Genomic DNA, 63,058 nt, shown 5'->3' with positions numbered 1-63,058 from the left:
TCACAAACACTGGGAATCTTCCCCTTCAGTTTGTCAGCTTTTACATTTTCCGCTACCCCCACAATTCACAGCTCTTGCCCCCATTCGTTTAATGCAAAGAGCCTGCTCCCTCTGACCAGCAGAAACACAAACAATTATCACAAGACCCCTTCTGGTTACAATCACTGATTCCACAGCACCCAACTCTGTTTTCATCTACCCTGAAACCACAAATGGATCAGCCAAAAGGCAAGGGTCTACTTTTTCCAAAAACTTCACTCCTACTGTCACAGACGCATCTTTATCCTGACCCTCGTTATAAGCCTTGGGCTCTGAGAAATTCACCACAGCTACCACCTACTATACTCCGATATATAAACTCAGCAAAAAAAGCAAGTCCTCTCAATGTCAACTGCGTTTATTTTCAGCAAACTTAACATGTGTAAATATTTTTATGAACATAACAAGATTCAACAACTGAGACATATTTATTATAATAATTTATTTATTTATTTAACCTTTATTTAACCAGGTAGGCTAGTTGAGAACAAGTTCTCATTTACAACTGTGACCTGGCCAAGATAAAGCAAAGCAGTGCGACACAAACAACAACACAGAGTTACACATGGAATAAACAAGCGTACAGTCAATAACACAATAGAAAAAAAGAAAGTCTATATACAGTGTGTGCAAATGGTGTGAGGAGGTAAGGCAATAAATAGGCCATAGTAGCGGAATAATTACAATTTAGCAAATTAACACTGGAGTGATAGATGAGCAGATGATGATGTGCATGTAGAAATACTGGTGTGCAAAAGAGCAAAAAAGTAAATAAAAACAATATGGGATGAGGTAGGTAGATTGGGTGGGCTATTTACAGATGGGCTATGTACAGCTGCAGCGATCGGTTAGCTGCTCAGATAGCTGATGTTTAAAGTTAGTGAGGGAAATATAAGTCTACAGCTTCAGCGATGTTTGCAATTCGTTCCAGTCATTGGCAGCCGAGAACTGGAAGGAAAAGCAGCCAAAGGAGGTGTTGGCTTTGGGGATGACCAGTGAAATATACCTGCTGGAGTGCGTGCTACGGGTGGGTGTTGTTATCATGACCAGTGAGCTGAGATAAGGCAGAGCTTTACCTACCATAGACTTATAGGTGACCTGGAGCCAGTGGGTCTGGCGACGAATATGTAGCGAGGGCCTGCAGACTAGAGCATACAGGTCGCAGTGGTGGGTGGTATAAGGGGCTTTGGTGACAAAACGGATGGCACTGTGATAGACTGCATCCAGTTTGCTGAGTAGAGTATTGGAAGCTATTTTGTAAATGACATCGCCGAAGTCAAGGATCGGTAAGATAGTCAGTTTAACGAGGGTATGTTTGGAGGCTTTGAAGGAGTGAAGGAGGCTTTGTTGCGAAATAGGAAGCCGATTCTAGATTTAGTTTTGGATTGGAGATGTTTAATATGAGTCTGGAAGGAGAGTTTACAGTCTAGCCAGACACCTTGGTATTTGTAGTTGTCCACATATTCTAAGTCAGAACCGTCCAAAGTAGTGATGCTAGTCGGGCGGGTGCGGGCAGCGAACGGTTGAAAAGCATGCATTTGGTTTTACTAGCGTTTAAGAGCAGTTGGAGGCCACGGAAGGAGTGTTGTATGGCATTGAAGCTCGTTTGGAGGTTAGTTAACACAGTGTCCAAAGAAGGGCACTGTGTTAAACTGAACAAGTTCCACAGACATGTGACTAACAGAAATTGAATAATGTGTCCCTGAACAAAGGGGGGTCAAAATCAAAAGTAACAGTCAGTATCTGGTGTGGCCACCAGCTGCATTAAGTACTGCAGTGCATCTCCTCCTCATGGACTGTACCAGATTTGCCAGTTCTTGCTGTGAGATGTTACCCCACTCTTCCACCAAGGCACCTGCAAGTTCCCGGACATTTCTGGGGGGGAATGGCCCTAGCCCTCACCCTCCGATCCAACTGGTCCCAGACGTGCTCACTGGGATTGAGAGCCAGGCTCTTCGCTGGCCATGGCAGAACACTGACATTCCTGTCTTGCAGGAAATCACACACAGAACGAGCAGTATGGCTGGTGGCATTGTCATGCTGGAGGGTCATGTCAGGATGAGCCTGGAGGAAGGGTACCACATGAGGGAGGAGGATGTCTTCCCTGTAACGCACAGAGTTGAGATTGCCTGCAATGACAACAAGCTCAGTCCGATGATGCTGTGACACACCGGCCCAGACCATGACGAACACTCCACCTCCAAATCGATCCCGCTCCAGAGTACAGGCCTCGGTGTAACGCTCATTCCTTTGACGATAAACGCGAATCCGACCATCATCCCTGGTGAGACAAAACTGCGACTCGTCAGTGAAGAGCACTTTTGGGTTTGTGCCCATAGGCGACGTTGTTGCCGGTAATGTCTGGTGAGGACCTGCCTTACAACAGTCCTACAAGCCCTAAGTCCAGCCTCTCTCAGCCTATTGCGGACAGTCTGAGCACTGATGGATTGTGCGTTCCTGGTGTAACTCGGGCAGCTGTTGTTGCCATCCTGTACCTGTCCCGCAGGTGTGATGTTCAGATGGACTGATCCTGTGCAGGTGTTGTTACAAATGGTCTGCCACTGCGAGGACGATCAGCTGTCCGTCCTGTCTTCCTGTGGCTCTGTCTTAAGCGTCTCACAGTACAGACATTGCAATATATTGCCCCGGCCACATCTGCAGTCCTCCTGCCTCCTTGCAGCATGCCTAAGGCACGTTCACGCAGATGAGCTGGGACCCTGGGCATCTTCCTTTTGGTGTTTTTCAGAGTCAGTAGAAAGGCCTCTTTAGTGTCCTAAGTTTTCATAACTGTGACCTTAATTGCCTACCCTCTGTAAGCTGTTAGTGTCTTAACGACCATTCCACAGGTGCATGTTCATTAATTGTTTATGGTTCATTGAACAAGCATGGGAAACAGTGTTTAAACCCTTTACAATGAAGATCTGTGAAGTTATTTGGATTTTTAGGAATGATCTTTGAAAGACAGGGTCCTGAAAAAGATAGACAGACAGACAGACAGACAGACAGACAGACAGACAGACAGACAGACAGACAGACAGACAGACAGACAGACAGACAGACAGACAGACAGACAGACAGACAGACAGACAGACAGACAGACAGACAGACAGACAGACAGACAGACAGACAGACAACAACAAAAAATATATATATGGGAAGCAGGCAAATGCCTTTCACTGAGTTGTGCAAAAACAGACTGACAAGGGTGAGACAATTCATTTTAATTTATCTTAATGTTCTTTTGTTGTTGTTTGCAGGTGCATTATCCTTCTGACCCTATGCAGCCAGGTTCCATCTACTTTTGAATTCCTCACAAGTGTGGCTTGTTTGGTGTCTGCTGTGAAGGAATATCACAACAAGTCAACTACTTGATTGATAAAGGCATGTCATCCAGCAAAGGCAGCAGCACAGTCATCAACTACATGCACCATTTCTTCACCAACTACGGAGTTGGGGAAACACATGTGGACCTGAATTGTGATAACTGAAGTGGCCAAAACAATAACAAGTTTGTGCTCTTCCTGATCACAGGCCACACCAAGTTTTCCCCCGAAAGGTGCTTCGGCCTCATCAAGCAGCGCTTCAGAAAGACCAGAGTGAACACTTTGAGATTACTGGTGTTGTGAAGGACAGCACTGTGACAGGAGTGACCACAGATCAAGCAGTACCAGCACTTAAGGTGAATATCATTTTCATTGCATTGTATGCAGTGGCAGCCCGTCATTCAGGGCAGAGCCCCACCTGTTTGGAGCCCCACATTTTTAGATCAATTTTTTTGGGGGGGGGGTCGGGCTTGCCTGTTTTGCATGTTATTTTGGAATTAATACATGTCACATATCAGTTTGCAAACAATGTAAAAAAATCAAAAATCATTGAGTTAATAAAGCCACATACAAACATGGTGTCTTTTTTAATTTCTTGAGTAACAGGCTGACTACACTGCTCGCGTCGCAAAATAAAAGTAGAAATCTATATTATTCAATTATTGCACCCACACTGCTCGCGCGCGACGACAAGCGTCTGCGTTGCCAAGGGCTAAAATAGAAGTCAGTTCTATTTGTGATGCAGATCGTGCTGCAAGTCCTGCCTCTCCCACATCCTCATTGGTTTATAGAAGCAGGTACCCACGTGCCATCTCCTCATTGGTTATACCCACGTGGGTGACTGAAAGACGAACGAGGTCAGTGGCGGTAATGCACCTAATTTATGAAAGTTGCCAAACGCAATATAAAGGCAAGAGAAGAAAAAGCCTAGAAGGAGGAGAGATGACTAGAAACGATTCGGTTGACCGTTTTATGTGTGGATTAATTGTAGGAGTAGAGGACCTTGTGCATTTCAGGTAAAATAACAACTCAATGTTTATATCCCAGGACAAATTAGCTAGCAACAGCAAGCTAGCTAAATAGGACAAATTAGCTAGCAAGTGCAAGCTAGCTAGCTAAATTGCCATAAATGTTTAATGCTTTTCAACCTGTCCCCAAATTAATGTAATTGGTTCAGAGTTTGTTTTGATATTTTAACCTGCGTGTCGTGATCGCGTTTGGTGTGGGGGGACAAAATAAATGTATGCACGATGGCGCACGCGCGCAAGCCGGTTTGGGTTCCGTGTAAGGCAGCTCCAAAATTCAGGTGTTTCAGCCTAGCTCAGTGCTTTCTGTGGTGGTGGGGCAGACAGTGGAAAATACAGAGCGTAGGTGTTGGTAATGTTCTCTAGTTGTGCCGTGATTGGCTCAGTATTCTGTCACTCGTGGGGACACTACGTCACCGCCAAGTCTAAGGGTAGAGCTAGAAAATTCAAGCCCCTTGGTTGCTGCCATAGAGTTACATTAGAAGTGCCCATCCAAAAAGGCTCTATGTCATTGGCCACAGATAAAATGACATCAAATCGCGTTATATCTACAGTAGCATTCATTGGACATGTCAACATCATACTTTCAGAATCTTAGCTAGTAGTCATCATCATGAATCAAATCGACAATCTACTGGCAAATCCTTTTTAATCCTTGTCATATGAAGAGAAGTAATGAAGAGAAAGAATAGAAAAAATGTATCGATGCTCATCGGCCATTGGACATAAACATTACACAGCAGGTTGGAAATCGCAAATTCAACAATAAGTAGTTTGGATGAAATCAGTGGCTAACTGCAAGCATTGCAAAGCCATCACTAGCCTGCTATTCAGTGGAGTGGCTGTATGGTCCTAAGTCTTGGATTAAAGGTCTCTTTTCCAAGCATAAAATTAAAAACATTCAACATTGGCCATGCTGTCAATCCAGCATGATTTGTGCCATGCTCAAAACAACTGTTAACTCGGAAAAACGAGCTCCGACCGGGAAAATACATTTTCAACGGTCATCCAACTCGGAAGTGTAAATCCGGAAATCGGGCCTCTTTCTAGAGCTACGACATGAAGATCACTGACGTCATCATAATTCAACCTTGTTTATTTCAGAGTTCCCAGTTGTCTTGAAAGCACCATAAATCCAGAGAAAGCTAGGATTTGTTAACAAAGTTTGATGACAAAATTTGCCCACGAAGGACAGCCGCGCAACCTTCCTGTTCAAGTGAGCACAGCACAACAAGGTGAGTCCAAAAATGTCTTGTATGCTTCTGCATAGTTATGTTATATGCCAGGAAGATATGTATACTGTAGCTAGGCAGTAATACTAAGTGTATGTTGTGTAGTTAGTTGTTAGTAGCCCATGTGCCTCACCCTAATTTTCCCCTCTTAATTTTGCCTTCTGACTTGGTGGTGCACATGTAGCCTATAACCTGTTTTAGAGAAATGTAATCATGAAATATTATAAGAGATTTCATTGTCTGCTTATATGCCCCCTTTATTTATCCGACGGTTCTGACTTGGTGTACAGAGAGAACACTGTAAGAACATCCCATGTTCTAAATTCTGTCGCTGTACATTTCAAAAGTGCTGAACAAATAGTCATATTGACTACGTTCGTCCTAGCTCGCTCGTTAAAGTCTTAATTGAAATTGCGGATTGCCTCTTATCCGCTTGTCGTCCCCTCATGCTATAATTTGTACATCTCAATTGTCAGTAGAAACCACATTTGTTTAAGCAAGTCAGCCATATCAGCTATCATGGTTTTTTAAAAGGCAGTAAATTAGGCTGATTGAACTGTTTTGCTGCCAGACAAGGCTCTGCTGATAGCCAGGTGTAGCAGTGGTAAGGTGTTGGGACTGCTGTTGGGACTCCGCTGTTGGGACAGCTTTATGCAGGCCCTAACAGTTTGTGGGAACCGTTTGTCATCATTATAGTGCAATTGTTGTGTTGTGTAGTGGCTTTGCTGACATGCAACCCACATTTTCTTTTTTTTCCCCCACCAAGATTTACCTGCTAAAATCGCCCCTGATTGTATGAGGTTATTCTTCTTATTAAACTTGGGAAGTGAATTGATGTTATGCAAGGTTGTAATGTTTTCTCCATTTTTTTGTTGTTTCCTGTTTTACAGCTTCGATGCTCTGGAGCCTAGTGTTGTTGTCACCAAGGAGCATTTGGACTCAGTCAGGACCAGGTTTTAGCTGCTGCGCAACGCTGACATCCTTCCTCCCATAGATGGTCTGCCTGTACAAACACCACCTGGACTGGACACAGCTAAACAAACGTATGTTTTTGAGAAGATCAGGGAGTTTTGCGACGAAGAAGCTATGGATATCACATGCCCTGCAACAAAGTCAATGGCAGGACAGAAACAGGCTCTCTGAATATAGATTCCCTTGTTCATGTGTGGTTCACACGGACCAGTCATCAGCACTATCTGCAGTGTCTCTACTCAAATGACTCTCTCTTAACACACACACACCATATGTTGCTGCTACTATTTATTATTTTATCCTGCTGCTTAGCCACTTTACCACTTATTGTATGATATCACTGATATGGTTATTGATATCACCAGTATCACTGATGTGGTTATTGATATTGTTCTTGTACATACTGTATATTATGTAATTCTTTCTCTACTGGCATTGACACTTGTTATTTTTTTTATATTGACACTATCTATTTTTGATATTGCTACTATGTCACCTAATATTTATAACATATTTTTATCTGGACACTTTCAGTTTACCTGGAATTTTTCCTTACTGTAGGCTACTACTTTTACCACTTATAGTCTTAATCTTTACTACACTACTCACTGTTTAGCACATTACCTCACATGTGAATCCTTGTTGGGTGGGGCTGGCTTAAGAGGCTGTGAACAATGCTGAATGGGTGTAGACAAAGAAGAGCTCTCCAGTAGGTGTACCAAAACATTCAAGGGCCATTTTCTCAAAAGTGGGGTTTCAAGTTCATCAACTTTCAAAGGATAATTACTTTCCCATTGTTCCTCAAATGCAGTGTATGTTACCATTTTGTAGCTCTGTGTCTCTGCTTTTATCCAATGTAAAAAAATCAATTTAAAATGTTGCTACATAAGACCGAATCAAGGCGGTCAGTCACATATAATACATAAATAATAATATAGCCATCATAAGCACATCCTCTACAGAGTAGGCGTGCTGATCTAGGATCTGTCCATTTAATATTATTCATTATGATCTAAAAGTCCTAACTGATGCAAGATCGGCACTCATAATCTGAGACGCTTTGTGGATACGGGCCCTGGGCTATTTGGACTAGGTGAGCCCTATCTGGTCATGAACTCAGGCTCAAAAGTCATTCTTGGGCTTTTCTTCTTCGTCTCTGCTGGCGGTCCCCAACAGAGGATACAGACTGGTAGCTGGTGGGTTTGGCCCCAGGGTTCATAAAGGCTGCATCTCTGCCAATGTCACTTACCTTGGTGTGAAGTGACTGGGATTTTCCTGTGAAGGTTTCTGTAACAAGGGTTTTCCAGGTGGCACAATCTTTTTGATGATAGTGATGATATCAGAAAGCACAACATTGATTTTCACTGTTATGCTGACGATACACAACTTTACATTTCTGTGTCACCAGAGGATTTTAGCTCCACGGATACATTTTTAGACTGTATTAGTGATTTAAATACTTGGATGGCTCACAACTTCCTACAGCTAAATCAAGACAAGACCGAGGTACTTATTGTTGGAGCCAAAGCACAGAGAGTGAATCTAGCTGCACATTTTAATTCACAGGCAACAAAGATAAAACACCAGATAAAAAACCTAGGTGCTATTTTAGATTCTGAACTCAATTTTGAATCACACATTAGGAATGTGACCAAAATGGCTTTTTACCACCTGAGGAACATGCCAAGGCGAGGCCATTTCTCTCTCAGGCTGATACAGAGAGACTCATCCATGTTTTTATTACAAGCAGGCTTGACTACTGTAATACTCTCCTGTCTGGTCTACCCAAGAAAGCCATTGGTCAACTGCAAAACATACAGAATGCTGCAGCACCGGTCCCAAGACCAGACGGAGAGCACACATTACACCGATTTTAAGGTTTCTGCCTGTAAGTTTGAGAATTAATTGTAAGATTGTTCTATTGGTTTTTAAATCAATCCATGATTGTGCACCCCAATACATGTCAGACATGCTTTTAAGTTATGTACCCAATAGGTTCCACAGGTCTTCTGGCACTGGCCTTTTAACCATCCCAAAGCCTAGGACCAAGAGGCAAGGAGATGCAGCCTTTAGTTACTATGCCCCCAGCCTCTGGAATAGCCTGCCAGAGAACCTGAGGGGAGCTGAAACTGTGGACATAATCTAAAGTGATCTTAAAACACATGTTTTTGGCTTTGCTTTTCCTTGGAGTGGTTTTAGCTGTTCAATTTGTCATTCTTTAGTTTTTTATGTTATGTTTGTTGTGTAGTAAATATTTTAGCTTTTATTTTCATTGTTTTTTATTAGTTTTTTTCCCTGTAAAGCACATTACGTTGCATTCAGTGTCTAAAATGTGCTGTATAAACAAAGCTTGATTTGATTTGAAGTTATGTCCATGGACCATAGCAAGCCAAGATGCCATACAAATAAAGGCATTACCTATTTTTTCCTCGTTTAGCCACTTTGTTCATACGGTCTGCTGTTTGATTTTTTTTTTATAGATCACCATGTAGCCTATTATCATATTGCCTGTTACATACACAATTCCATCTTCTTGGCCATGCAACAAAACAGGGGATCTATGTGGTTTCTCATTTCATAGAAATAGCAACGGCTGCAATTTCCTGCTGTTGCAGTTGGTTTCCTCTACTGATGCTCTGAGCAACGCTTTCTCGGAATAGAAAAAAAGACAGTCTTTGAAGAAGCAGGGTTTGATTAGACGTGCTGTAGCTGCTCAATAACCTGATGAAAATAGATTGAGACAGACAGACAGATACAGTAGGCAAAAACATTTGTGAAGGGGTGCAGTTGTAGAAAGGGTGTGGTTTACCAACTGTAAAGGTGTTTTAAAAAGAGGGCGTGTTTTCCCCCTTTGTTCAATGGGCGGATTCGATTATGCTGAACTGCGGGGCACCCGTCTATGGCCGATGACGTGACCGGGCAAAAGCAGTGAGACAGGAGCGCCCTTCTCAAATGAACAGTAATCTGCGCAGCTCTATCATGTTGTCAACAAGGCAGTATGGTGCATCATCCAGAAACATACATCTCTTTTCCATAAAATATATGTTTGAATTTTCAAACAAATTTTAACTGGGAAGGCGGATAAAGCGTTTTTATCAAAAGCAATCACTTTTACATGTGAAAATACAGAATCCTACTCGTTACTCCACGTGCTTAATTATGTCACTTTTGTTTTGGGCCAATTTCGCTGTGGGCTTTGAACGGGCTCACACCCGGGAGGCAGCTCGGTTCCAAAACGAATGCAATCAAGCTTCACCCGGTGTAAAACACGACTAACGGGCGCCCGAGCCAGATTAATCGAATCCCCTCAGTGACTGCACCTGCGCTCTACTGTAATTTCCCGGTCATTACCAAAAGTGCCGATTTCAATCATCACTGACGAACATTTCCGTCAAAGCACGAATATATTACCATTAACTTTAATCTGAACAATGTATCGAACATCCAAAGAAACCAAGTGAATCTCTCCCCGGGAAAATGCCGAGCGAGCAGACAAAAACGGCACCTGGGAACATTACAGAGAAAAAATCAACACATCAACAAGAGGTAAGCAAGAAAACAACCTGTTGTTAGTTAATATGAACTTTTTAAACGTCGTTAAAAGGTCTAATTTCACCTCTTTGTGAATATTGGATTGTTTTGGAATTTATGGAAAACGAATGGAACCATCGTTCTTTGTATTTGTAGTTCTATAAAGTAACCTAACCCGTCTGTCCTCATTCCTCTGACATCCGATGTAGTGGAAAGTGCAACACCCTACTAGCCTATAGGTCACCATTGTCACCTCAGTAAAATTCGTTTTGTACTGGATATTCGGTTTTCTCTCCTTGATAACTATTGAACCAAGCATACCATGACTATGAAGATGGTGTATTCGAATAATGAAATTGATCAATTCTGAATCGGAACAAGATGGACAAAGATTCACAGCTATTTTTGTTCAAATAACATTTTCTTTTTGGGGGGAGGATTTCAATCTTTAATAGCTCTTACACAAAACGTGCCATGACTATGAAAATGATATATTCTGAATCGGGGGAGGATGGATTATAAATCCATGGCTTTTGGTTTTTGGAAATTCTGATTTTGTTTTTGGACGGGAGGGGGGTTCAATCTTCAATAGCTCTTACACAAAGTGTGCCATGACAATGACAATTCTGTATATAATTGTCATTGTCATGGCACGTTTTTAAAGCTGTGGGTTTTGTCCAGCCTTCCCTGATTCAGAATATACCATCTTCATAGTCATGGCATGCTGTGTTCAAATATCCAATATAAAACTACGTTGGGTATAAACCTCTCAATGTTTATTTCAAAGACATAATCAAAGTTTTAAGACTATCAACATTTCAGTTGATACAGACTTAACATCAATCCATCCCATTGTTCTCATTTCATTGTTTGTTTTGCATAACCTATTGTAGCCCATTGTATAACAACTACCTGTATAACAACTACTCTTTCTACCCCTTTTATGACTTACAATGTGTCATGATGATGATGATGATGATGAGGCAGGCGGATGGTAGTGGCCTAAATCAAATGAATGGCAGTTCTCAAAACTGAACTGACATTTTCACCTGACCTCCGTCCTCTTGGTCTCTTTAGTTCTTCTCTTTTCTGTCTGTTTAGCCGACTGGTCCACTGACAACGCACACAAATAGAGGCAATAGTTCCTATTTTGTTGTGAGTTAAATTGTTTGCCTTGCAGGGGAGGAAGGAGAATGAGTGCTTGCACCAATTGCACTGGATGGCACAACAGTGACACAGCTCTAGAGGTCACACGCAATGGTTTACAAAGACTGCATGACAATGTCATATTTCCTGATGTGTGAACCACACCCATATCTATCAACCTGGACTCCATAGCTATGCCTACCATTGTCACTGACTGTGTTCACCTTAAACAATGTGCAGTCCCAGTGTCTCATACAAGTTAAAATAAAGGGGAGTACTTCACTTGTGACATGGAATCCAACTTTTCAACATTAAGGCATGACATCGTTATAGGTTATTCTGATAGAGGATCTGTCTGACAGTTTTGAATGTGTTATATCTGTTCTAGAGTCCAGCACAGCTGAATGGGTTTAATTTAGCTCATGATGTCACCAATCCCTCATCCCAGCCACAGTTTGATTCCCGCCCCCCATCCCCTGCACCCCCACCAGACCCACGTATTCTCCCAAGAGAGCAGTGGGGTGGGAAGTATGAGTTTCTGCTGTCCTGTATCGGCTACTGTGTGGGACTGGGGAATGTGTGGAGGTTTCCCTACCTCTGCTACCGCAATGGAGGAGGTAAGTAACCCACAGCCAAGCTGGCTTTTAGCCCTCATACACTTCACACTGCCCCTCAAACTCTAAGTATGAATGAAGCTGTATTACTGCATTGAAATGGATGTGTATTATGTTACCGTGGCCTTCAGGTCTGCACTGTCCTCTCCCCTCTGTGGGTTGTGCTGCAGAGTTCATCTGAGAGCTGAAACCAAAGCCACGCAATCACAGGCAGCCAGTGGTGCTAGAAAGCCAACACACACCTGTGCACAGAAAAACACACCTTAAGACAGTCTACTGAATGGTTCATTCAAAACTATAGTACACAAACTTCAGCTCCCCATGTGAAGCTAGCACATGCTGAGACTTCAATAGTTGAGGGATAGAAAAACCCTCTGCTGGCTGGCAGCTTTCCAGATGTAGTAAGTGATTATATAGCCATAGCGCTGTTTGTAGGACATACCCTTACATGCCATGTATCCGTGTAGCTAGCAGCTCAGTGTTATAACAATCAAATTAATGAGGGATGTCGCCTCTTGTATTATCCCGTTTCCTGTTTGACCTGTGGCCTCCTCTGTCCCCAGGTGTGTTCCTCATCCCCTACTTCATCATGCTCTTCTTCACCGGTGTCCCCCTCTTTCTCATGGAGCTAAGTCTAGGCCAGTATGGAGCTGCTGGACCAATCACAGTGTGGAAGTGCTGCCCCCTCCTTAAAGGTAAACCCCCATGACCCCCATGCCTCCATTGTCCTCCCAACACTCCATAATTGTCCACCAACACTGATTGAGGCTAATCTTATGTTCTCCAACATCAAAAGCTCCCTCATCTGGACTACACACATCAATCTGCCTGTGTGTCTCTTTATAGGCATTGGCATTGGGATGCTTTGTGTGTCTATGCTGGTGTGCCTCTACTACAACGTGATCTTAGCCTGGACCTTCTACTACCTGGGCAGCTCTTTCCAGAGCCCCCTGCCCTGGTCCTGTGATGCCCCAGCCAATGCTTACCTCTGTGGAAACGCCACTGTGAACAGCTCCTCTGGCAGAGCCCTCAGCCCCTCAGAGGTCTTCTGGAAGTAAGGGCTCTTCCACCACTGTAGAGTGTTTTTCACTAAAAATGATTGAATGTCCTTTGCATGATTGAATTCAGATTAGGATTGGTTTATCATGGGGGAATTAGCGTCATGCTGGCCCTCAACTGTATTGAAATATTGACGACCATGAAATGCCTGAAATGTTGTCCTTCAAAAAGTCTGTGCTGGGTTTACACTGTGCTGTATGTGTTCATGTCCTTAAGGAGATGAGCTGACTTCACTATATGATGTAACATCTATCTCCTGTTCATAATGTCTCTGTTTGCTGGGTCTATCCAACTAGTTTTGGCTAGAGGTCTGAATACTCTGTGTGAGTGTGTGTTTGCTCGGTGTGTTGTGTTCCAGTGAGCGTGTTCTGGGTGTGGTGAACAGTAAGGGCCTCCATGACCCTGGTCCTGTCAGGTGGCCCCTGGCTCTCTGCCTCCTGGCTGCCTGGGTCATCATCTTCTTTTGCATGCTCAAGGGCATCCGCAGCTCTGGCAAGGTGATATAACACACACGTCATCAGAATACACACACACCTTTAAACACAGACATACTCATGTTACGCAAACATGCCCTCAAAACACACATCCTTGCGCTTGGTGTTGCTATGTACTTAAGAGCTGTTACTCTAACTTTGTAGGTGGTTTATGTGACTGCGACGTTCCCGTACTTCGTGCTGATTGTTTTGATCATAAGGGGTGCTACACTGGAGGGGTCACTTCAGGGTGTGGCCTTCTACCTCACCCCTGACTGGGGCCGGCTGGCCAGTGCACAGGTAAACTACATCCCCTAGTGGAGACAGGCTGGTAGAATCTCTAGAGTAAAGTCAAGTTAGTTTGTTTTTGTGTGTATGTGTCTACCTGTAATGATGAGTGTCAAGGCCCTTGGTGCTGGCCAACAAAGTAGACAGCATGTCTTAACTGTCCCGTTCACCTTGTAGGTGTGGAACGATGCTGCCTCACAGGTCTTCTACTCGTTGGGGATTGGTGTTGGGGGGCTGCTCTCCATGGCCTCCTACAATAAGTTTGACAACAATGTCATCAGGTCAGTTGTACTGTACTCTACTACTGTTCTCTCTGAGGCTACAGGCATGCTGGGAAATGGAGTCTATTGAACATTGTGTTGCTTTCAGGGACTGTCTGGTCATCACCATAGGGAACTGCAGCACCAGCTTCTTTGCGGGCTTCGCCATATTCTCAATCCTGGGTCACATGGCTTGGAGGAAGGGAGTGCCTGTTGGCGAGGTGGCAGATACAGGTAGCACTCGATGAGCCAGTCTCTCCTCTTGTATTAACAATCAATCAATCAAATGTATTTTTAAAGCCGTTTTTACATCAGCCGATGTCATAAAGTGCTATACAGAAGCCCAGCATTGAACCCCAAACAGCAAGCAATGCAGATGTCGAAGCACATTTCTGTTTCTGTTATGACATGGTCATCACAATATATCCAGTTATTATCATGGCACTAAAAAGCTATTTCATGGCAAAAATAAGCTCATTATTGTTCTTACTCCAGGTCCTGGTTTGGCGTTTGTGGCGTACCCAGAAGCCCTTGCTCTACTGCCAGGCTCGGTGTTCTGGTCCATCCTCTTCTTCCTCATGCTTTTCATGCTGGGGGTCGACACTTTGGTAAACCACAGCCTTGTTCTGTATTGAACCCCCAGCTCTTTGAACTAACCAAACATATACATCTAACATCTTTCTGGCCCTGTTTTCTCTCTGTAGTTTGGTAACATGGAGGGTATCACCACGGCCGTGCTGGATGAGTTCCCACAGCTCAGAGCTAACATGAAGCAGAAGTCTCTGTTCCTGGGACTGCTGTGTTTCGGCTTCTATCTAATGGGACTGCTGTTGATCACTGATGTGAGTTTGTGTGTGTGTGTGTGTGTGTGTGTGTGTGTGTGTGTGTGTGTGTGTACTGATATCTGTCTCTCCATAGGGAGGGATTTACTGGTTCACCCTCATCGACTCCTTCGCCACTAGCTTCGGCCTCATCATCATCACCCTCTTCATGTGCATTGGCATCTCCTTCTTCTATGGTACACATCACCATGCAACTCTAGCTCCATACCCTACATGCTACATTCCACATACTAACTAAACATACTAACCACTATTCAGACATGCCACACACTTACTGTATGTCAATAGTGTCTTCAGATACTTTGACTAATAAGCATGCATGTGTGTCTGCATTCTGTAACATTCACAGGAGTGAACCAGTTTTGCCAGGACATCATTGACATGATCTGTCTCTGTCCTCCCTGGTGCAGCAAAGTGCTGCTCTACTTCAAAGCATGCTGGGTATTCTGCACCCCATTTCTCCTACTGGTGAGTCAGACCCTCTACCTTTACATTATGTCTCTAAAAAAGCATCCCTCTGTCTAAAATCCACCCTTTGTTGCACCCTGACAGTGGTGAATAATTTAAAGAGACTGTCATTCTATCCCCTTTTCCCCCGGCTGTGTTCTCTATGGGTTTATTTTCAGTCACCTCTCATGTATGCACAGTATGTCTGATATGTGTATTTGAATAAAAGGTATGTAGTAGCTGTTGAATAGAAACATAAATGAGTGAACTAACCACGTGTACTGAGCCAGAAAGAGGGAATGGATAATACCATAGAGGCTCTGCCTGGATTATCATACAGACGTCTGTTTAAGAGTCTGGGCATGCTCAGCCGCACTCTGCTGCGTCTGTCTGGGTGTTGGTCTATCTCTCCAAAGCTACTGTGAGTTTTTGATCACTGCTTTGATTCCATGGTTGCTGTTAAACTTTCTTAGTGTAGATGCTTTTATTTCTGTTGCCTTTGTTTCACATGCCCCTCTGTTTCTGTGTCCCTGTCCATCCAGTTCATTCTGACCTATATCTTCATTGAGATGTACAACACCCCGCTGCAGTATGGTGCCTATGTGTATCCTCGCTGGGGCAAGGCACTGGGCGTGTGCATGGGCGCCACCTGCTGTCTGCAGATCCCCATCTGGGCCATCGTGGCCATCAGCAAGGAGTCTGGGACACTGAAAGCCGTCAGTACTGTCCGCCCCATTTCCCCCTGTCTGTCATTACACAAGCCATGTTACATGGCTATAGGAATTGCCCTAAGGGGACAAATAAAGCTGTATTGAAATGACTTGAATACTGAAGCCACACTAAGAACACATTAAACTCTTGATAGGTTAAAGGCTTCCAGTGTGCAAATAATTTAAGGGTTACATCAGTTATGAAAATAAACAGTCACATGCCATTCAGTTTAAAAATCTCTTTATTAATCTTTCTCTCTCCATTCAGCGTTTTAAGAAATCCATTCGACCTCTAAATTCCTGGAGGGGGAACAACTTGAACAACAGTGGAGGAGGAGAGGAACGAGTAGAGCCAGAGAGGATGGAGGCACCGTTCACAGTAAACCTAACAGACCGAGACACTGTCAACCTTACCGAGGTGGATTTCACAGCTATAGCCTGGGAAAATGGGACAGAGGCATGACCCTTCCTCACTGGTGGAGGTGAAGAGTATATCATCACCTGCAGAACTTTGTATGAAGAGACAAAGGAAGGATGTCACTGTCCAGGCATCATACCCTGCCAGCCAGAAGGATACCATTTTGCCATTTGCTATACTGACACTTTAAAGATACATTTTCTAAGTAGTCTTTGTTTTTAAAATTATTGGATTGTCCTTCAGGACAATGTGAATTGGTGGTTTTATTTATGCTTTAAAAATACCTTTTACATTGTCTATTTGCAATTTTGCTAGAGTGTGTATATAGCCTAAAGGCCATGGCTGCAGCATGTATACACAGAGACCACGGGTGTATTCACTAGGAACTAAACAGAATGAAACGGGGAGGGACCTACTGGAATTGCTCCAATAGAAACGACTTTTTACTGCAAAACATTTTAGTCTACGCTCTTATCCAGAGCGACTTACAGCTTTGCTCAAGGGTACATGAACAGATTTTTCACCAAGTCAGCTCAGGGATTCAAACCAGTGACCTTTCAGTTACTGGCCCAATGCTATTAACCGTTAGGCTACATTTTCCATTTGAAATAAATTGTTTCCGTTGCAAAACGTTTTGGTCTAATGATTACACCCTGTGTTTTTCTTCCTGAGAGGACAAATGTAGTGGTGCAGGGCTGTTTCAGTGTCCGCTAACAAAGAGACGTGCTATAGGACGAGAATCACTGTGTGTGGTCTTCATCTCATCTCCTTTCTGATCTGTAGCTCACCAGAGGACTAGCAGTGCAAAGGAATAAAACCTATATAATTTTAATATTAGGCTACTATACATCTGTTTTTGTCATGTTTTAGTGCTGATGGTGGGTTTACACAGAGGGCAGATCTGTCTTGACTGTATAGCTAGGTGAAACTTTGACTACAGAGATCTATTTTTTTTATTTGAACCTTTATTTAACTATGCAAGTCAGATAAGAACATAGGACAAAACACACATCATGACAAGAGAGACACCCACTACATAAAGAGCATGGCAGCAGCACAACATGTTTGGGGTCTCTTAAACATAATTATTTTGTGTAGTTTTAACTAAGACATTTATTTTGCCCCAATACAAGGTAGCTCGTCCCTGGCACAATGTATAAATTGCTCTGGTGGTGGTACATTTGGCCTACACACAGATGGCGCCAAAGACGAATGTCGGATTGGCGCGGAGATGACGTCTGGCGGATGTCACGTATGCGACATTTTCCCGCGGTTTCTTTCTTCTGAGACTCGAAGACCTGAATCCGTAGTAGGATTTCAGGAAGCTGACAAGTAAAAACCGGGGTTTGTTCGGGACCAAATTGGGATATAAACGAAGTAAACTATTAAAAAGGCTATAAAATAGAAAACGGATACATTTTAATAATTTAGGTTTAATAATCTGATAACCCACAAAGATGCCTCCCAAAAAACGCAACTCTGGAGCAGCACAGAACAAGGAAATGAAGCCCAACATAAAAAACGCCTCCCCGGACAAGGAGAATCCAGATTTATCAATTGAAAAGTAAGCAGCCCGTCCTTCCATCGTATTTAACAAGATAATTGTTAACATATAACGTACCCGGTTATGTTACTGACTACAATATAACGTTATTTTCTTTCCGTAAAACGATCGTTTGCTAACTTTGCTAGCTAACGTAACGTTACCAACAACATCCCCCCACGAAAACAAGTCAAGACGAACAGCTGGGAAAACATGCTAACTAGTTATCAATCAGTAGCTAGCTAGCTATTATTTGGGAATATGTGACATGCCCGTTGTCTTATTTGTTACAAGTTTACTTTTTAAGTTTAGTAACATCAAGCTGTTATTTCCCTGCTAGTTAGCCATTGTAGGTAGCTATATAGCTAGATTCGAAAACAAATGTGTTCAAGTAGCTAGCAAAGCATCTTGCCAAATGAGTTAACTAGCTACTTTAGCCATCTCACAACAGTCATCACTTTCACTAATGGGGACAGAACTTTCATAGAGCCCCTACTGAAATGACTCCAGTCCATTTGATCACAGTTCATAGATATTATTTCCCACTTCAGAAATCGTGTTTAACGTTAGTTAGTAAGAATGGACTCCGTAACATTTGGGTCTGAATTACAAGGCCTACCATTGAGTGTTAGAATGATGGTGTTAAAGCTAGAGTCCGTAGTTGAAACAATAACAAAGGGGAACCCCTTGCCTCTGTTTTGGTAAAAAGATGAGGGATGGGACAGAAAATATATTTGCTCTCATATTCATAAACAGCTATGGATGTAAGGACTGAACATCCATGATATCAATAGTATAGTTTTAAGCATGTTTCGAGGCTATATCGTTTGTTTACATTTACGTTATTTATAAACATTGGAGGAAAACAAGCTTATATTTGGGGTTCTGATGGAGTGCAACAATTGAACTAAGCACATGAGGCATGTATACGTTATATTCTTTAAGAATCAATGGGTATATATCATTCATTTATAAGTCCAAAAATGGATGTAGCAAGACAATGACAAAGCACACTAACTAATTCTACATCAAAAACTACATGTACTTATTGCCTCCCTCACAAATCATGACTGTCAAAAGTGATTTTGTTACTATTCTGAGTGCACCATGTCCAAACTAAGTATGGTTAATCTAAATGTCTGACTTTTTTCTTTTTTTGAATGGTCAGGCACCAAGAGAAGGATGCAGACTTTATGACTCTGTGTCAGAGTCTCCAGGTGACAGATGCGGTGTGTGATCGTGCTTGGACAATATGGAAGGCAGTTCAGGCCTCAGTGGACAAAGTTCTTGTACGTATCCACCCATTGTCTCCAAGTTACTAGTAGACTATACAATGTGTTTTATCAACTGATACCCTTTCTGTCTGCTCTGATGATGAAAAGATTATAGTGAATAAACAACTGAACCATAACTCTTTGTCTCTGAAATAAACTGTATTCAAGGCTATTCACACAGACTGACAATACATTGTTTTTCTTCTCTCTGTCGACACAGGACACTCAAAAAAGGCTTTGGGCTGCTTGTCTGTTTGTGGCTGTGATAGACTTGGAAGTTGCAAGTTTTACCTTTACTCAAATCCTGAAGGCAGTGGATCTGAAGTAAGTACTAGATTCAAGCGTTCCAGTAGGGACTTTGTCAGTTCCCAGATCAGTTGATGTTTTCCCCTGGCAACACTCTTTTGAGTCGCTTACTCACTGGCCGGGTTGGGTAGATTACTTTCTAAATGTAATCCTTTACATTTACTAGTTACCTGTCCAAAATTGTAATCAGTAACAACTTGGATTACTCAAACTCAGTAACAATCTGATTACTTTAAATTACTTTCAGATGACTTTCCCCTTAAGGGCATTAGAAGAAGACAAAAAATGAATATTACCAATTGAACGACATCTATTGCAGGATAAATCAATATTAAAGTTTACATAATGGCCATCATTGGATGTTCCATTTTAATTTATGGGTTGGTTATGTACATAGGCTTCTTCTAACTCATTGCTTTCTACTACAGATAATAATACAGTTAGGCTATATCTTTACATTATTAACCAAAATCTGTCCGATTTACAGTCATTACAATTCATTTAATACCCCTTGATCTTCAAGAATAGGAATTTGAAATATGGAATTATAAATTGTTTTACCTGAGCATAACCCAAAAACGAAGGACTTGTTAGCGTACTCTGTTCTTGATTTTGTTGTCATGAACGACTGATTGGACTCATTGCTTTGAGTTGAAAAATAAATTCTGCTTTCGGAATGGTACGCTTTGAGCACTACTGAAAAGTGCTATTTGCATGTGAAATATGTATGCCATATGCTGCATTAGCTATAGGTATATTGATTGTTTTTGTTGGTGACATTTTGATATTTAGATAATCAAAAGTGTGCGTTTGAGCATATGTCTGTTAGGCCTATGGACTTTTTTGTTGTTGCATAAATTAGATAATAAATAAAAGCCCCACTCGTGGTCTTCTTAAATGAAGCCAGTTTTTGACAGTATGGAGAACAAAAAGAGAACGTCCTCAAACTTTTATTCTATAGGCTGGGATCCGCACTATGCAGGTGGTACAAGAGTGCATTTTTCACTGGCTGTCCTGGTTGCAAAAACAAGGATTGCTAGGCAGCTTAAACTTCTTCAATTATTATTGGGTTAAAATACACGTACATTTGTGAACAGCCATCCATAACTACAATCTGTAAGGCGCATATAGCTAAATGAGAGAACAGCAGTGTGATTCACATAAATGCGCTTTGTAGCTATATCAATAATGTAAATCTGTATTGCCCGAAGGCTTTACTGCTGTTGTCCTTACCTCAGAACCTTTATTGAAATTGGATAATCTTTCGATGCCGACAGCAGTTGCACCATTGAAAGACAGCTTGAACTTTAGCCTACAAAAGCCTATTCCTGCTCGTTTCCCACGAACCATGGAGTTGTTGATGCAGCCGCTCTTCTGTTTTTCTGCCTCTTTATGCTGCGTGCATTAGACAAACTGGCCGGATATTGACGATGTAGGCTAAATCAAGTATATCAAGCGTTAATTAAATGTTATGCTGCTGTGGCAGTATTGTGGATATTTAAACTAGTTAGCTAGCCACAGGGACTTGCCTGGTGACCGCATCTCTCAAGCCATGCATGTTTGGATACCGGGAGACAGACTGGAAAACGGGCATAACCGGGTGTGCGAGCTCCGTACAGGACAGATCAACCGATGGACAAGGTGGGGGATGGCGAACTTGACGACGTCATGATTACTTGCAGACAGTGGGCTACGACACCAACAATGACAAACCATTTATATAAACACATTTTGGGGGGGGGGGTGTATTGTACTACCACCCTAAAGGGAACTTTGGAGACTGGAAGGGCAAAGGGGCATGTGCTCTGCTCCGGTAGAGCCCTATCTGTGCACGTGCCTGCCTCTGTTTATAATAAGGAATGCATACATCAGCCCAAATCTCCCTATTGAAAGTTCAGGCCTTAACGCAAACATAACAGGTGTTCGGCCAAGTGAACACATTCCAATTCTTGTTTACAATGAGATGCAGTTCTAGCAGTTTCGTGTGTCCTCTTGTGTGCAGTGTGAAGCAGTTCCTGGGCCTGCTGAAGAAGATGGATGTGAACCTGGACACCATCAGCACCAAGGTGAACTCAGCAGTGACACGACTGGAGAAGAAGTATGACGTGTCCCGGGCACTCTACCAGAGGTTTGAGAAGTGCGTGGGTGTATCGTAACGTCATGTTTCCTAATGGCTAGTTTTGATGTCTAACTGTGCTGTACCTCTAGATGGCAGTGTAGTTTCTCTGGACCCTTTTGTCAGCTTTTATTGTTATCCAACTTTAGATTTTCACAAACATGCAAACTGCAGAGTACACAACCTGAATTTGAGCTGTTTAGTTATGTAATTATGTGCCCACATTGTATTTGAAGTGCAATATTTATCACCACGTATCTTGCTTCAGGACATGCAGCACAATCTATGCAGAGGACTCAGAAGCAAAGTAAGTGAATATAAAGTACAGAAATACCACTAATTTGAATGATAATCTCTGCCACAATGCTGATCATTGCCATCTTTTAAACCATGTCTTCACTCAGTCCCGTTTATCCAATAGTAAATGAGGGCCAATGTTGATATTGGGGAGTTTGCTCCAAACATGTAGTGTAATGTCAATAATGTTCTCTGTTCCAGGGGGAAAGAAATCCTGCGGAGCTGCTGGACAATGTTCCTTTTGGCTAAGGGTGGGTCAGCACTTGTTGATCACTAACGTTGTAAATGTTTTTTTTCCAAGGCGAAGAACAACATACACGTTTGTAGATGTAGGGCTCTGAGATGGTTTCCATATTCCACTTGTTATGTTTTCCCTCTCAATGTCTACTCAGAGTTCTGGCGAGATAAACAGCAGGTTTCTGTTCATCGGTCTGTTTCTCCCATGACGCTGTTAAGACTGTCCAATGTTATGATACTGCTCCTGATGTGCGTTGTCTACTGTCTGCAGGAAGGGCTCTGCAGATGGAGGATGACCTGGTCATATCCTTCCATCTGATGGTGTGTGTTCTGGAGTTCTTCATCAGGCGTTGCCCGCCCAGCCTTCTGCAACCACATTACCGTAAGACAGACTCCTTTCCCTCAACTACTGCAAGCCTCAGGCCCTCGGATAGACATGCTCTTACATTTGCATCGGTCAACTGCCCCTATGAATATATTATCACTCTCATTACTCAACAAAAAAAGTGAAAGTTACCTTTTTAACATAACACATGCGTTCAGTGTGTTATATTACCACAGGTCTGATACGTTCTGTAGATGAATGGTTATAAAATCAAACCTTTTAACCCCTGCCCTCAGAATCGGTCATCAGCACAGCCCAGAGCCCCCCAACAAGAACCTCCCGTCGCAATCAGAGCAAAGCCAAGCCCCGCCAAGCCCCGCCAGAGGTGGATGTGCAGCTCCTGGAGAGCCTCTGCAAAGAGAACGACTGCAGCGTGGAAGAGGTTCACACAACGTTTTGACTCCTTTACACTCATGGCTTGTCAGCTTGTTGTAGCTTTAGATCCCAGTCCCCCAGTCGTCAAAATTCACTACCCCTTTAGGGTTCTAAATAAAAAAAAATATTGGTAGCACTGGTGCTCCCAACTTCAAATATTTTTTACATTGCTTGAGAAACAACCTATATTGGGCCTATATGAATTCTAACTACTTTTAATGCACATGTTGTGCCCTAGACACTAATATGTAACATCAAATACATTCGTTTTTTTAAAATAAAAGCTAAAATGTTGATATGAATACCTTTCATCGAAATTACAAAGTCATTTGTGGAATATTAGGTTTCTAAATTGTGTAAAAACACTTTTCCTATTGAGGTGCATTATGTTAAATTGTGCACAATCTCTTTAAAAACATCAAATTTGTGATGATGACATGCAAGAGATCTGTCATTTATTTATTGCTATGATCATTGATCTCCTGAAGAAGAAGCTATACCTTTCTTTCGGTGTCCCCAAATATTTTTATATACTGGTGAAGTTGCCAGGTTGTTAACTAGCTAGCCAATAAGGTAACATTGAAAAAAGTGTAAACGAATGGTTAGCGACGTTGACGCAAGGGTTTTAGAACTGCCCACAAAAGTAAAATGGTCCCGGCGATCTGCTATAGGAAGATACAAATGTTGGTATTATGGGTCAGATCATATGAACTTGTCGGGCTAGAAGCAAGCCGTTTTTGCTGTAGTAGTGGCGCAACTATGATGCTAACGAATCTGCCCTCGCTTGTTTCTCTTGGGCACTTGGAAACAACGGTACACCGACGCCTTTTATTACAACAGCTATTATCTGGGAGATTGTTATCACAGTGCTTCCAAAATAAAACTCCTGGTCGCACAGCAAAATATATGGTATTGGTCCTACTTTTGAGCCCTGCCTCGTTTGTATATTGTTGCATTTTATGTGTGTGTGTGACTGTCCTGGTCTAAGTGTATCAATATTTTGTTACTTGTGGACCCCAGGAAGAATAGCTGCTGCATCTGTAAAAGTTAATGGGGATCCAAATAAACAAACACCCAATCTACTTAAGGACAAAATTTCAAATAAACGTTTATTAGTCTCATACACAGTTTAGCAGATGTTATAGCTGGTGCAGCGAAATGCTTGTTACTAACAGTGCAGTCAAACAAGTAATAAAATAGTAATAATAATCAAAAGTAGAAACAAGAAATCACGAATGTCAGCGTGAATTTAGTTAACCCAAACAAAACTGTATCAGTAATCCAAATGTAATCTATGCTTATATACACCAGAAAGATATACTAAGAATGATATGTACAGTAGTAGATGTATTAGAGTGAGCTATGTGAAGAATACAGTGACTTCGGAATATATTCAGACCCCTTCACTTTTTATACATTTTGTTACGTTACAGCCTTATTCTAAAATGAGGGAAATTGATTTAATCCAATCTACAGACAATGCCCCATAATGACAAAGCAAAAACAGCTTTTTAGAAATCTTTGGAAATTTCCAACAAAACAGAAATACCTTATTTACATGAGTATTCCATGTTTCCATTGATCATCCTTGGGATGTTTCTACAACTTGATTGGACATGGTTTGGAAAGGCACACACCTGTCTATATAAGGTCCCACAGTTGACAGTGGATGTCAGAGCAAAAACCAAGCCATGAGGTCGACGGAGTTGTCCATAGAGCTCCGAGACAGGATTGTGTCGAGGCACAGATCTTGGGAAGGATACCAAAATATTTCTGCAGCATTGAAGTTCCCCAAGAACACAGTGGGCTCCAACATTCTTAAATGTAAGAAGTTTGGAACCACCAAGACTCTTCCTAGAGCTGGCCACCTGGCCAAACTGAGCAATCTGGAGAGAAGGTCCTTGGTTAGGGAGGTGACCAAGAATCCGATGGTCACTCTGACAGAGTTCCTCTGGAGATGGGAGAACCTTCCAGAAGGACAACCATCTCTGCAGCACTCCACCAATCAGGCCTTTATGGTAGTGGCCAGGCGGAAGCCACTCCTCAGTAAAAGGCATATGACAGCCCGCTTGGAGTTTGCCTAAAGGACTCTGACCATGAGGAACACGATTCTCTGGTCATGAAACCAAGATTGAACTCTTTGGCCTGAATGCCATGCGTCACGTCTTGATGAAACTTACCACCATCCCTACGGTGATGCATGGTGGTGGCAGCATCATGATGTGGGGATGTTTTTAAGCATCGGGGACTGGGAGACTAGTCAGGATTGAGGGAAAGATGAATGGCGCAATGTACAGAGATCCTTGACGAAAACCTGCTCCAGAGTGCTCAGGACCTCAGACTGGTGAAGGTTCATCTCCCAACAGGACAACGACCCTCAGCACACAGCCACGACAACGCAGGAGTGGCTTCAGGAACAAGTCTCTGAAAGTCCTTGAGTGGCCCAACCAGAGCCCAGACTTGAACCCTATTGAACATCCCTGGAGTGACCTGAAAATGGCTATGCAGTGACGCTCCCATCCAACCTGATACAGCTTGAGAGGATCTGCAGAGAAGAATGGGAGAACTCCCCAAATACAGGTGTGCCAAGCTTGTAGCGTCATACCCAAGAAGACTCAAGGCTGTAATCGCTGCCACAGGTGCTTCAGTAAAGTACTGAGTAAAGGGTCTGACTACTTATGTAAATGTGATATTTCTGTTTTTTGGGAACATTGTCTTTATTGGGTATTGTGTGTTGATGAGGGGGGAAAAACAATTTAATCAATTTTAGAATAAGGCTGTAACTTAACAAAATGTAGAGAAAGTGAAAGGGTCTGAATACTTTCCGTACACAGTGTATAAAATGGCTTAATGTCTCTATACTTGGGACAGCCGCGTTGGCTGTTAGTGTGTGTATGTGAGTATGATGTTATTTTTGTTACACAGAATGGATGTGGTTCAGCCTGTTCATTTACATGGCTGTGAAGTCTGTGTTTGTTTGGGTGTCATCTCATTGGTTTCATTGGTTGTCTGTTGTATTTGTGTTCAAGGTGAAGAGCGTGTACCAGACCAGTTTCTCTGCTTTCCTGGACTCCATGAGCCTCTCTGGGACTCGGGACCTTCCTCAGGTAGGAACCACACACTACATTAAATGCTGGAGCTTATTGCTATCACCCAGGTTATATAGAAAATAAGTCCACTAACAATGGTGTCTGTTCAATAATCAGTGGCAATTTGCTAGTAGTAATATCTCTAGCAGCCCCACCATATTTCATAACTATATGACAGCCATTGGAAAACAGATCCGTGTTTTTCAGGCAGTGTGCGTGTCTGAAAGCTCTTCTGTCAGGATGTGTTTGTACTGCAATGTTTGGCAGCTGGATTTTCATTAGATGTGGTATCTCAGGACAGTATTTTACAGGGACACGTATGGAGAAGAAATAGGGGTTAATATTGACTTTGAATTGACAACGATTTGTTTTAATTCAGGACTATTTCCCCAGTAGCCAGGAAACGGTCACAATGATTGACAAAGACGGCGGTTTAGTAGGCTATTTATCCCATCTCTGCCAGGACAGTAGCTACATTGACGTGTGATGTTGGTTTGCCGAAACGACTCGATAACGAATGGTCTCCAGTCATGGGGTTTTATATGATTCATGGTGGCAGTCTGCCTAAGTCATCATGGTAGAGGTCTTTTCCACTCCCTCAACACAAAACCATACCTTTATACTAAAATGCTGCAGTTTCTGTGTAATTGTGAAACTTACCTGGAATATCCATGATGTTATTGAATTCCTGTCAGAGCCTGTCTTGACCTCCTGTTGACGTTTCAGGCGACTGACCTCAGCAAGCAGTATGAGGAGCTCTACTTCAAGAGTAGAGACTTTGACAGTAGGCTGTTCTTGGATAATGATGAGACCCTTCTCACTCCCAAAGTAGAACCGTAAGTAGAACCACAAGTAATGATGTTTACATAATTGTTGAAGTATTTTCTCTGACCAAGAAAGTCTCGCTATAACTAGTACTTTATAATGTCCCCTCACTTCTCCTCTCAGAATGCCGGTGGAAAGGACACCAAGGAAGAACCTGCCGGAAGATGTTGTTCTCATCCCCCCACAGACGCCTGTCAGGTGAGCCCACTTTGACCTCCACTGGCTAGAACAGCGTGTTCACCTGGACGAACAGATTTTGACTCCTATGATGTTTGAGAGTCCTGTCCAGGGGGGTGTACTTGCACATCAACCGCTTCACACTACAGAACAAGGAGCTCCTTGCCCTATGGGCTGTTCTGGCTCAGACAAGGCTTACCTACCTATGATGTTTGGTAGGTAGTTTTGCCTTTTCAAAGCCTTGTGTATTAAGCAGAAACTATTGATAGAAAAACCCTGGCGATATGAAATGGGTTCTTTATTACTTCCACCTCTTCTCTTTATAAATGGGATTACCTGTATGGGTGTGCGTTGAGTCTGTAAATCTATATGTATCAGTTCACGTGACCCTGAATACCACAAGGAGAGATCTGTTTTGACGTGGCTCTTGCGTTTTCACTTGTGGTTAGAGCGTTGTTACCGAAAGGATGCTGGTTCGAATCCCTGAGCCGACAAGGTGGGAAAAAAACAACACCGCTGTCAATCACTCTGAAGGATCAGGGGTTGAAAATCACACACAAATGACTCAGTTCATGGCTTTGGATTTTAGTCCTGTGTAGATATTTCACACTCCTTCTAACTTCAGGTTTTCAAAAATTAGTGTTAAATCTTGTGTCCCTAGAAAGGTATACAAGTCACACGCTGGCCACGTTGCAAAATAAATGTACAAGTTATTCAATCATTTCATCCAAACTTCTCGCACACGTCAACGAGCCTCTGCATAGCCAGACACTAAAATAGAACTTGTTGGCGATTGGAAAATGAACTGAGGTCCACACTCCAGTCCAGTTGGTAGTGGTAATGCACCTTCAAGTTGGTTGCCAACCGCCATAAAACTCCACAGAAGAAGACTGAAGGAGGCGAGATCACTAGAAACGAACTAGGTTTCCCCTTTTATCTGTGGATTAATTGTCGGAGTAGAGAACACACAATTGTGTGACTCAAAATGGGTCCAAATTCTACAACGATCCAAAGATCTTAATAACAACTCAATATTTACATTCCAGGACAACTTAGCTAGCAAGATAGTTGGTTTAGAGTTTGTTTTTATATTTCAACCAGTGTCCTGATCGCGTCTGTGGATCGACAAAATGAACATGCGCCCGTGGATGCACGCGTGTGCCCATTCTAATCAGCATGTCAGGTGATTAAACTCTTTCTGTCTCGTGGAGTCCTAACGTTATATTAATCATGTGTGTTTCACCCCATGTCTTTGCAGAGCTGCCATGAACTCCATCGCGCAGTTGAGGGTTGATCTCACCACCTCTGGCGACCAGCCCTCTGCCAACCTGGCAGTGTATTTCAAGGTACGTTTCACCACGCCTGTGTTTAAGGGTCAACCTCACCTGCCGTACCATTGAATCATATCGCTCAAGTCATTTTGGGGGCATGTTCCTGCCCTTTTAACGCTCTCCTCCTTCCCATCTTGTTGTTGTGACAGAACTGCACAGTGGACCCAACAGAGGAGGTGTTGCAGCGTGTGGAGAGTCTGGGTCTCCTGTTCAGCCAGAGGTTTGGTCAGGCTGTGGGACCACGCTGTGTGGGGCTGGGCAAACAGGTACCACCTGGCTTAAATCCAGCACACTATACAGAGGAATTGCACTACTTGAGACAAGGGGGGGTGGTATAAACTGTTGATACAGAGGGGTTTTTCCACTTTGAGACCTGACAGAAATAATAATCATGCCACCTTGTGAAACTGGTGTATAATGTTTGGTTGATACACCACACCCCATGATACAGTGCAGGCACATTACACTGTAGTCATAAACTCACCCCATGATACAGTGCAGGCAGACAACTATATGATACTGTGTAGTCATAAACTCATTCATGTCTCTTCTCTTCATCAGAGGTTCACCCTTGGCATCCGGTTGTATTACAGAGTCATGGAGTCCATGTTGAAATCGGTAAATGACCTGGTCTTATTCCTATTTCGGTTCTACCTCCATATTTTCTGAAATGTCTGACAAATTCTGAAAAATCTATTTTTCCCAAATAGGAAGAGAAAAGGCTGTCGGTGCAGAATTTCAGGTATGCAAGAGAACAAAATGTGCTCATCTCACCAGAATTAAAAGGATTTGCTCTTAAATTACTCTCAACAAGCAAACATTTGAATAATATAGCTGCAGAATTTATACCGCAGTGTACTGCCCATTTCCCTGACCTAAATCATGTGATTTCCATTCCAGTAAACTACTCAATGACTCCACATTCCACACCTCGCTCCTGGCCTGTGCTTTGGAGGTCGTCATGGCAACCTATGGTGGTGAGATTCTTCAGAAGCCACATTCACTCACTGCTAATGGATGCAGTCGTCTGGATGAATGTATAGATTATTCTACCAGCCTTTCATTTCCATATTCTCACTTCTCATAGGACACTCTAATAGTATTTAATAGAATTAGCAACATGCATATATGTTACAATGCTGTCTGTCATTAGTTGTAACTACTTCCCTTTTAATAACATTTCTAAACAGCATCATAATCAATATAACACAGATGAGCTATGAGTCATGATTTCACTGCCTCTGTTGTCCTCCAATCAGGGAGCACCTTCAAGAGCGCTGGCTACAGCAACGGTGGCGTTCCCGTGGAGACGGACCTGTGCTTCCCATGGATCCTGGACGTGTTCCAGCTGACAGCGTTTGACTTCTATAAGGTCATCGAAAGCTTCATCAAGGCTGAGCCCAGTCTGAGCAAAGACATGGTCAAGCACCTGGAGCGCTGCGAACACCTCATCATGGAGACCATTGCCTGGAGGGAGGTAGGTCACACACAGCAAGTCTTATCACCACATAGTTACATTATGACATAACTGCAGCACTCAAGGCCAGGTTGCATTCACTTTCTATCAGCAGTTTAACACCTCCAAGCCAGTACTACCAGAGCAGTGCTTGGTTTTGATGTCAGGGGGACTTGTTTCTGCATGTATAGATTATAGATCGTACTGTAATAGAATCGACAATCTCTCTGGGGGCAGCCCCAGCATTGGTCATCACTGGCAGCTGCCTGTGCTGCTGTTGGGCTCCCTATGCACCAGGCTGCAGGAGAAGTAGTAGATGAGTGGGTTGAGGCAGCGCTTGGCGCTGGCCAGGGACAACACCACTGGGTGCAGAGCATTGGTGGCCCAAGCCAGGACTCAGCTGGGCAGCAGGCCCACGTGGGTCAGGGTGTGGCCCAGCAGGTTGAAGTGGTAGGGGACGAAGCAGAGCAGGATGACCCCCAGCACCCAGTGGGTGAGGGTGCGCTGGCTGCTGCGGTGCTGCGAGCGGGAGCAGTGTCGAGGCTGGCGCAGCACGCTGAAGAGCAGGAAGACACCCTGCACCAGACACAGAGCCACGAGGATAAAGGAGCGCTGGCTTTGGGACGACGGGTCTAGAAGACGGGGCTGGTGGCGGTGGGCCGCACCAGATCCCTCCGCTCAGCAGCCGCTGCACGCAGCCTGCAAGGTGGTGTCATCAGAGGATGCACTACGGCAACATAACGGTCCACGGCAATGCAGACCAGGAAGAAGATCCCTCCATACACACTGATGTACTTGAGGGTGAAGGTCAGCTGACAGATCATCCCTCCAGGGATCCAGGAGGTGGGCAGAGCCTTGGATTGGGCCTGGGCCTTGTGGTGATGGTGGTAGTAGTAGATCCTCAGGGCCAGGGACACCATGAAGAACAGGTCTGCAGCAGATAGGTTGGCCATATAGACAGCGGTAAGGGTGCGGGGGGGAGAGCCACAACCTGCGCAGGGCCAGCCCGTTGGTGGCTATCCCCAGGAGAAAGATGATGCTGTAGGAGGTGAAATGGTAGCAGGTGTTGAAGGTACGGTTGGGGAGAGAGGGTGGGAGAGGTCCACCACGTCTGTCTGGTTTGTCAAATCCATGGATAGCTTTGGTCTTTCCAGTTGCGGCTCATTGCTTTGTCTCCCTCATGTCTGGGGAGAAAATGAAGGAAAATAGGGCAGAATACTGTACCAGCAGTTTAACATGTGACAGGTATACCATATATTTAATTAGATAGACTTTCGTCTTTTATGTCTGGTACTTTATGGTATTTAAATATTTGCACATCGGTGATTTTGAGAGCGGTGTGCTGGCACAGCTGTGCTGTGCTGAAAAGTCTACAGCTCACAAGCGCGCACACACACGGGCTATTTCAGGGTCATTTCCATCCCAGTAACTGTTCTCCCTACTAAAACACACTGTGCCTGTAAGGTGTGTAATTAACTTGAATGTCCTGTAGAAAATAATCATTCCTTTTGTTAATGGTTGATTTGCATTTTAATTTCCATGATAATCATCTGTATTGTAAAGGGATCACGTGTCTACCTGTAGGACTATCTGGAGTTTCTCAGTGATTTACTGGGAAAGAAGATGGCAGTGAAATTCCTCCTGTACTATTGTGTGTCTGTCAGAGATCCTGAAGCACATGCTCCAGGCAGAGAGAATCTTTAGAAATGCTGCTGTGGTTACTCCACGTTAACCTGGAGAACAACCCTTATCCTAAGTGTCTCTCCTTCCTAGTTCCTTGGAAAAGGAACTCTTACACAATCCTTACAACCTCTATAGACTACAACCTCTACAGCCTAATATTCTTAGCTGTGCAACATCTCAATAGTTTCCTCAGATGTTATTTATGTTTGTATATTGTAGTTATTATAAATCCCATGCAGGAAAACAATCTTGAATGACACTTCCAATTTTTTTGGAGGCTACAATAATTGTGTGTGTAAAGAGTCATCTTTGAGCAGATATTGGGGAAAGGAGCACATTTTACCGTATGTTTCAGAAAAATGGTGTTCCAAATTCTCTAACGCCATTAGACTGATGGTCAGTGGCGTATTGGTGTCCAGCCTCTGTCCTATAGTGAAATTATGCTTGGGGCAGCAATGCAAATAGTCTGGGTAGCCATTTGATTAGATGTTCAGGAGTCTTATGGCTTGGGGATAGAAGCTGTTTAGAAGCCTCTTGGACCTAGACTTGGCGCTCCGGTACCGCTTGCCGTGCGGTAGCAGAGAGAACAGTCTATGACTAGGGTTGCTGGAGTCTTTGACAATTTTTAGGGCCTTCCTCTGACACCGCCTGGTATAGAGGTCCTGGATGGCAGGAAGCTTGGCCCCAGTGATGTACTGGGCCGTTCGCACTACCCTCTGTAGTGCCTTGCAGTCGGAGGCCGAGCAGTTGCCATACCAGGCAGTGATGCAACCAGTCAGGATGCTCTCAATGGTGCAGCTGTAGAACCTTTTTGAGGATCTGAGGACCCATGCCAAATCTTTTCAGTCTCCTGAGGGGAATAGGTTGTGTCGTGCCCTCTTCACGACTGTCTTGGTGTGCTTGGACCAGAAGGATAGCACTGTGTGTCTGTCAGATAGGGCACTGGGGGTTAACAATCAATCAGGAAAGCAGGGACTGTTTGTTGCTCACACTGACTGCATGGTGCTCTTACAGCTGAGAGCAGTGTTGTAACCCTGGAACGGTCTCGAGACCACATCGAGTGTCTCGGTGTCAGATACGTTTTTACTCAGTCTTGACTCCGTCTCAGACAATGAGAACACGTCATTTCTTCCCGAGACCAGCGGAGTATAACTCATACAGTAATTATCAGCTACCATTCAGTCAGCGCATAAAACCATTTTGCCAGGCCAAATATATATCTTATCGCTTATTGAAACCTGGACCTCCTACTTAACTCATAACATTTACTGTTCTTTACTTTTTGTCCAAAAAATATCCTCAAACTTTGTCATGCTCGTCAGAATTTCCTTGGTTAGCTGGTAGAGAAGAGTTCTACTTTATGAGTTATTTGTGGGGAAATGATTTGAAAGTTGCGCGCTCAATATTCGTAAGGGGAGACCGAGGGAAATGGTCAATCTATTATAGACATGTTTGTGCAGTGGTTAACTGTGGCTATTAGACCTTCAGTGGGGGGAACGTGTACCAAAATCGCAAAAAAGTACAGAAACATAGCATCACTTAATGTGCCCAACTGAATCAAACCTACCTGAGGCTGAGCCGAGCTTCGGGCTGCCACTCAGAGATGGCCCCCACATGCATAATGCTACCCACAACCACACTACTTACACAACCTATGGTAGCCTAAAGCCATCACTATCACGAAAAGCAACAACAGTGACATGTCAAAGGATGTGTGTGAAAGCGATTGTAATACCAGCGCACTCCATGTAGGAGAGTGCACTTTTTGTAGAAAGCCCTCAGTCACACACAGCATGATGTTAAAGGAAAAGCAGCTCATTCACTCAGACATAAAAAGCCAGTAGATCCTAATCATAAGAAACCAAAAACACAACCATCAGGCTATTACAACCATTGCAGCGAATACTTCCCATTGCAAAAATAAAATCACATTCAGCACACAAAGTAACCAGTGAACTAAAGTTTTAAATGCAGCGATGTTACACACAAATCATTTTCAAAGAGAGTTAACAGCAAGTGAGCAGCAATAAAAACACGGTTCCACTCACCAGGTGATTAAGTTATTCTTGTAAAGGGTGACGCTAACAAATTAGGAACAACATCCTCTTCGATAACACCTGCTGCAGCCGCTGCAAACTAGCCTACAACAAAAGCTAGCTAGCTAGACTGTGGGAGAACTACTGCTCGCTTTTGCCGGAGACCTGTTGGCCTTCAAGAAGGCAGAAGTTTCCTTATGTTTTTGTAAAAACTGTCCCACCCATTACAAGTCAATGTGATTGGTTGATTCCACTGTCACTCCAAAATTCTGCCCTAATACTGTTGAATGGCAGATGCCTTCTATCTAGCTTCTGATTGCCTAGCCAATGGCTGATTTAGCCCCCCAGAGACCACCGAAGAAAAATCCTTATTGGATCTTTTTTCTCTTCAGTGTTAATCCTTAATCCAACAACAAGATATTAAATCAGAACATCATTGAAAGTAATATAATTAGTATTTTATAAATCCTTAGCCGTTCTCTGAATGCATGTTTGGGTTAGTAATAATGTGTAGAGTGGTTCTATTTTTCCTCAGCAGCATTTTCTCACTATGAATGTCTAAAGAATCCATATGTTGTTCTGAAATATGAACACAGAAATACTGGACATTTTGAACTATTGTGGTGTAGATTTGACAACATTACAATCATGGTCTTGTATTGGACTCACAATTTTCTGGTCTTGACTTTGCCTCGGACCCCTTGTCCCCCTCTCGGTCTTGACTCGGACGCCCCCCTCCGGTCTTAGCCTTGATTTGGACTCAACACAACACTGGCTTTACTATAAGATATGTTGGTAAACGTACCATGCCAGTGTTGTGTTCGAGACCGATTTCAAGACCGGGAGGGGGACGAGGGGTCAGTAAAAACCGAGACCAGAAAAAATGTGAGTCCTATGCAAGACCATGATTGTAATTAGTTGTACATTTAGATTAGGAAATGCTTAGCCTAATGGTTGTGTTTGTATTCTTGTGATTGGGACCTAGTGGCAGAGTGAATGGACTGCTTATCCTTTAACATCATGCTGTGTGTGACTGCTGTCTTTCCATCAGCCCTATGCAGTGGTGCCTGGAGAAATGGGTATACAAACATTTCCCCCACAATTTCCCAAACAGCCTCCCCGGTGAAGGAAAGCACCCTGTGTGAAAAATCCTATATTTTTCACTTTTTTTTCTTCTCCAAAGTCCACAACAATGCTTAAACTACACCAGGATAACATTTTGGAGGTCTGGGAAGAGTTTATATTATTTTTGCCAAATCTGGTTGGGTGGGCCTGGCTCCCCAGTGGGTGGGCCCGTGCCCACCCATGCCTACGCTTCTGATGCAAACCAGGCATGGTGACTGAATTGGACATCACAAATACCCTACTAACCAAGATTTAGGACTAAACTTTTTCAATACCTGGTTTGCATACCCATTTTTGCCTTAGTTTGCAATTACTGGTAAATATCGTACGTTGAAACGTCTTTCATAACTACCCCACTAGCTACCAATGTCATTCTTCTGTGAGCTGCTCCATGCCAAAACCAGTTGAGCGCTCTTGCTGCCTGCAGATGATATTCCGCAGAAACGAGGCCGTGTGCGGCACACATGAATATATTTCATGCACTTGACGATTGTGTAGGTTACTTTGTGCATGATTTCTTTAATGTACTACATAATTGGTAAGTCGTATACCTCCACTACACTACTTTGATGTGTATCAGTGGGGATTAAGTGAGTATATGCAATGCCCATAACAAAAAGTGTTTATACCTGCGTATAGCCTCCAATACACCACTGGTCCTTTGTGTTTTACTAAAAGTGCACTCTCCTACATGAGTGCACTGGTATTACCGTTTCATTCGGAAGGTATTCAGACCCCTTCACTTTTTTGCACATTTTGTTACGTTATAGCCTTATTCTAAAATGGATTAAATGAAGAAAAAAATCCTCTTAACTCTACACACATTACCCCATAATGACAAAGCGCAAAGTAAAAAAAAAAAAACCCAGAAATAACTTGATTGCATAAGTATTCAGACCCTTTGCTATGGGACTCGAAATTGAGCTCAGGTGTTTTCATTGATCATTCTTGATGTTTCTACAACTTTATTGGAGTCCACCTGTGGTAAATTCAATTGATTGGACATGATTTGGAAAGGCACACACCTGTCTATATAAGGTCCCACAGTTGATAGTGCATGTCAGAGCAAAAATCAAGCCATGAGGTCGACGGAATTGTCCGTAGAGCTCCGAGACAGGATTGTGTCGATGCACAGATCTGGGGAAGGGTACCAACACACTTCTCCAGCATTGAAGGTCCCCAAGAACACAGTGGCCTCCATCATTCTTAAATGGAAGAAGTTTGGAATCACCAAGACTCTTCGTAGAGCAGGCCGCCTGGCCAAACTGAGCAATCGGGGGAGAAGGGTCTTGGTTAGGGAGGTGACCAAGAACCCGACTGTCACTCTGTCACTCTGACAGAGTTCCTCTGTGGAGATGGGGGAACCTTCCAGAAGGACAACCATCTGTGCAGCACTCAACCAATTAGGCCTTTATGGTAAAGTGGCCAGACGGAAGCCACTCATTAAAAGGCATATGACAGCCTGCTTGGAGTTCGCAAAAAGGCACCCAAAGGACTCTCAGACCATGAGAAACAAGATTCTCTGGTCTGATGAAACCAAGATTCAGCTCTTTGGCCTGAATGCCAAGCGTCACATCTGGAAGAAACCTGGCACCATCCCTAAGGGAAAAGCATGGTGGTGACAGCATCATGCTGTGGGGATGTTTTTCAGAGGCAGGGACTGGGAAACTAGTGAGGATTGAGGGTAGGATGAATGACGCAAAGTACAGAGCTCCTTGATGAAAACCTGCTCCAGAGCGCTCAGGACCTCCGACTGGGGCGAAGGTTCACCTTCCAACAGGACAACAACCCTAAGCACACAGCCAAGACAACGCAGGAGTGGCTTCGGGACAAGTCTCAATGTCCTTCAGTGGCCCAGCCAGAGCATGGACTTGAATCCGATCGAACATCTCTGGAGAGACTTGAAAATAGCTGTTTAGCGACGCTCCCCATCCAACCTGACAGAGCTTGAGAGGATCTGCAGAGAAGAATGGGAGAGACTCCCCAAATACAGGTGTGCCAAGCTTGTAGCGTCATACCCAAGAAGACTTGAGGCTGTAATCGCTGTCAAAGGTGCTTCAGCAAAGTACTGCGTAAAGGGTCTGAATACTTATGTAAATGTGATATTTCAGTTTTTTGCAAAAAGTTCTAAACCTGTTTTTGCTTTGTCATTGTTGGCTGTAGATTTGAGGGTTAAAAAAAAACAAATGTAATTCATTTTAGATTAAGGCTGTAATGTAACAAAATGTGGAAAAAGTGAAGGGGTCTGAATACTTTCCGAATGCCCTGTATGGAGTTTGCGTTTCACTAAGGCTCCCCCCCCCCTTACAAAGTGTTTAAGAAACCCATATCAGGGCATTCGGAAAGTATTCAGACCCCTTCACTTTTTCCACAATTTGGTAAAAAATTCTTGAACAGAACTACCCAGTTAAAACCCAATCTATACTGATCAAAAATATAATCACAACATGTAAAGTGTTATTCCCATGTTTCATGAGCTGAAATAAAATATCCCAGAAAAGCTTATTTCTCTCAAATTTTGTGCACAAATTTATTTACATCCCTGTTAGTGAGTATTTCTCCTTTGCCAAGATAATCCGTCCACCTGACAGTTGTGGCATATCAAGAAGCTGATTAAACAGCATGATCATTACACAGGTGCACCTTGTGCTGGGGAGAATAGAATGACACTCTAAAAGGTGCAGTTTTGTCACACAACGCCACAGATGTTTCAAGTTGAGGAAGAATGCAATTGGCTTGCTGATTGCAGGAATGTCCACCAGAGCTGTTGCCAGAGAATTGAATCTTAATTTCTCTACCATAAGCTGCCTCCACCGTCGTTTTAGGGAATATGGAAGTACGTCCAACCGGCCTCACAACCGCAGACTACATGAAACCACGCCAGCTCGGGACCTCCACATCCGGCTTCTTCACCTGAGGGATCGTCTAGAGACCAGCCACCCAGACAGCTGATGAAACAGAGTGTTTCTGTCTGTGATAATGCCCTTTTGTGGCGAAAAACTAATTCTGATTGGCTGGGCCTGGCTCCCCAGTGGGTGTCCCTGGCTCCCAAGTTGGTGGGCCTATGCCCTCCCAGGCCCACCCATGACTGTGCGCCTGCCTAGTCATGTGAAATCCACAGATTAGGGTCTTATTGATTGATTTCCTTATGAACTGTAAATCTAAAATTGTTGCATGTTGCGTTTTTATATCTTTGTTCAGTATATGAATAAGATGTTGATGCCCTAAAATACAGCATTGAGCTGTTTTTCTTTTCCATAATCATTGAGTGTTGAATAATTGTTGTATTCACTTTGGTTGACTTTGGTACATTTTGGCCACCTACCACTGGCATAGTTAGTCAGTTTCACAGGTTTCACATACCTCTGTTTTCTGGCTGTATAACAGAGCCCAGATGTTTCTCACATTTCCCTCATGGCTGATGCTGTCGAAGTACAGTTTTCTTCAGGTAGCAGCCCTTGGCTGTGGTAGTCTAGCTATTCTATGTTGCTCAACAGGGCCAGAATGTGTTCATTGCCTTATTCTCTTTGGTTTTCTCAAATGTACATTATTTCAATTTGTTGTTGTAAAATAGCCACCCAGCAACCCATTAGATCAGACTTAAATCTACTTTCTTACTCAGTTTGTTTTTGTTTCACCCCCTGAACTCAATGTTATGGTCTCGAAGGCGAGATTTAGTTATGGTGTGACACTCCAACTTAATTAAACAATGATTCAACACATGCATGATGAACTGTATCAACAGCAAACAAATCCTTCTTAACTCAGTTGTCATTAGCTAGCCAGACGTTCTTTGTCATGCTTGGCAATGGTGTGAGGTGGTTTCTGTGTGCACTAGCTATTTAGTTTTTCAGTTGTATGATTAATATGAGCAAGGGAGAACGTTATCGCTACGCTAGTGAGGTGGTATCATAAACCTGAAGGACTGATAACCACATGTCTTTGTAAAATGCCCTAAATATCTCACTCTGTTTATTACCCACAAATCAATATATGGCGTGCAAAGGTAAACCTGGGTAATATCATACATATTTACCACCGTCTGTTCACTTCTGGTGACTCAACAAAATAGATGAGGACTTGTTTGCTTTCATTCTTTTTTTATTGGTGTCACAATCACTGTTGGGGGGGGGGCGGCAACTAAAATGTGTTGCTCTCCAAAGTGCTATTTCATTATTTTAGTTTATACAATATTCTGTACTTAAAGTTGCAGGGAAAATACTGACCACTGCCTTGTATAAAGTCTTTCAATAGAGCCACATTTACACACCTCAGTCACTGTTTGACAAGTCACAAAGTGTGTTGTGGGTAAATGTTCACACTTTTTGTTTTGTAAATCTGTAGCACCACACTCCAGGGGCCCCCCCAGACCTGTATCATGTAGGACAATCCTGACAGCAAACATCGCTATTGATGCAATACTTAAGGGCAATTCCATGGTAACAGAGGGACATTGAGACTCATATTTTTCACTTTCAAATGTTTGTCAAACAAAAACCAACGATTGTCAAGTTAAACAAACCATACAACTCTATGCACAAGGACTACTTTTAACAATTTCCACTGAACATTTTACAAAAACACATTTACTTGAAGAACCGTGCAGATACAAAGTTTGGTAACAGAATGACGGACTGTGTGTGTGTGTGTGTGTGTGTGTGTGTGTCTCGTCATTCTGCCGATTTTATTTAAAAAAAAAATATATATATATATATATATATATATATATTAATATGAATAATAAAAACTATTTATATTAATAATAATTTGTTCATTCGACGTGGTGATCTTTTTCTGTCTGTAAAACTAATTATACGAGAAATGGCAGTGGAAATGCCTTCAAGCGCAAATGTTGATATAATAACCATATCGAAGTAAACTTGGAGTCGCTATAATATGGTGTGTGTGTGTGGTCCTCCCACTAGGACTCAGGAAACCATGCAGTTTTATTATGCTACAGATGAAATAAATGATTAACTTCAGTGTGGTGAAAGTGTACCCTGATCTTCACGCTTCTTTCCAGTAAATATCGCAGCTCTTATTCTGGTGACATGATGACTGTTGCTTGACTGCCGTTATTACAACAATATTCTCGCTCTTATCCAGAATAATCTCATATAGACAGCCTAACCGCACAGCCTAACCACACTTTCTGTGAGCTGTTGGCTGGAGCGCAACTGCCAAGACCAGAGTAGACACATTTGCTATTTAACACAACAGTTTTTGTGACCACTATCGGTAGAGTTGAAAATGCGATGGAAACACTTTGAACTTTTTAGATTTTTATTCAGTTCATGAATATTAAGAGAAATTACATTTTGTGTGCAGTATGGCAATACAGAGATATCTATCTATCCACCAGTTCGTTTGGTGGAAACGCACCACTGGTGGGAAAATGCGCATATTTTATTTGTGCAGATGTTTCGAATATTTGCATAAATCTTTCGCCAATTGAATGGAAACCTGGTTAGTGTCACTGTTACCGTGGAATTGCCCTTAACACGACAACACTCAGAGCTGAGTCAGTGGACTTAGTGGGTACCCTTAATGCAACTGCACTTGCTTCCTGTGATGCCAAGGTTCTTATAGAATCCACTCCAGACCACCGATCTCCCATCTTTTGCTTTAGATCATCTGGGTGTGTTGCACCAACAATTGAGTCATCTGAAATATTGATGCCTCATCAAAGTGGCACCTTCGGGTGGTGACGTCACACAGTGGATTCATTGTGAAATACTTTTTCTCTCAGAGTCGTCAGGTTGTTCTGCATGGTGCTCTGGCTCTTCAGCGTGTCCGTCTGAAGCCCCACTGACATCCTATTGTTGCGAACTGTCATCGACTTCCGTTTGATGGAGTTCTGGATGGTCTCAGATGTAAAGTAGTAGATGACTGGGTCGAAACAGCAGTTGGTGACCGCAATGCAGAGGGTGATAGGGTAGATGGTCCTCACCACTGACTCCACAATGCAGCCTTTCAGGAGCTTGGTGCGGACCAGGGCATAGAACACCAGGTTAACATTATAAGGGATGAAGCAGAAGCAGAAAATGAGGAGATGAACCACGATCATCCTCAGGATCTTCGTCTTGTTGAGCTGGCCGCCTCGGCTGATGGCCTGGGGCTGGCGCAGTGTTTGGAGGACCGAGACCGAGCAGAAGACGTTGAGTAACAACGGAATCAGGAATCCCACTGTCTCAATAAAGACCACCACCTTGGACAGACTGGACTGCCACTGCTTGTTGGAGAAGTTCTCGAAGCAGTAGTTGACGGAGGAATTGGAGTTTTCGTTTCTGAGCGAGGTGGTGTCCAGGAGGAAGCCCGTCGGCAGGCTGCCAGACAGCACCAACACCCACACGGCACAGCAGGCAAGCTTGGCGTTCCGTTTTGTCCGCAGCGCCTGTGATCGGAATGGGTAGACGATGGCCAGGAAGCGGTCCACGCTGATGCAGGTGAGGAAGAGGATGCTGCCGTACATGTTGGTGTAGAAGAGGGAGACAGAGAGCTGGCAGAGCACCCTGCCGAACGGCCAGTCTCTGTTGATGAAGTAGAAGATCCTGAAGGGTAGGGTGAGGACGAAGAGCAGGTCGGACACCACCAGGTTCATCATGTAGGTGGTGGTCTCGTTGCGCAGCTTCAGGGTGCAGGCAAAGATGTAGACTGCGACCATGTTGAAGAGCAACCCGACTATGAAGACCAGGCTGAATACTGAGGTGTACATGGTGTACTTGAAGCCATCACTCTTAATGCAGCTCATGTTGTTTTGGCTCAAGCCCAGAGAACTGATGCCATCAGTCTCTAGAGTGCTGTTATACATCTTTCGGGAGGAGTGGTGTAGGGTTTGGACGATGGGAGTGTTGATGAATGTCAATACAAAAATGGGAAAGTTTCTGTGGAAAGCAGCGATCACTTGTACAAGATAATTCCAAAGAATAGAGTACAAAATAAGTTTCCTTATTTTCAGGGGTACACATCCGTTGATGTTATCTATGTAATTTCCAGGTAAGCTTTAGCCTCATCCCCAAGCATAAAAGTACACCATCACTTTCATTCTTTACAATGGTTTTTAAGCATAATAAGGTGCTCTCATGCAAATACCACCGTCAACTTGCTTTTCCAGAAAGCCCAGCGTTTTAAAAAGAACAGCAAGTAACTCCGTCAATACCTGTGCTAGTATCCAAAAAGATAAGTCCTCTCAGTTAATCCATTGGCAGGAGTAAGATGTATCTAGTTAAAGTAATTGTCAGATCCCAGGTCTGTTTTTATGTCCTGTGGTCTTCTTGTGAACAGCCTTGAGGTTGTCTTTTCTGAGTCTGGAGAGTTTCTTCTCTCGCTCCAGAGTCAGTGGTGTTCCTTGCTCCAGTGAAAGAGGGGTGAGTCATGTGCCTCTCCTCGGGTCTGTGAGCTGAGAGGCTTTCTGCTGCCCCTCTGGGTCCCTCCCTCTCTCCCGGCCTCCTGCTTTGCCTCTGGCAGCCCTCTTCCAGTCTCTTCCTGCTGCAGCCCTTGGGGGCATGGTGTTCCTACTGACCCTACACTTGGAAACTGACAGCGGCTCTGCTGCAGCCTGCCTGTCCACCAGTGATGCAGCCTTAAGTTCAGTGGAGTCACTCTTCTGTTCTGAAGCTCTACCTTTAGACTGAAGCTTAACCGACTGCTTGCTTACACACTGGGAGGAGTAGGCCACCACGCCTCCGAGGCCGGCCCACATCTGACAGCTTTAGCAATGTAGGCACCTTCACCTACAGTCTTTCTCACTCACTTTCTCTCCCTCTTTCTCGTTCTCTCGGCTTGATGTTTGTTTTGAAAATGTAATCTTTAACCCTTTATATCCCCAGGCTGAAGTAACTCTAGATATGTGTTAGCTTGTTTTTTGTGCCCTTAGCATTCTGTCAGGATCTCATGAAAATATCACATATATCAAGCAATGAAATGTAAGTAGGGTATTATTTTGTCTTTATTTTGTTATATCTAAGAGCTATCCTACCCCCAAACAGAGCATGTCTTCATTTGGCTCTGCTTGGTGAAAGGAATCAGTTAAGTCATACTCTCCTGTCAGCCCCAGAGCCCAGTGTACTTTCTTGAGCTGTTTTCGAGTCAGTGGCGTCACCGAAGCAGCTGCCTCAGAACAACAGGAAGGGGAAGGTTCCATTGATGGCAAGCCTCAGCCTGCAGACTAACGAGATGAGGCAGGGGACTAGGTGCGGCTTCACTGACTCGATACAGAGCTGTGCTGTATGCTTCTTATTTGTGTGCAAGTGTGGGCGTGCATGTGAGTGTTCAATAAATGTCATACCTTTGGTCTTGACCCAAAATGCAGCTTGACAAACAGCCACAGGAAGTTTGTCTGCCTTTATGTTGCATATAGCACAGGGAACAACAAAGTGTTTGCTGTGGAGTTCCTGGTGAAGTCTTAACGTAAATAACCATGTAGGCCTGCTTTCATAAACACACCCACCCTTTTGTACAGGTATGAATATAGTTGAATTGAATATTACGTGTGTCTGATAAGATCTAATACATAGAGGCTTAGGGAGTGTCCATGTTCCAAAGGTCAAAACCAATATCACCAGTGGCATGAGGACGGGATGTTAACCCTGTAGCAACTGATGTTATAAAATGCCAATAATGTAATAGCTGCTGATAATGTAATAACTTTTGCATTTATAATGTAATACATTGCCAATAATGAAGGTATAATGTAATAACATTTAGGTACATTGTGTTGATTATGACATTATAAGCTTTAGGAACAAGTTCCATGAAATTGGTATTACTTGGTGTTGTGTTTGTGTAGTGCTTCGGTGCATGTGTGAAATGCTGTAGTGCCAGTCTAATGAATGCTGTTCCGTGTGTTTCTCCCCAGGACTCGCCACTGTTTGAGCTGCTGAAACGGACCCGTGAGGAGGGTCCAGTGGAGCAGGCAGAGCCCCCTGCCACCCTCAACCAGCCCCTACAGCACAACCACACTGCAGCTGACCTGTAAGTCCCCACCCTCATCTGACACTCATCTGACACCTTATTCACGGTCCCCATTGTGAAATATGATGATGTCTGGGGAGACTGACTGTTAATATGTAGTTTACAGAGCCTATAAAAAGTCTACACCCCAGACATTGTTGTCATGCAGGAAGGTGAACTTCTGTCCCCGTTTCAGCTTTCTTGCAGAGGGTAGCAGGTTTTCCTCAAGGACCTTTCTGTAAATTGCTCCATTCATTTTCCCTTCTATTCTGATAAGATGATGAGAAACATCCCCATAACATGATACTGCCACCATCATGCTTCACGGTAGGGATCGGGTTCTTTGGGTGATGTGTTGGGATTGCGCCAAATGTAACGCTTTGCATTTAGGACAAAAAGTTCAATTTTAGTTTCATCAGACCACACAACTTTTTGACACATGGCTACAGAAGCTCCAGTGTTGCTTTGCATAATTCAAACTGCATTCAAGGTGGGCTTTCTTGTGTAATGGCTTCCTTCTTTCCACCCTACCATACATGCCAGATTTGGTGGAGTGCTTGGGATATTATCACATGCACATTTTGACCAGTCTTGGCAATAAAAGCCTGTCTCTCTTTCAAAGTTGCCATTGGACTCTTGGTAGCCTCTCTGATCAGTCTCCTACTTGCTTGGTCATCCAGTTTTGACAGACGGCAGGGTCTTGGTGGTGCCATACACCTTCCACTTCTTAATTTAAGGCCTTTTGAAATATTTTTATACCCAACCCCTGATCTGCCTTTCCACAACTTTGTCCCGGAGTTCTTTTGAAGGCTCCGTGGTGCTCATGGGTGAGTGTTTGCTTTGATATTCACTACCCAGCATAGGGAACTGCTGGATAAAAAAGTATTTGATCCCCTGCTGATTTTGTACATTTGCCCACTGACAAAGAAAGGATCAGTCTATAATTTTAATGGTAGGTTTATTTGAACAGTGAGAGACAGAATAACAAAAATATCCAGAAAAATGCATGTCAGAAATGTTATAAAATGATTTGCATTTTAATGAGGGAAATAAGTATTTGACCCCCTCTCAATCAGAAAGATTTCTGGATCCCAGGTGTCTTATACAGGTAACGAGCTGAGATTAGGAGCACACTCTTAAAGGGAGTGCTCCTAACCGCAGCTTGTTACCTGTAAAAAAGACGCCTGTCCACAGAAGCAATCAATCAATCAGATTCCAAACGCTCCACCATGGCCAAGACCAAATAGCTCTCCAAGGATGTCAGGAACAAGATTGTAGACCTACACAAGGCTGGAATGGGCTACAAGACCATCGCCAAGCAGCTTGGTGAGAAGGTGACAACATTTGGTGCGATTATTCGCAAATGGAAGAAACGCAAAAGAACTGTCAATATCCCTCGGCCTGGGGCTCCATGCAAGATCTCACCTCGTGGAGTTGCAATGATCATGAGAACGGTGAGGAATCAGCCCAGAACTACACGGGAGGATCTTGTCAATGATCTCAAGGCAGCTGGGACCATAGTCACCAAGAAAACAATTGGTAACACACTACGCCGTGAAGGACTGAAATCCTGCAGCGCCCGCAAGGTCCCCCTGCTCAAGAATACATATACATGCCCATCTGAAGTTTGCCAATGAACATCTGAATGACTCAGAGGACAACTGGTAAAAGTGTTGTGGTCAGATGAGACCAAAATGGAGCTCTTTGACATCAACTCAACTCGCCGTGTTTGGAGGAGGAGGAATGCTGCCTATGACCCCAAGAACACCATCTCCACCGTCAAACATGGAGGTGGAAACATTATGCTTTGGGGGTGTTTTTCTGCTAAGGGGGCAGGACAACTTCACCGCATCAAAGGGACGATGGACGGGGCCATGTACCGTCAAATCTTGGGTGAGAACCTCCTTCCCTCAGCCAGGGCATTGAAAATGGGTCGTGGATGGGTATTCCAGCATGACAATGACCCAAAAAGCACGGCCAAGGCAACAAAGGAGTGGCTCACGAAGAAGCACATTAATGTCCTGGAGTGGCCTAGCCAGTCTCCAGACCTTAATCCCATAGAAAATCTGTGGAGGGAGCTGAAGGTTTGAGTTGCCAAACGTCAGCCTCAACCTTACTCGAAACCTGACTTGGAGAAGATCTGCAAAGAGGTATGGGACAAAATCCCTCCTGAGATGTGTGCAAACCTGGTGGCCAACTACAAGAAACGTCTGACCTCTGTGATTGCCAACAAGGGTTTTGCCACCAAGTACTAAGTCATGTTTTGCAGAGGGGTCAAATACTTATTTCCCTCCATTAAAATGCAAATCATTTTATAATATTTTTGACATGCGTTTTTCTGGATTTTTTTGTTGTTATTCTGTCTCTCACTGTTCAAATAAACCTACTATTAAAATTATAGACTGATCATTTCTTTGTAAGTGGGCAAACGTCCAAAATCAGCAGGGGATCAAATACTTCCCCCCCCCACTGTATGTATGTATGTATGTATGTATGTATGTATGTATAAAAAAAATCTGCGTGGAAAAGTTATTTTACTGTAAATTAAAACATATTTTCCATATATAGACACACCCTATGTGTTTTTAAATAAAATCAACTATATATGCATTGAGCTTGCCTGATGGTTTAAGCCCACTGTTTGATGAAATAAGACACAAATGACTCAAGAGGGAGCCAGAGATCAAGATAACCAGAAGAGTGAGAACTGAAGCTGTCCCAACCATTCTCTTCCCACTCCTACTGGCTTTTGTAGATTCTGCCATTACTCTCCTGAAGTTGCCGGTAATAGGCTACACAAGGAGTCGGTAAATTTTCTCATGTGGAATGCCAATTTATCTTACCATTTCTACCGAGATGTGTGCCAGTTATGGTTTTCATATGCACATTTATAATAATGTCTTTGTATCTCAATCAATTTTATTTGGTTAATCTATCTATTTCCAACTATGTACAAATAGCCTATAAAGCCAAGAAATAAAAACATTGCAGCCTGCAGGTAAAAAAAAATATCCTGATTTAAAAGAAGAAAATAATTCTATAAATCCGATTGGCTACGCATGGCCTGTCTGCAAGAAACTTGAAACATTGTATCAACTATTAACTGAGCCCTCAGTTTCCTGTGCCAGTGAGCTCGGGACCGACAGCGCTGTAGGCTATTTGCTCAAGGGATAAGAATTAATCAAGTAGGCCTATGTTATGTTTCCACTAGCTCTGAGCATTACATTGGTTATCGAAAGGAAAGATTTTCCAGAAACATTGAGGAGCTATTGTCATTCTTGGTTTCTCAAATGACTGACTCGCCTGGTTCACCAACTACTTCTCAGATAGAGTTCAGTGTGTCAAATCGGAGGGCCTGTTGTCCGGACCTCTGGCAGTCTCTATGGGTGTGCCACAGGGTTCAATTCTTGGGCCGACTCTTTTCTCTGTATACATCAATGATGTCGCTCTTGCTGCTGGTTATTCTGATCCACCTCTACGCAGACAACACCATTCTGTATACTTCTGGCCCTTCTTTGCACACTCTGTTAACTAACCTCCAAACGAGCTTCAACGCCATACAACACTCCTTCCGTGGCCTCCAACTGCTCTTAAATGCAAGTAAAACTAAATGCATGCTCTTCAACTGATCGCTGCCCGCACCTGCCCGCCCGTCCACCCGTCCAGCATCACTACTCTGGATGGTTCTGACTTAGAATATGTGGACAATTACAAATACCTGGGTGTCTGGCTAGACTGTAAACTCTCCTTACAGACTCAAATTAAGCATCTCGATTCCAAAATTAAATCTAGAATCAGCTTCCTATTTCGCAACAAAGCATCTTTCACTCATGCTGCCAAACATACCCTCGTAAAACTGACTATCCTACCGATCTTCGGCGATGTCTTTTACAAAATAACCTCCAACACTCTACTCAGCAAATTGGATGCGGTCCATCACAGTGCCATCCGTTTTGTCACCAATGCCCCATATACTACCCACCACTGTGACCTGTATGCTCTTGATGGCTGGCCCTCGCATCATATTCGTCACCAAACCCACTGGCTACAGGTTATCTACAAGTCTCTGCTAGGTAAAGCCCCGCCTTATCTCAGCTCACTGGTCACCATAGCAGCACCCACCCGTAGCACGCGCTCCAGCAGGTATATTTCACTGGTCACCCTCAAAGCCAATTCCTCATTTGGCCGCCTTTCCTTCCAGTTCTCTGCTGCCAATGACTGGAACGAATTGCAGAAATCACTGAAGCTGGAGACTCATATCTCCCTCACTAGCTTTAAGCACCAGCTGTCAGAGCAGCTCACAGATCACTGCACCTGTAAATAGCCCATCTATAAATAGCCCATCCAACTACCTCATCCCATGTTATTTTTTGTTGTTGTTGCTCTTTTGCACCCCAGTATCTCGCCTTCTGCACATCTCACTCCAGTGTTTTAATTGCTAAATTGTCAATTACTTCGCCACTACGGCCTATTTATTGCCTTACCTCCCTTATCTTACCTCATTTGCACACCCTGTATATAGATTTTTTCTATTGTGTTATTGAGTGTACGTTTGTTTATTCCATGTGTAACTCTTTGTGTCGCTTTGCTTTATCTTGTATCTTGTTCTCAACTAGCCTACCTGGTTAAATAAAGGTGAAATAAAAAAATTCTCAATGGTTGTAAAAACAGACTTTGCTTGCTGTTTGAGGTGAAGAAAACATTACTTTGAGAAGCTCCACAGCTCATTAGTGATTGTGCATTAAGCCAATCAGAAATCCCATCAGATCCCCAAATGGACACATTTATTTGCCTACATTTGTGCGCAGACCAGGTAGCCTATAGGTCTACTTCTATGCATAATCAGGTGCACGTCCTTACTCATCATTGACAGGAGCGCTCCAAACAAAATACAATGACTAAATTGACCAAACTCGTAAAAATAATGAAATAAACCAAAACTTGTTTCTCGCAGGTGTAGCATAGGTTGTGTGCTCTGCAAACGTGTCCACTCCCTCTGACAATGAGAACGCTAAAAGGAATAATATAATATATTGAATGCATTAACAGACATTACCGTAACCAAACACATTGTAGATTACGAATTAGCATTAAATCAAACGCAAACAATTCACACAATGAAGTTATGAAACAATGAATGTGCACAAATTGGTGGGAGAGAGTGCATTCTGGAGGGAGACATGCATTGTGCAGCCACACTCCCTTGGACTGTGCCATCCCCGCAGACTCTGCAATAGATTGGTCTCTGCCTCATCAATGGATTAGTTCACTGAGATGGCCGTGAATGAGATGGGTCTCTCTTGTCCCATAAAATATATTTTCGGTAATGCTCGATTAAAACAAATCTTGGTCGACCAACAGCCTATTGACCAAACAATCGACCAGTCGAATAATTGGGGTCAGCCCTAGTCCCATGGCTACGTTACGTTTTTAGGCTATTCAAACTAGAGGTCAGCCGATTTCAAGTTTTCATAACAATCGGTAATCGGCTTTTTTGGATGCGAATTATGACAGATTTACATTGCAATCCACAAGGAAACTGCGTGGCAGGCTGACCACCTGTTACGTGAGTGCAGCAAGGAGCCAAGGTAAGTTGCTAGCTAGCATTAAACTTATATAAAAAACAATAAATCTTCACATAATCACTAGTTAACTACACGTGGTTGACAACATTACTGGGTTAACTAGCTTGTCCTGCGTTGCATATAATCAATGCGGTGCCTGTTTAATTAATCATCGAATCACAGCCTACTTCGCAAAACGGGTGATGATTTAACAAAAGCACAATCGTTGCACAAATGTTCCTAACCATAAACATCAATGCCTTTCTTAAAATCAATACACAGAAGTATATATTTTTAAACCTGAATATTTAGTTAAAAGAAATTCATGTTAGCAGGCAATATTAACTAGGGAAATTGTGTCACTTCTCTTGCGTTCATTGCACGCAGAGTCGGGGTATATGCAACAGTTTGGGCAGCCTGGCTCGTTGCAAACTAATTTGCCAGAATTGTACATAATTATGACATTGAAGGTTGTGATATGTAACAGCAATATTTAGACTTAGGGATGCCACCCGTTCGATTTAAAATACGGAACGGTTCCTTATTTCACTGAAAGAATAAACGTTTTGTTTTTCAAAATTATAGTTTCCGGATTTGACCATATTAATAACCTAAGGCTCGTATTTCTGTGTGTTTTATTATAATTAAGTCTATGATTTGGTAGAGCAGTCTGACTGAGCGGTGGTAGGCAGCAGCAGGCTCGTAAGCATTCATTCAAACTTTACTGCGTTTGCCAGCAGCTCTTAGCAATGCTTGAGGCACAGCGCTGTTTATGACTTCAAGCCTATCAACTCCTGAGATTAGGCTGGCAATACTAAAGTGCCTATTAGAACATCCAATAGTCAAAGGTATATGAAATACAAATGGTATAGAGAGAAATGGTCGACGCGTCATAACTACAACCTAAAACTTCTTAACTGGGAATATTGAACCTCCAGCTTTCATATGTTCTCATGTTCTGAGCAAGGAACTTAAACGTTAGCTTTTTTACATGGCACATACTGCACTTTTACTTTCTTCTCCAACACCTTGTTTTTGCATTATTTAAACCAAATTGAGCATGTTTCATTATTTATCTGAGACTAAATAGATTTTATTTATGCATTATAATAAGTTAAAATAAGTGTTCATTCAGTATTGTTGTAATTGTCATTATTTGTAATATTATTATTTGTAATAATGACAATTACAACAATACTGAATGAACACTTTTATTTATATATTTTTTTATGTATCTATCTCGGCCAATTAATCGGTATCGGCTTTTTTTTGGTCCTCCAATAATCGGTATTGGCGTTGAAAAATCATAATCGGTATACCTCTAATTCAAACAACTTCTTGAGATGGAACTTAGATTCATTGTGAGAAAGAATGTTCCTGTGTAAGAATTTCCACAACAGCTAAGTCAATCTTAAATTAATAATTGTTTGTCAGCCCGCTGGAGAGGTTCCAACAAACTTAATGCACCATAGTGAACGTCTGTCAGAGTCTCGAACGGGGCGGTCCCGTTCCCTTATACTGCAAATAAGTCAAATTTGCATGATTTAGCTTATTCATAATTGGTTAACGTTTGCTTCATTCATGTGATTGACCAATACCTCACGAGGCTTCTCCTCTCTATGTTGAGACCTTGAAACTGATAGCTTTTGTTCTCAAAACAAGGTCTGGGCTTACTGCCAAATTGCAGATACTGATAAGTGAAGATTCATTCAATCAGTCGCTTGCATGAACACAGAAATTGGTACAGTTTGTCATTTCTCAATGTCATCATCGACGATGTATGTCAATCATCATCAATAGACGATGCTATCGTAATATTGCCCAACCCTAATTGGGTCATACACTCACAACCTTTCGTTGACCGTTGTTTTGTTACAATGTTTATGTTCCAAAGCTGGAGTAAGATCTGGTCAAGCTGTTGAGCATGGATGAGTGCCAGAGATATGAGTAGTAAATGTTGTTTTGTTTTTCAAATGGCATCCCTTTCAGGCTTGGGAAGGCACGCAAGTGTTGTAATTCTGCCCAACGGATTGATAACCACCAATTTGAGGTTAAAGAGCTGGATTGGTATGCTCTTGCACTTGAATGCTCACAAAAAGCACTGTACTCTTTCAGCCTTGTCCTCTTGTAACTGCATTTAGCAACAACATGCATCTTAACAAAGTTGTTTTGCGGAACCCTGACAAAGCATAAACTAAGTCGTTGTGGAATGTTAAGTCTGTGACTGGGTGAAGTGAACAGGGTGAAGGATAATGGGCTTGTCTGGCCACATGAACACTGACCAACTGTAACCGATATCAAAGCCCTGGGCTTTGGGAAAGACTGGTCAGAGGTTAGGTTGAAAACCTGTGAAGTTCTCTCCAGGATATTGACCATTTAACCTTTTTTTAGAACATAGTTTAATAAATAAATGTGCTTCACTGATCCATCTCACTGTTATGCTTGTACTATTGTTTTTCTAATATTGTTTTTCCCCTGGCAGGTATCTTTCCCCTGTGCGGCCTAGTAGTCGTACCCTGCCGGCCCCTGAATCTACAGCCCCACCCTCCTCTCAGCCCTCTGCCCTGGCGACCCATCAGACCCCTAGGCACCCCAAGTCCAACTCTCTCAGCCTCTTCTACAAAAAACGTAAGATTTCAATAGATGGTAGTTGGTCTACAGTCGTTGTCTGTGGGTTGTTGTTTGTGTATGACTGGTTGTCTGTCTTTGTAACCCGGTTTCTAACTCGTTCTCTGTGTTCTTCCTGTAGTGTACCGGCTGGCCTACATGAGGCTGAAGATGCTGTACACACAACTTTTGACCTCTCACCCTGAGCTGGAGCCAATAATGTGGACTCTGTTCCAGCACACACTGCAGAATGAGTATGAACTGATGAGAGACCGCCACCTGGACCAGGTACTGTGCTGTGTTCACACACGTACTCTGATGCAATTTGGACATGCGATCAAAACACTATACATGATCATGTACAACTTTGACACCTGTGGCTTTTTATCCCCAAACAGTTGATGATGTCGGCCATGTACGCCATATGCAAGGTGAAGAACGTGGACTTGCGTTTCAAGACCATCGTCACTGCTTACAAGAACATGCCCAACACCAACCAAGAGGTGAGTACACAGGGGTACGAACAATCTACTCCTGCTGTGGAGCTGTAGTGTAGACAGGAGGGACTGAAAAGGACTTGCTGCATATGGCTGTGGCATGCTTTATTAAGTCAGATGAGAGGAAGGATTACCACAGATGCAGAACATTTCATCTCCCTGTCTTTCTTGCAGACATTTAAGCACGTGTTAATCCGGGAGGGCCAGTATGACTCCATCATCGTCTTCTACAACCTGGTGTTCATGCAGAAACTGAAGACGAACATCCTGCAGTATGCCTCTCCCAGGGTGAGACAGTCAGCTTCCCCATGTGGCACTGTAACGTACTTCACATGGTTCTGATCTCTCACACGCAGGTTCAAAATGCTTGCCTACGTCATGTTCTAGTATTCTCTACTGACACACTCCCTCCGGTCTCTCTCCCCCAGCCCCCCACACTGTCTCCCATTCCACACATCCCCCGCAGCCCCTACAAGTTCCCCAACTCCCCCCTGAGAGTGCCTGGCAGCAACAACGTCTATATCTCTCCCATGAAGAGCCCAACACGCATGTCTCCAGTCATGACCCCACGTACCAGGCCAGTACCCTACCACCCATGAACCAGGCTGATTCAATGGGAGGACCTTGTTTTGTATGCGCTTAGTGATGAACCGATTTTATAGCTGAGGCACATCTCATTATCTGGATGTTTCAGTTCCAAACTGGCAAAGATATTAGCAAATGTTATGTGCATTTTTCTCCTATTTTGTTATGTCTGTAAAAATTTTGCGTTATCAATTAGTAAATGTAAAAAAATTTAAAAAAGAATTCTGTAATGATATGAATCATTATCTTTTTATTTTTCCCCCTGTGTTTTGTTCTCCACAGAATCCTGGTATCGATCGGTGAATCGTTTGGAGTAAGTGATCATTTTCATCAACATAGTGAAAAATATTATTTCCTGAAATGGGCATTGTGTCCAGTGCACTAAAATGATGTTCTGTCTTGTTTCCTCTGCAGACCTCTGATAAGTTCCAGAAGATCAATGCGATGGTGAACAGCAGTGATAGGTCCTTGAAGAGGAGTTTGGATATGAGCTCCGCCCCCAAGCCCCTGAAGAGGTTGCGCTTTGATGTAGAAGGACAGGATGAAGCTGATGAGAGGTAGGAGATACCTACCGTAAATTCCGGACTATAAGCCGCAACTTTTTTTCCCACGCTTTGAACCTCGCGGCTTAAACAATGACGCGGCTAATATATGGATTTTTCCCGCTTTCAAATATTTTTTCTCTCCAAAAAAACACATTCTGTGACGTGCTCAGTTTTTTGGCGGCATGAAGCTTTCATTAGACCAATGAAATTGCCGAACGGGTTAAGGTCAAACAACTTTTTTGTTTACTGTTTAGATTAAATCGAGCGCTCTCAAATACGGTAGTCATTTTGTCACCCTCATCATGGCAAAGACACGGAGAAATGCATATGATGCAGCTTTCAAGTTGAAGGCGATTGATCTGGCTGTTGGTAAAGGAAATAGAGCTGCTGCACGGGAGCTTGGTCTTAATGAGTCGATGATAAGACGTTGGAAACAGCAGCGTGAGGAATTGACTCGTGTTTCGTTAAAGCCTATTTATTTTTGTTTCAAGCCGTGTTTCGTTAAAGCCTATTTATTTTTGTTACAAGCTGTGTTTCGTTAAAGCCTATTTATTTTTGTTACAAGCCGTGTTTTGTTAAAGCCTATTTATTTTTGTTTCAAGCCGTGTTTCGTTAAAGCCTATTTATTTTTGTTACAAGCTGTGTTTCGTTAAAGCCTGTGTAAAGTTCATTTGTTTCAATGTACCGGTAGGCACCTGCGGCTTATAGACATGTGCGGCTTATTTATGTTCAAAATAATATATATTTTTTAATTCAGTGGGTGCGGCTTATATTCAGGTGCACTTAATAGTCCGGAAATGACGGTACCTTTTAATTTTGGTTATACTAGGCTGCAGAATGTTGTGTTCATGCAGAGGTGAGGCATGGTTGAAATAAGTTGCTGATCTCATCTTGCTCTCCTCACAGCAAACCTGCTGAAGATTCGAGACTGATACAGAAACTTGCAGAGATAGGTACGTTTGTTTCTGGCTTTACCTGAATTCTGCTTTCATCATCCTTCGTTTCATATATTATCAGTTCTATTTTTCTTTTACCATACCTCAAACATTATAATCCAATAGACTACAGCACTTGAGGTAGATAAAAGCAAAGTCTATCTTTCTGTTAACAGTCTGTTGTTCTGTATGTATGCCATGAAACTCAAGGTTGTCTCTGTTTGTTTTCAGGCTCCACTCGGACCCGCATGCAGGAACAGAAGATGAAGGATGATGCAGAATCCGAAAAGGACAAGCCTTGAATTTCACTGAAGGACTTACTGTCCAGCAGCACTGTTTGAGTGTATAGGTGCCAGAGACAACTCCTTACCCCTGACATCCTAGACCCCCAACCATCCCTTGATAAAAGGAATACATTTTTTTCTCCATTTGTTTTTTATATTTTAGTTTTGCCTGTTTTTATATTTAAGAGTAATTTTTGAGAGTAATTTGTGAATACAGAGTAGTCTTTCTCTTTTGTTTAGTGTGGATTCTTTAACGGTGTTTTGTTTTTTTTAAAGATCAAGTGAGTATTACCATGTTTTATAGAGGGACACTAGTTTTAAAGGTATGCTATAAGAAATCGTTGTTTTGACTTGGTCTTCTGGAGTTAAAGTCAGGGTGGTTGATGCAATATGATTACATATCTCTTCTATTCCATGTCTATTTTTAAGTAGGAACCTGACTTGAAATAACCTCAAGGATTCTGAACAGGCAGACCTGCGTGATGTTTTTTGACAGAAACAATCAACACACCTTACCTTCATTGACATCTGACATGTTTTCAATCTTGTGATGTGACTATATAACCTGGAACTTAATTTGCTTTCGGGAAGCATTAAAGATGTGACAGTCTTGTTATAGTATCATTAGTAACAATATCTTTTCATTAGATCAAATCCATACACTTGTATTCATATCTCCTCTTCACATTGACTGTTGAATGGCTACATAGGAATGTTTGGTTTTTGTATTAAGGACATTCTTTACAGTTCAAAGGGACTCAGTAGCACTTTATTTTACAGTACAGAAGAGACCAGGTATTTACTCAAATGTTATATTGGAAGTTATCCCGAAGAAACCAATAAATAACATTTTGGGTTAATATGAATTGTCAGTTGAGTACTTTATTATAGCAAACCCAGTAACATGTACTACCTAGGTATTTATACTGAACAAAAATATAAATGCAACATGCAACAATTTCAACGATTTTACGGAGTTATAGTTCATATAAGGAAATCAGACAATTGAAATAAATTAATTAGGCCCTAATCTATGGATTTCACATGACTGTGCAGGGGCACGGCCATAGGTGGGCCTGGGCATAGGCCCACCCACTTGGGAGCCAGGTCCACATTCTGGGGAGCCAGGCCCAGTCAATCAGAATTCGTTTTTTGCCACAAAAGGGCTTTATTACAGACAGAAATACTCCTCAGTTTCATCAGCTGTCTGGATGGCTGGTATCTCGACGATCCTGCAAGTGCAGAAGCCGGATGGAGGTCCTGGGCTGGCATTTTTACACATGGTCTGCGGTTGTGAGGCCGGTTGGACATACTGCCAAATTCTCTAAAACAGCTTATGGAAGAGAAATGAATATTAAATTCTCTGGCAACAGCGCTGGTGGACATTCCTGCAGTCAGCATGCCAATTGCAGGCTCCCTCAAAACTTGAAATGTCTGTGGCGTGTTGTGTGACAACTGCACATCTTAGTGGCCTTTTATTGTCCCCAGGACAAGGTGCATCTGTGTAATTAAGGATCATGCTGTTTAATCTACTTCTTGATATACCACACCTGGATAAGGTGGATGGCTTGTCTTCGCAAAGGAGAAATGCTCAATAACAGGGATGTAAACAAATGTGTGCACATAATTTGAGAGAGAAGCTTTTTGTGCGTATGGAACATTTCTGGGATCTTTAATTTCACCTCAGGAAACATGGGAATAACACTTTACATATTGCGTTTTATATTTTTGTTCAGTGTATATATGACATGTTTATACTTTATTGTATGTCATAATACCAATTCTGTTCACCGCCAGGGGGCCCTACACACAGTGCATTCGGGAAAGTATTCAGACCCTTGACTTTTTCCACATTTTATGTTAGTCTTATTCTAAAATTGATTAAAAACCATTTGTTTCCCTCATCAATCTACACATAACACCCAATAATGACAAAGGAAAACCAGATTTTTAGCAATTTTAGCAAATGTATAAAAAAACAAAACAGAAATACCATTTACATAAGTATTCAGACTCTAAATTGAGCTCGGGTGTATCCTGTTTCTATTGATCATCCTTGAGATGTTTCTACAACTTGATTGGAGTCCACCTGTGGTACATTCAATTAATTGGACATGATTTGGAAAGGCACACATCTATGAGCAATCGGGGGAGAAGGGTCTTGGTCAGGGAGGTGACCAAGAACTTGATGGTCACTCTGACTGAGCTCCAGAGTTCCTCTGTGGAGATGGGGGAACCTTCCAGAAGGACAACCATCTCTGCAGCACTCCACCAATCAGGCCTTTATGGTAGTGACCAAACGGCAGCCACTCCTCAGTAAAAGGTACATGACCGCCCACTTGGAGTTTGCCAAAAGTCACCTAAAGGACTCCCAGATCATGAGAAACAAGATTCTCTGGTCTGATGAAAGCGAGATTGAATTCGTTGGCCTGATTTAGATAATTTTTTTAAAACTTAAAAATACACCTTATGGAACAGCGGGTACAGTGAATCAGGCCAAAGAATTCAATCTTGCTTTCATCAGACCAGAGAATCTTGTTTCTCATGGTCTGAGAGTCACGTCTGGAGGAAACCTACCACCATCTGTACGGTGAAGCATGGTGGGGGCAGCATCATGCTGTGGGGATGTTTTCAGTGGCAGGGACTGGGAGACTAGTCAGAATTGAGGGAAAGATGAATGGAGCAAAGTACAGAGAGATCCTTGATGAAAACCTGCTCCAGAGCTCTCAGGACCTCATTCACTAAACCTCAACTAAATCTTGTAATGAATAATGTGGAAATTGAGCAAGTTGAGGTGACTAAACTGCTTGGAGTAACCCTGGATTGTAAACTGTCATGGACAAAACATATCGATACAACAGTAGCTAAGATGGGGAGAAGTATGTCCATAATAAAGCACTGCTCTGCCTTCTTAACACTATCAACAAGGCAGGTTCTACAGGCCCTAGTTTTGTCGCACCTGAACTACTGTTCAGTCGTGTGGTCAGGTGCCACAAAGAGGGATTTAGGAAAATTGCAACTGGCCCTTAGACATACACAGAGAGCTAACATTAATACAATGCATGTCAATCTCTCCAGGCTCAAAGTGGAGGAGAGATTGACTTCATCAGGTATTGACATGTTGAATGCACCGAGCTGTCTGTTTGAACTACTGGCACACAGCTCGGACACCCATAAGACTTGAACCCCACAAGACTTGCCACCAGAGGTCTCTTCACAGTCCCCAAGTCCAGAACAGACTATGGGAGGCGGCGAGCTTTACACCACTCCAGCTGACGCTTGGCATTGCATATGGTGATCTTAGGCTTGTGTGCGGCTGCTCGGCCATGGAAACCCATTTCATGAAGCTCCCGACGAATAGTTATTGTGCTGATGTTGCTTCTAGTGGCAGTTTGGAACTTGGTAGTGTTGCAACCGACTACAGACAATTTTTACGCGCTATGCACTTCAGCACTTGGGGGTACCGTTCTGTGAGCTTGTGTGGCCTACCACTTCGTGGCTGAGCCATTGCTGCTCCTAGACGTTTCCACTTCACAATAACAGCACTTACAGTTGACCGGGACAGCTCTAGCAGGGCAGAAATTTGATGAACTGACTTGTTAGAAAGGTGGCATCCTATGAAGGTGCATTGTTGAAAATCACTGAGCTCTCCATTCTACTGCCAATGTTTGTCTATGGAGATTGCATGGCGGTGTGCTCGATTTTATACACCTGTCAGCAATAGGTGTGGCTGAAATAGCAGGATCCACTATTTTGAAGGGGTGTCCACATACTTTTGTATATATAGTGTAATTCCAGAATGCTATTAGAAACTCAAACTGCAGAGGAAGCCATTCATTGTAATTTCACTGTTTGTCACCTCTCTCACTCCTGTTTTATCCCCAGGTTGAACAACTGTAGGATTCTCCAAGTTCTTTCTGCTGTTCCTCACCTGCAACAGTGTTACTCTATTTTATTTTTAAGTACTAGATGGTGAGTGATTGGAGGACGTTTGTCTGAAGGCAGAGCAACCGTTTCATTAATATCATCTACGGCTCTGTGTTGTCGTGTTAATGGCTCTTTCTTTTTTCTCTTCTCTTTCTCCCTCTGTGTTTCTCTCTCTGAGGGGGCTCCCTAATAGGCCTGCTAAGTTACATGTTCTCTTCCTCATGCTGGTAGCTCTGATGTTCTTGGCGACTCTGTTCATGTTTGGGTACCATTGCTGACTGGTGGCCAGGAACAAAGCCTTTACAGCTACACTCAACTGCAGCTTGATATGTGAGATAAACATTTAGCTGAATCAAAGATGTTTTAAGCATGCTATAGATGTTTTACATGTTTTTATCGGTTCACAACATGCAGAGGTTTGGGTGTGGTTTTATGGAACGGCGTGTTTGTCTTCATCGTCCTCTTTCTGCTCTCTTCCCCTCCCTCAGAGCCACTCTGCTCCTTTCTTTCCTGACAGGAATGGCTTCAACATTGGGCTCTTGGAGAACTTCCTCCAGGTGTTTGGAAAAGATAAGATGCCCTGGTTCATTCTTACCTTCTCAAGGTGGGCTTGGCTATTAGGGCCAAAAGTCATGATATGCAGTTAGTTTTCTTGCATCGTACTGATTTTTATTTACAGCTATATCCCTCCATTACACCTTATAGTATGACATAATAATTGTATCAAGAAATGAAATAAAGCTTGCAAACTGTCACAGATTACAATGGGAAACCCAGTCACGAACTGCCAAGTGACGCAAGCCTAACAGACAAGCTAAATGCCTTCTATGTTCGCTTCGATGCAAGCAACACTGAACCATGCATGAGAGCACCAGCTGTTCCGGATGACTGTGGGATCTCGCTCTCCATAGCGATGTCAGACCTTTAAACAGGTTAGCATTCTCAAGGCCACGGGCCAGACGAAATACTAGGATGCGTACTCCGAGCATACGCTGACCAGCTGGCAAGTGTCTTCACTGAAATGTTCAACCTATCCCTGACATGGTCTGTAATTCTTGTTTCAAGCAGACCACCATAGTCCCCATGCCAAGGTAACCTGCCAAAATGACTATTGCCCCGTAGCACTCACACCTATAGCCATGAAATGCTTTGAAAGCCTGGTCATGGCTCACATCAACACCGTCATCCCAGACACCCTGGACCCAATCCAATTCGCATACCGCCCCAACAGATCCACAGACGATGGAATCTTTATTGCACTACACACTGGCCTCACCCACCTGGACAAAAGGTTTACCTATGTAAGAATGCTGTTCATGGACTACAGCTCAGCATTCAACACCATAGTCACCTCCACGCTCAGGACCCTGGGACTGAACACCACCTTCTGCAACTAGATCCTAGACTTCCTGATGGGCCGCCCCCAGTCAGTGACGATAGACAACAACACGTCCACCAACCTGACAATCAACTCGGGACCCCTCAGGGATGTGTGCTTAGTCTCCTCCTGTACTCCCAGTTCACCCACAGCTGTGAGGCCGCGCACGACTCCTACACCATTATCAAGTTTGCTGATGACACAACGGTGGAGGGCTTGATCACGACGACGAGGGAGGGGGAAGGTCCCGAGACGTGGCATTGTAGTGCCAGGACGACAACCTCTCCCTGAATGTTAGCAAGACCAAGGAGCTGATCATGAACAACAGGAAACAGAGAGGCGAGCACACCCCCATCCACATTGATGGGGCTGTAGTAGAGCGGGTCGAGTGCTTCAAGTTCCTTGATGTCCACATCACTAAGGAATTAACACCTCTTCCCCCCCAGGAGTCTGAAAAATTTTGGCATGGGCCCTCAGATCTTAAAAAAGTTATATAGCTGCACCAATGAGAGCATCTTGACTGGCTGCACCACTGCTTGGTACGGCAACTGCAAGGCACCCGACCGCAAGGCACTGCAGAGGGTGGCGAGTACGGCCCAGTACATCACTGGGGCCGAGCTCCCTACCATCCAGGACCTCCAATACCAGGCGGTGTCAGAGGAAAGGCCCCAAAAATTGTCAAGGACTCAAGCCATAGACTGTTCTCTCTGCTACCGCATGGCAAGCGGTACCAGTGCACCAAGTCTGGAACCAACAGGACTGTGAATAGCTTCTACCCCTAAGCCATAAAACTGCTAAACAAGACTGCTAAATAGCTAATCAAATGGACACACCCACTGGACTCTACCCACACACTCACACATACTTACACTGACACCCCAACACCCCAAACACATAACACACACATACTGACACCACACACACTCACCTCATACGCTGCTGCTACTGTCTTATCTATCCTGTTGCCTAGTCACTTTACCTCTACCTATATATTTTTTTATTTAACTAGGCAAGTCAGTTAAGAACAAATGATTATTTCCAATAACGGCCTACCCCGGCCAAACCCTAAACCGGACGACGCTGGGCCAATTGTGCGCCGCCCTACGGGACTCACAATCACTGCCGGTTGTGACATAGCCTGGAATCGAACCAGGGTCTGTAGTGACGCCTCTAGCACTGAGATTCAGTGCCTTAGACCGCTGCACCACTCGGGAGCCAGGTATATGTACAGTACTGTCACGCCCTGGCCATAGAGAGGGTTTTATTCTCTATTTTGGTTAGGCCAGGGTGTGACTAGGGTGGGCATGCTATGTCCTTTTTTCTATGCTTTGTATTTCTTTGTTTTGGCCTGGTATGGCTCTCAATCAGGGACAGCTGTACATCGTTGTCGCTGATTGGGAGCCATACTTAGGCAGCATGTTTTGCTTTGGGGTTTTGTGGGTAGTTGTTTTCTGTCTTGTGTTTTTCACCTGACAGAACTGTTGGCTTTCGTTTTTGTTTCTTTGTTTAAGTGTTTCGTCATTTATAATAAATTATGACCACTTACCACGCTGCATCTTGGTCCCCTCTTTCAGACGATCGTTACAAGTACGTACTGTAGCTACCTCAATTACCTCGTACCCCTGCACATCAACTCGGCACTGATACTCCCTGTATATAGCCATGTTATTTCTATTTGTTATTCACTGTGTATTTATCCCTCATGTCACTATTTATTTTTTATTATTACCTTTAACTCTGCATTTTTTTTGGAACTACCCGTAAGTAAACATTTCACTATTAGTCTACACCTGTTGTTTACGAAGCATGTAAAAAATACAATTTGATTTGAATATTCTTTGTGGCAGGAAATAGGACCTCTGATACCTACAGTTTAGTAAGTATCATTCCAGGCTGTGTTCCTCACTTCATCTTGAATCTGGCCTCTGTGTTTGTTTCCCAGCCAGGGTGAAGGTCACAATTTTCCCACCAGGAGCAACAATGAATCCCACAATCCATTATTAGCTAATGGGGGGTGGAGGGAGAGGGAGGCAGGATCTGAAGAGGAGAGCTTGGGTAAGTCGAGCCCAGCAGGCCAGGGGAATCCAAGGTGCTACTCTGGGCCCGGTTTCCCAAAAGCATCTTAAGGCTAAGTTCATCATTAGAACCATGTAGCTCTAACAATGAACTTAGCCTTAAGTTGCTTTTGGGAAACCGTCCCGGTCATTAGAATAGAATAAAACACTTCACAGTTTCCGCAACCAATCCAAAGCAATTCATGTAGATGGACATCTTGGAGAGGTGCCGAACACTTTCCAGCAGAGAAGAGCTCTGTGGTGCCTCACCCCTGAGGATTACATAACCAGCTACTGTTCATCTGCCTGTGATTGGGTGAATGGCTTATACGTTTAGTGAGTCCTTGGAGCAATAGGAAGGATAATATGGTAAACAGTTTCTAGGTGTCTATCGCAACTGGAAGTTATGTTTTTCTCCCTGATTTAATGGCTAATACAGTACTTGGTAGAAACCTAAGAGACTAGTTGCGCTGACAATGACGACATACCTTGGTGGTGGTCACGGAACCAAAAAATGACTGCATATAAAAGCAGTCTCCCATTGGTGAATATTTAAAGCTATTCTAATGGGCCTTTGTCTTGATTGAATCTGATCCCTTGTTTTGGGAAATCACCATGTCCATTGTTAATGTCTAATTCATGAACGTAAGTGTATGACTACCAGCAGTCCAGTAACTTCCACACTCACTCATTGACTTGTGAGGTACGTATTGATATAAACTAATTACGGGTACTCACTCAATCATTGTAAAGACACACCATATGTTTGTTCACTGGTGTATCTATTGGTAATCTACATGTAATAGCAGTCCTGAAATAAGATAGGTTGGTTAGTATGACAGGCATCCTTGCTAAATGGTCTGTGGATGAGACAGCTCGCTCAGCACTTGGAAAGTACACTCTTAGATTTGATTAATTGTTCAGATTAAGTGATTATTTTCCTCTCGCTTTATCCCAGACAGACTCCTTAGAAGTCAAATTGTCACAGTGCATGATGAACTAACTGGTGACTGATTAAAAACAATCATGCTCTCTATCCTTGCCACTTAGACTTAAGAATGACATTCAACACAATGTAATGTGCATGAAAATCATG

The 63,058-nt window shown here is 43.1% G+C and overlaps 3 protein-coding genes across 6 annotated transcripts; 2 read left to right on the top strand and 1 right to left on the bottom strand.

Annotated features, from left to right (window-relative positions):
• The first annotated feature begins 9,897 nt into the window (after window positions 1-9,897).
• slc6a7 (solute carrier family 6 member 7) lies at window positions 9,898-17,009 on the top strand. 2 transcript variants are annotated; one of them, XM_082973781.1, is made up of 15 exons: window positions 9,898-10,137; window positions 11,303-11,369; window positions 11,657-11,885; window positions 12,446-12,577; window positions 12,729-12,936; window positions 13,300-13,438; window positions 13,580-13,714; window positions 13,880-13,983; window positions 14,072-14,196; window positions 14,458-14,570; window positions 14,667-14,804; window positions 14,881-14,980; window positions 15,154-15,272; window positions 15,794-15,967; window positions 16,230-17,009. In XM_082973781.1, exons 2-15 carry the CDS (start codon window positions 11,316-11,318, stop codon window positions 16,422-16,424), a joined length of 1,965 nt encoding a protein of 654 aa, XP_082829907.1. In that variant the 5' UTR covers window positions 9,898-10,137; window positions 11,303-11,315; the 3' UTR covers window positions 16,425-17,009. The 2 variants fall into 2 exon arrangements, with proteins under 2 accessions (XP_082829907.1, NP_001167328.1); NM_001173857.1 differs by lacking the exon at window positions 11,303-11,369 and having other exon boundaries at window positions 9,954-10,137.
• A 628-nt stretch (window positions 17,010-17,637) lies between these two features.
• Window positions 17,638-55,463, top strand: rb1 (retinoblastoma 1). 3 transcript variants are annotated; one of them, XM_014196605.3, is made up of 27 exons: window positions 17,638-17,943; window positions 19,091-19,211; window positions 19,417-19,520; window positions 21,505-21,630; window positions 21,887-21,925; window positions 22,117-22,166; window positions 22,424-22,534; window positions 22,774-22,919; window positions 25,942-26,019; window positions 26,728-26,837; window positions 26,950-27,024; window positions 28,262-28,349; window positions 28,484-28,600; window positions 28,896-28,952; window positions 29,045-29,076; window positions 29,235-29,311; window positions 29,594-29,811; window positions 43,492-43,607; window positions 51,633-51,778; window positions 51,900-52,045; window positions 52,156-52,260; window positions 52,429-52,542; window positions 52,683-52,831; window positions 53,122-53,152; window positions 53,254-53,396; window positions 54,291-54,337; window positions 54,551-55,463. In XM_014196605.3, exons 1-27 carry the CDS (start codon window positions 17,837-17,839, stop codon window positions 54,619-54,621), a joined length of 2,724 nt encoding a protein of 907 aa, XP_014052080.1. In that variant the 5' UTR covers window positions 17,638-17,836; the 3' UTR covers window positions 54,622-55,463.
• Window positions 39,900-42,268, bottom strand: LOC106603392 (lysophosphatidic acid receptor 6). The gene has a single exon (XM_014197020.3). It carries the CDS (start codon window positions 41,443-41,445, stop codon window positions 40,345-40,347), a length of 1,101 nt encoding a protein of 366 aa, XP_014052495.1. The 5' UTR covers window positions 41,446-42,268; the 3' UTR covers window positions 39,900-40,344.
• Window positions 55,464-63,058: the final 7,595 nt, after the last annotated feature.

This window comes from Salmo salar, chromosome 04 (genome assembly GCF_965601325.2).
Source record: "Salmo salar chromosome 04, fSalSal1, whole genome shotgun sequence".
NCBI classification, from domain to species: Eukaryota; Metazoa; Chordata; class Actinopteri; order Salmoniformes; family Salmonidae; genus Salmo; species Salmo salar.
This window is presented reverse-complemented; position numbering and strand designations above follow the sequence as displayed.

Excerpts from the sequence above, each read along its gene's own strand:
- slc6a7 (NM_001173857.1), top strand. The coding sequence starts at position 10,069 with ATGCCGAGCGAGCAGACAAAAACGGCACCTGGGAACATTACAGAGAAA. Across the intron at positions 13,984-14,071 it reads TTTGACAACAATGTCATCAG|GGACTGTCTGGTCATCACCA; the intron begins GTCAGTTGTACT and ends TGTTGCTTTCAG. Across the intron at positions 14,805-14,880 it reads GACTGCTGTTGATCACTGAT|GGAGGGATTTACTGGTTCAC; the intron begins GTGAGTTTGTGT and ends GTCTCTCCATAG.
- rb1 (XM_014196605.3), top strand. The coding sequence starts at position 17,837 with ATGCCTCCCAAAAAACGCAACTCTGGAGCAGCACAGAACAAGGAAATG. Across the intron at positions 22,535-22,773 it reads CCTTCTGCAACCACATTACC|AATCGGTCATCAGCACAGCC; the intron begins GTAAGACAGACT and ends CCCTGCCCTCAG. Across the intron at positions 54,338-54,550 it reads ACAGAAACTTGCAGAGATAG|GCTCCACTCGGACCCGCATG; the intron begins GTACGTTTGTTT and ends GTTTGTTTTCAG.
- LOC106603392 (XM_014197020.3), bottom strand. The coding sequence starts at position 41,445 with ATGTATAACAGCACTCTAGAGACTGATGGCATCAGTTCTCTGGGCTTG.